The following is a 60,948-nucleotide window of genomic DNA, read 5'->3' as shown; positions in this document are numbered from 1 at the left end:
AAGTCATCGCCGTGGTACAAACTCTGGTGTATTTCTGCAGCTTCTGCCATTATCCAACAATTTTGTTATTGTGAAGGTCTTAACTGTAATATTGGCTGGCTAACCCAACATTGTGTGGGTATTCATTTTGCCAATTTTCTATTAGAAATTAAAACAAAAAATTAAGTGCGTTTGTAGTGAATTACCGAAAAAAAACCTTTACCATGTATACCTTTCAAATTATAGAACAGTTGTACATGGAAATACACACATTGCTCAAATGTATAAGTACAGTGTCATCCACAGTTTCCATGCACTGGCAGCAACAGCTTCGCACGTACACAGTGAGATTTTGTAAACGTCTCTGCGGCAACGCAACTTCGTAGTCTTTATACATGGCTACTGTGTTCACCTACAGCCGTTCGCACTTCACAGTCGAAAGCTACCAAAAAAGCTCTCACATGTCGGGGACTTCCTTATGCTGATTCAGCCGTAGCAGCTGTAGCGTTATGAGTATGTGGGAGAGTGATATGGCTGCCCAAAACTGACAGGGGGTAGGGTGAGTTTGCTTGTGTGGCCAGGGCCTCAGGGAGTGGCGTGCCCACCTTAGCCAAAGTGTTGCGGTTGGGTAAGCCTCAGCAACCTGCCTGGGTCAGCCAGGTGAAGAGTCGAGCAAAGAGCCGAATCTGGGTAAAATCCCACTATGGGGAATTTTGACGACTTTAGGCCGTTTAAGAGGACAGACAACACTCCAAGAAATGGCGGAGCATCGCACAACCTTAAGGTGGCTAAGTTACAGCTGTTTGAGATTCGGCAATAATTCATAGTCAAGTATTAATGGAAATCCAAATACATTGGTGACCTCAGATAAATTAGGCACATCCAATGCAACAACAATATTTTCAGTATATTCAAAACCACGGAAGTTAATATTTTTACGGCGAATAAACATTTTCACAATTTATATCTGAATTTACAACCTTAAAACGCTTCATCCTTTTCCAGTATACGATATTTCAGATCATAGCATCGCACTATAGTTATCATCTCTCAAAAGTAACATATGTGTATCTATTTGATTTCCTGATTTATTATGCTTCTTATATATTTCATTACGCAAATGTTGTCAGAATATCATATTTTCCACAATAACAAAGCAAATGAATAAGCATAGATACTTTATATTTGGTATACTTGCGTATTTCTTTAATGAAAGGTTTACTATTTTTCCAGAAACTTTATTAAATATTAGTTACAACTGATAATGCAAAATCATGGTAATTGAGGGCGCAGTCAGTCACATGTGTTACCTGAAAGCATCTTTCTAAAAGAGTGCCAAAGGACTCATCTGAAAGGCAGGTCTAAATAATTGCTTAAACAATATTTAACGACAGTCTGATGCCATTAATTGTGAGCACACTTACACAAGAAAACTGGCTAATCTATTTACGAACAAACTTATGTTTATATTTATTGTGAATAGTCTGAGTGTGACTGAATGTTTATAACATTTCATTCTTTAAATATTCTTGCAATAGATTAGTTTAGCCTGGTAAGTGGTCACGTTGAGTCAAATCATGCCTGCAGAACTTAAGAACAATGTACGTTTGGTGGGAATGGACTTCAGACAATGGAAAAGCAAGCGGTATTGGAACACTAACGGAGTCAAGTGGAGGCTGGACTTTTCCCAGTGTAGATATCAAGGGATTCATTCCACACTTCTACGCTGTTTTCTTGAAGGAGGCAGACATGCCTGTAGTAATGAGTGGTATTTGATTATTTACGTGATTGATTCTTGACAGTGAATGGCCACTACCATACTTTAACTTCTGATGTTACTTATTTTTCGAGTATTTGTATGTTCTCCAGTGTAGGATTCTAAATTTTTTCTCTTGTGTTACATAACTGAGGACAGACAGGGTATGAGTTCCTCTTCTTTGTATTTCGTGAACATCATACCGAGCTCTGGACTGTTTTGAGCTGGTGAATATTTCGTGTAATGTGATTGAGAATCTGATTTAGTTTTCACATATCTCTGATGACCATTCAGTTAGGGGATTGTGCTACCATTCTCGTAACGCTCTAAATATAACTTTACTGCATTTTAAAAGAGCGTTTCCTGTCTACATTTTAACTAAATATCGTAGGACCACTTCCCGTTTATTTGATATGTCTTGTCATGAATAAACATTATTCTACGTAATTCCCTGTCGTCTGCATCGATTACAGACGTTAGAATTGAACCCTTGTTACTAAGTTATTCACTTAACTTCCGTTTTGTATTTCTTTGTATTACATTAACTCGTAGTTCTATCCAATACATAAAGTACTTGACTACAGTGTCACAGCTACCAGGTTATTCTTGCATCGAATTAACTGGGGGGGGGGGGGGAGGGGGGATGAAGGCAGACGTGTGTGGCTTGACCCTATGACTACAGCGAGCTCTTCTCTTTTAAACAGAGCCGTAGTTACCCAAGGTAAAGCCTTTACCCCATGTAAAGACCAAACGGATTTGCTTTCACTCATTTCAGTATTTATGATGTTATACATCTTCAACTATATGTAGTATAATGATATATTTGTGTAGGCACGGAATATGTGGATACTGTCTGCAAAATATGTTCTGAACAGAGTTAGTGGCAAAGAAGTGATAAATTTAAAGGCCATGCACAATGCACCAGTTTTTTCGTATCTCACGGAGTTTATAACGTCTTCCCGTGAACCACCCCGACATAATTTTGCTGGCGCATTTAACGGGATGTGTAGATACTGTCTGCAAAATTTTTCTGAATAGAACTATTGGTAAATGAATAATGAATGTAAAGTTCATGCATGAGGCAACACTTCTTGAAGCATTTCATTGTTTATGAAGTCACATCTCCTGAAACATGATCGGTATCTATTTATTACTCTGCAGTAGTTGGTGCCTGACAGCAGAATCCATGTGTACGAAGTGTCGTTGAAATCGGTCAAAATGTTTAGGAAGAGACGTGGAACATACAAACATAGACACATACACACTTACAAGTACGTACGTTGGGCAGTCAAATGAAAATCGAACACCCATCACAACGTGCCGTTGGAATGATTCCATTCAAAAGTAATCACTACACGTCTTACGACATTCATCCCACTGGGAGAAGAGGCCATCAATTCCAGATTCCTATAAGATGTTTGACTGCTGACAGTTCCACATAAGCACCCATGCTTGCATATTTCCATCTAAAACCGACGGTCTTGTATATCCTTCTTCAGGTTTCCAAAGATGTGAACATCGTATGGTGAAAGATCCAGGCTGTTCAATGGATGCTGCAGTGATTCCCAATCAAACTACTGAAGGGCGGCCTTCATTCAGGTGTTAGTGTGAGGACGGACGTTATGGAATGTAAGGGCTATCCAGACGAGCGTGAAATCACAATGAGTGTGCAATACTGTGAAGGCACTCTGCAGAAACTATGACACACCTTGAAGTCGAAACGCCCAGGAATACATCCTGTTGCATCATTACGCCCACCCCATGCTGTCAACTGGGCGACGGCTACGCTTCAGCGGTTTGGTTGGGAAACACTGCAGTATCCCCCATACAGACCGGTTCTTTCACAGTGTTATTGCTTGGATGTCATTTTAATGTGAACGAGGAAGAGGAATACTGGTTGAGGGGAATACATCAGCGGCCAAACGCTTCCTATTAAACAGGGATTGATCCTTTCGTCTCCTAGTGGACTCAATGTCTTAACATGTACAGTGATAGCTTTTGAGTGCATTCCATGACACTCTTGTGGTTGGTGATTGGTTTTCATTTGACTACCCCTCATGCATCCATTTATATACAATGTGTGGATTAAAATTTGTTTGGGAGATGGTGTTGGAATTAAAATATTACTGAACAGGTACCCAATTTATGAAATATAATGACTCTATCATTTAGGAAGCTGTATGTTTATAGAATTTTGTTGACTTACAGAATTTTTCAAAATGTATAGGCAGTTGTTGCCTCTTTAATGTCGAATTATTATTTAGCTAAGCGATCAGTCATTTATTTCCAGGTAATGGTCGGCAAACTTCCTGTTTCCCAGGATCAGCGTTACTAATGATCTGACTCACGTATGATTCCCACAAGAGTTAAATAAGCGGACCTGATAAGAAAGCCTCTGCTGATATCGCTGTGTGGTCCACAGCTCAACATGTTACTTCTGTACCACTTCGATAATATCGCTAAGAACATAGGCAAACCCTAAAGAAATACGCTGATTAACGGACGATAAAAGAAAATTAACTGATATTATCTATTTCCAGATATACAAACAACCTATGACATATGCCAATTACACTATTTATACGTACACCTTGCAGCTGCTCATACAAAGTCACTGCACATTTCCAACGATGACGTTGCTGATCACCTTTACGGCCGTGTTAGCCGTTGTTTCCGCACAGACAGCCTCTAATCGATTCCCCAATGACTTCAAGTTTGGAGCGGCAACATCCGCATATCAGATCGAAGGAGGATGGAATGAAGATGGTGGGTTCAGAAGTATGAACTGTATTCATCAGGCAAAGTTTAATATACTGCTTATTGTAGCTTATCCAAAAACCAGGCAATAACATATTTCCATTACAATAGGTAATAGGTGTGTTATTTATTGTGATGTTCTTGGGCGCATGTACAGGCAAGGGAGAGAGCATCCAGGACAACTTCTTCCACAACCATTAGCTACTCATTCTAGAACAGAACGGGGACGTTGCTTGCGATTCTTACCATAAGTACAAGGAAGATGTTCAGATGCTGAAGGCGCTCAACGTAAGTACAATATCCAGTGGCAAGCATGCTGGCTTCTTCTTTTGCGGCGATTTAAAAATCCTGCTGACTCACCTACCCATTATGAGCTCTGTAGCCAGTATATCATGGAAGCTACGCTTTAAAAAAAGGTGCACTTGGTCATTTTCCGATATAATTTGCTTTGGGTAAACAGCTATGGGCGAACTTAATGGTGAACCTGAAATACCTACAAAATTATTAAAACCATGCGTAGGAAAATCTATAATCAGGAATGACATATGTTGCAGATTCATGTAGCTTTCTGAGCGGAAGACAGCAAGCAGTTAGTTTAAACAAATAAAATACTAGGTTCATTCGAGAAATAGTTACCGTATTTTCACTGTAGAAGACAAAGTAGAACAAAAATAAAAAAAAATCATTAAAAGAAAAACGAATGTAAGGAGGGTTGTCATCTACATATACATCTACATCTACATTTATACTCTTCAAGCCACCCAACGGTGTGTGGCGGAGAGCACTTTACGTGCCACTGTCATTACCACCCTTTCCTGTTCCAGTCGCGTATGGTTCGCGGGAAGAACGACTGCCGGAAATCCTCCGTGCGCGCTCGAATTTCTCTAATTTTACATTCGTTATCTCCTCGGGAGGTATAAGTAGGGGGAAGCAATATATTCGACACATCATACAGAAACGCACCCTCTCGAAAATTGGACAGCAAGCTACACCGCGATGCAGAGCGCCTCTCTTGCAGAGTCTGCCACTTGAGTTTGCTAAACATCTCCGTAACGCTATCACGCTTACCAAATAACCCTGTGACGAAACGCGCCGCCCTTCTTTGGATCTTCTCTATCTCCTCTGTCAACCCGACCTGGTACGGATCCCACACTGATGAGCAATACTCCAGTACAGGCCGAACGAGTGTTTTGTAAGCCACCTCCTTTGTTGATGGACTACATTTTCTAAGGACTCTCCACAATGAATCTCAACCTGGCACCCACCTTAGCAACAATTAATTTTATATGGTCATTCCACTTCAAATCGTTCCGTACGTATACTCCCAAATATTTTACAGAAGTAACTGCTACCAGTGTTTGTTCTGCTATCATATAATCATACAATAAAGGATCCTTCTTTCTATGTATTCGCAATACATTACGACGTCAATATTCATGGAAATAAAACTCTAAATGTATAGGACGGGTAAGCAATTTTAAACTTTCAATTATCGCCTGATGCAAACTATAGAAAATCTGGATGAAAAGTGGATCCAAACCCTGCTCGTCACATATACGGGTTAGTGCTTTAACCAGTGTGCGACATCCCCTTTCTTCCGAAACCCTCATAGGTATGTACGTAGTGTCGTGATATACAGTGGTACACGCACACTGATCATCCAGAACATTATGCCCACCTATCTAATAGCTGGTAGATCCACCTCTGGAACGCGCCGTGGCGTGTAAGCAGTGAGACCTTAGTAGATCGCTGGAGGGAGTTGGTACCTGTCAAGCTGGAGAGCCAGCACATCAACTGGAACTCGCCACTTTCTCCCTCGAGTTACTGCATCACACTCATGACCTTGTGACATGGCGCATTATCTTGCTGAAAAGTGCCACTGCCGTAGAGAAACATGAACTCCATCAAGGAGAGTATGTGGTTTGCAACCAGTGTACCATATGTCTTGGCCGTCATGGTGACTTGCACGAGCTCCATTGGTCCCATAGATTCCCACGTGAATGTTCCAAAGAGCATAATGGAGCCGCCGCCATCTTGTCTGAGTTCTGAAGTACAGGTTTCAAGAAACTGTTGACCTGCAAGACTATGGATTCCCGCTCTCCCATCGGCATGATGAAGAAGGTATCGGGATTCATCAGACCATGCAACGTTCTGCCACTGAGACAACGTCCAGTGCCGATGGTCACGTGCCCGTTTCAGTCGTAGTTACCGATGTCATGGTGTTAACATTGGCTCATACATGATTCGTCGACTGTGGAGACACATCGTTAGTGTTCGTTGCACTGTCTGTTCAGGGATCTGTTGAAGCACACTTACGCACTGCCACGCATTAAAGTCTGTTGTTAGCTCCGCCACAATTCACTGCCTGTCTTGTTTTCCTAGTCTGCCCAGCCTACGACGTCCGACATCCGTATTGAGAGGTGACTACCCAACCCCACGACGTCTGGACGTTGTTTCACGTTTGTTTCGCCACGTGTTGAAGACCCTCACCACAGCATTCCTCGAACACTCGACAAGTTGTGCAGCCTCCGGGACATCACAATCTGCCCTCCATGAAACGCAGTTCTCGCGCCTTCCTTCATTCTGCATACGGACCTCACACCCATTGATAGTACATGCACCGAGTGTGTGTCTGACTAGCAGTCATTCACCGTCAGGTGAATCTGCTATCGCCTGGGCGGCCTTTTACCGCTAGTAAGTCGATGGTCATTATGTTCTGGCTCATGAGTGTACTTGCGTGATGTGTGCTTCTGGAGTACCTTGGTATTATTGCGTTACTGCGGAATTCGAAAGGCGCTGCGCAGTCTATGCGTTTCCTAATTGTCGAGAGCGGCTACGAACTTCCATTGTGAATTTTGTGCGCCGCAAGAGCTCTAGCGGCAGAACTTGATAAAAATTATGATTCCATTCGAAACGAATTCCAATAGACGTTCATACGGGGAGGTATACACATATACATCTACGTGATCACTCTGCTATTAACAATGAAGTGCCTGGCAGGGGGTTCAATGAACCACTTTCAAGCTGTCTCTCTACCGTTCTACTCTCGAAGGCACGCGGGAAGAACGAGCACTTAAATTTTTCTGTGCGAGCCCTGATTTCTCTTATTTTATCGTCATGATCATTTTTCCCTATGTAGGTGGCTGCCAACGTAACGTTTCGCGCGATCGGAGGAGAAAACTTGTGATTGAAACTTCAGGAGAAGATCCCGTCGCAACGAAAAACGCCTTTGTTCTAATGATTGCCACTCCAATTCACGTATCATGTCTGTTGCACTATCTCCCCTATTTCTTGGTAATACAAAACGAGCTGCCCTTCTTTGTACTTTTTCGATGTCACCCGTCGGTCCCACCTGATTCCGATCCCACACCGCACAGAAATACTTCAAAATTTGGCGGACAAGCGAGGTGTAAGCAGTCTATTTAGTAGACCTGTTACACCTTCTAAGTGTTCTGCTAATGAATCACGGTCTTTGGTTTGCTCTACCCACAATATTATCTATGTGATCTTTCCAATTCAGGTTATTTGTAATCCCTAAGTATTTAGTTGAATTTACAGCCTTAAGATTTGAGTGACTTTTCGCGTAGTCGAAATTTAGCTGATTTCTTTTATTACTCATGTGAATAACTTCACACTTTTCCTTATTCAGGGTCAATTGCCACTTTTCGCACCATACAGATATCTTATCTATATGATTTTGCAAGTCGTTTTGATCATCTGATGACTTCACAAGACGGCAAATGGCAACATCATCTGCAAACATTCTAAGACGGCTACTCAGATTGTCTTCTATGTCGTTAATGTAGATCTGGAACACCAGTGGGCCTATAAAACTTCCTTTGGGAATGCCGGATATTACTTCTATGTTACTCGATGACTTTCCGTATATTACTAGGAATTTTGACCTTTATGACAGGAAATCAGTTGCACAATTGAGGCGATACTCCATAGGCACGCAGTCTGGTTAGAAGACGCTTGTGAGGAACGGTGGCGAAAGCCTTCTGGAAATCTAAAAATATGGAATCAATATAACATCCCCTGTCGAAAGCACTTATTACTTCATGAGTATATAGTGCTAGTTGTATTTCACAAGAACGACATTTTCTGAAACCGTGTAGACTATGTGTCAGTAAATCGTTTTCTTCGAGGTACTTCATAATTTTCGAATAGAGTATATGTTCCAGAACCCTACTGCAAATCGACGTTAGTGATATTGTACATTAATAAATTCAATGCATTTAAGTTTTTGAAAGTTTGTTTCCAGTCACTACATTTCATTAAATCAGTTTCGGTTCTGTATCTGCCGGTTCTATGTAAAAATTCGTCGTCAATTAGTACGGAGTAATGAGTATTTATAGTAATATAGTGCTACACAAGCTGTATGTTTAGTCCTTAGTTTTCGGTCTCCACTGCCGAATCCAATTATCCATTTAATAATTACAAGGTAGCATTGTTGTGTATTACACAAGGTTCCCTATCGCATCCTTTGCTTCTATCACTGCCTATTTCTAAATCTCTGTTCATGATTCTTATAGATTTTCAGAATGTTAAATAACTTTCAGGGTCATTTCATTGAATATCCTCTTAGATTACAAAAAGGCAATGAGGTTTTCTCTCAAATTTTCTCAATTTTTTGGGTTTAATCCATAAAGCACCAAAATATTATTCATATGTAACCGTCCTCAGGCACATTGTTCTTGTATTATAGTGATTAACCGGATGTTCACAATTTCAGATATGTTTTATTCGGTGGGAACAGCGTTAATACATGATTTAATAATGAAATATCAGCGGTCAGTCCCCAGTCATTTCGCTGCAACCATTAATACTTCGTTGTCGAACAGGCGGACGTGTATCGATTTTCCATATCCTGGCGACGGGTGTTGCCTAACGGAGACCTCGACGTCATCAACCAGGCTGGTATCGAGTACTACAACAACCTTATCAACGAACTGCTCGCCAACGGAATTCAGCCTCTGGTAAGTAGAGAATGATAGTATTCGCATACTCTTTATCGTGCAGTAAACCTCTCTTCCATTTAGAAACTCTAATAAGAGGCATATAGTGTAATTACAACTGATGCCAATGCGAAAGAAAGAAATCGCATTGCTTCTTTACAGCTATGCTTAAGTAAAGGCGAAACAACATGCTAATTGTTCCCATGCGTAACGTGGTTGAAAATGCTTTACCTGTCTGGATGTCTAGCTCACATCGTAAATGGTCATAGATCGCATTCAGTCACGTGTTTTGCATAAAATGTCTGATAAACTATAATTTGATTGAAACACTTGTGGCATTGGGATTATACGTACTGAACAGCGCACTTCAGAATTGTGCGCTGGTTCATGGTCAAAATTAACGGCAACTGCTTACAAAAATACTCCGAGAAACGAGTCAATCATGAGTGTCTATCACAGTATGGCGGGTGTACTGTCCAAGGAGAGGAGAAAGGACATAACAAGAGATTCAGGCATGCAGCCGTATGTTGTTTTCCCTTTAAGTCAACGGGCCATGCGATGACCAGAAAGCAACTGTCATTAGCAACCATCACAGAAGCGGTTTCTAGATGCTCCATTGCGTCAGTGAGAGTGCTACTGTCTTCAGCAACCATCGAAGAAATCTGTCTCTAGGTGGTCCATTGCGTTAGTGAGAGCGTATCACTAGCTTAATTTCTTTTAAGATGCGTACCTTCGTACAATACAGTGGAATGCTAATGAGTTTTAGCACTGTGCCCAACGAATCCAGCTGAACATTTCTGTTGGCTGGATTAGTCTCAGGAGAACGGCCATGAACACTTTGTCAGTATTTCCTCTTCGGAAAATTGAGTAAACTTGCCATATTTATTACATTTCTTTAAAGTGTAATGTAATGAATGTGGTGGTAAATATTCATACCAGTGAATAAGGAACAAAAATGTTATACATTATTGGGGATCCCCTCCGCTTCGCATGGGTTTCTTCAATTACCTACGACTGGATGATTTATCTGGCGTAGAAGTGATAAATTATATACGAGAACGTCTTCGTCATTCAGTCTGTGTATTAGTGGAAGCTTTAGTTTAAATCTCCTCGGTTTTGCCTGTAATTAAACTGAACATTCAAACAGAAGACGCGTGAGGGGCTCTAATTTATAATATGTAAACGTATAGAAAATCTCAGTGGTATACAGGATGGTCAAAAGCAGTTTGAAAAAACTGTAAGGGTGTTGGAGGGTAGTTTGTGCTGAGAAATAACTGTTAAGGAAAAATGCATTACGTTGCGCCATTTCAGAGTTAATTAGCAGGGAAATTATGTTTTTGTGGAGCAGTCACCATCACGTAACTATGCCTAGACATACCACGGAATTCTGCAAATCTGAGGCAGAATTGAAGTTTTTGGGGGTTTCTGTAAAAAAAAATTATAATTGGTGTTTCGGAGGTATTTGTTGATTGCTATATGATGTTCTAATAACGTCGAGAGTATTGTCTTCGATAAGAAACAGGTATGTGCTCATTTTAAACATATGGTTTTTATCTTCATTGGGATTTCTATTAATCTAAATCCACAATTACTGCTAATGTAGACCTGCATGCAGATGTGAACAAGCAAAGATGCTAGAAGTCTAATGAGTGGCGGACGGACATAACGTTTTCGCATCGTCGTCAGACATGTGCAAGGTATTCATAATAGGCAGAATGATCATTTTGTTCTTCACTGCTTCGTATGTGTCTTCATAACGTAACAGCAGATAGTCTTGCAATGACAGTTTGAAGAGTAAGTTGATAGCGAAAATTTACCCTGACTTAATTGTACAGCTTTCATATTACGGTAAATGCGTAGTGAAAGGGAAAAGTAGGATTTCTCGGTAGTTCTAAACACTAAACTGCTGGAAATCTATGTAATGGGACCGATGTAAAAGCATGACAACGAGAAGGAAGCGTTTGCTCACTGGGAACAAGTTTAAAAACGAACAGCGTCCGTGATCTTACCAAAGAAATTCTTGCAGCTTTCACATGAGCTTGTTTTGGGGAACCAAGGGAAAAATGTATATGGAAGTACGAAACGCACCCAGTTTTGTTTCTAATAAAGACTACCTCTGGCAGTAATGTCGCACATACTTTGCTATCTACCTCGGTGGGACTGCTGGTTCTACCTATATCTCGCCTAAACTTACACAATTTAAGGACTTCCCTGGTGAATACGTAGCATGGAGCAGTGCTCGTGCAAGTAATCTGTTGCGCGTGCTACATGTCAACTGAAGTTAAACGCTCGTCGGCAATCTCCGTTGTTAATCTTTTCTTGTGATGTTCGCGCAAGGGATAACGGTACACTGGATAATAATATCTGTATGGCCGCTTTCTAACTAGCTGGTAACAAAAATCTCTACGAAGTAATTACGTCGGGATGGGGTTTCCATAACTTTGTTGAATGTAGGCGGTCTAGTTCTTATCTACAAGAAAAAAAAATGAATTCATTAATAAATTTCGCACTGCCTGGATAACTCCCCATAAATGAACGTAAAAGTTTGTCGATCTTCCTGTAACAATGCCAAGATAGACTGCTGCACCTCTTATACCGTCGGAGGTGGGCGTGGTTACATAAGACATTTCACAACTACAGCTCTAGCAAGGCCACCTAAAATTTCGTTACCAGAAAAAGATTTGACGACATCGCTTTTTTATCTTCTTAACACTAAAACTGTTTATTGGACTGGAAGTGATATTTAGATCTTTTGCCTTTCCCTGTTGGACTTCCTGAGAGCTCTATATACGAAAATAAGCTGTCTCTTTCATAGCCAAAGTAGAGAATCAATTAACATTCGGTGTAGTTGAACTGGGATGTCTTTTCTAATTTACATCTACATCTATCCACATACTCTGTAAGCTACCCTATAGCGCTTGGCGGGACTACCTCGTACAACTAAAACTCTTCTTCTTTGCTATTCTACCTGTAAACTGTGTCTCTGCCAGGCAGCATAGCACTACATTGAGGCGACAAAGTCATGGGACAGCGAACACACATATACAGACGGTGGCAGTATTGAGTACACAAGGTATAAAAATGCAGTGAATTGGCAGAACTGTCATTTGCACTCAGGTGATTCATGTGGAAAGGTTTCAGACTTGATTATGGCCACATGATGGGAAGTAACAGACTTTGAATGCCCGATGGTAGTTGGTGCTGGACGCATGGGTCACTCAGTTTCGGAAATCTTTAGCGAAATCAGTATTCCGCGATCCCAGAATACCAACTTCCAGGCGTTACCTCTGACCAAGGACAACGCAGTGGCCAATGGACTTCACTTAACGACACCGAGAGCAGCAGCGTTTGCGTAGAGCTGTCAGTCCGAAGAGACAAGCAGCACTGCATGAAATAACAGCAGAAATCTATGTGGACTGTGGCAGCAGACGACAGACGTGAGAGCCTTTCCTACCAACACGACGTCACCTGCGGCACGTCTCCAGGCTGGTGACGATATCTGCTGGATCCTAGGCAACTAGAAAATCGTGTCCTGGTCAGATTAGTCCCGATTTCAGTTGGTAAGACCTGATGATAGGGTTATAATGCGACGCAGATCCCGAAGTCGCGGACCCTAGTTGTCAACAAGGCACTGTGCAAGCTGGTGCTGCTTCCATAATTATATGGGCCGTGTTTGCGTGCAACAGACAGGGTCCTCTGAATTTTGCGCTACTTGGAGACCATTTTCAGCATTCATGGCCTTTATGTTCCCAAACTAGCGTGGAATTTTTATGAACGACAATGCGCCATGTCACCGGGCCACAGTCATTCGCGATAGGTTTGAAGAACCTTCTGAACACTTCAGGCGAATGGTTTGGCCACTCACAGTACCCGACATTGAACCCCATCCAACATTTATGGGACATAAACGAGAGACCAATTCGGGGAAAATATCCTGTGCCGGCAATACTTCAGCAATTATAGACGGCTATAGAGGCAGCATGCGCCAGTATTTCTGCAGGAGACTTCAAACGCCATGATGAGTCCCTCCCAATTCGATTTGTTGCACTACGCCGGTCAACAGAAAGTCTGCCACGATATTAGGAGGTTCATTTACTTTTTTCTATATTTAGAGCAAGCTGCTATTCGCGAGAAGAAATATAACTTTTTATAAGTCGTGTTGTATCCACTTTAGCCGTTGTAGGAAACTTCCGTCGCCTACAGTTGACCGGAAGAGAAGAAGTAGTGTTGGTCTACAGTTGTTCTTGACCTGCCAAGGTACTGATGCCTTTTGTTCATTTTCTTTTCCTCAGAGTAATAAGGAATATGTTACACTGCTGAGATGATTCATCGGTTGAATCGAAACGTTAAGCTGTCTGCTCCACGATGCTTTGCAAGACGACTAGGCATCGTGGTGGAGACGTCTTTTACTCACCATTTTCTCTGACTGCCTTCAACAACACAAGCTCTTCATTACACAAACACTTTTGCTTAAAAATAACCTTATCTAAAACAGTGATCGATGATACATGACATGAAAGTATCATACACACCATACTGTTGGCACTTGCCGTGAGCCATACGATCCAATTTTCACGTGTTGCTGTTTCCGTACAATGAGTTCGTAAATTATACGAACAATAACTACCGCATTTGTTGTAAATGTATAAACCGTGAATTTATGCTTACTTGTTTACTCCCGCACAATTGGCCTATCACATGTACAACTGTAAAAGGCTTTACTATCTCATATTTTTGCGTACTTTAACAATTACTGATTTTATACGCTACTATTCGAGAACTTTACTTGCTACTATAGCACAACTGCTATTGACCTCAGCTCTCATTATCAAGCTTATAGTTTTTGCATTATAGTTAACAACACTAAAACTCTCGCCACTGGAGACGGCACAGTGGTTAAGATAAAGTATTAGAGTTTGGAACACTCCACCTGGCGGTCCAGGTTTAGTTTCCCGTCGTCTCCCTTAATCGATTACTGTTTCCACTGAAAAGGATACATCGGATTTTTTCCAAGTCCTTTCTTATTTCAATCTTGTCCTCTGCCTATAGATACTTCGCCGCCGAAGATCCTAAACACTACTAAATGCAGGGTGAACCAAAAATCTACCGACAAAATTTCGGGAGCCGTTCAGCGAAATTTCCTGAGTATTTTTGGTTAGGGACGCTTGGGCTTAGCTACTTCGTTATGGACTAATAGCAGTTTGTTTTGTTCCTTTCCGTCGTTTGCCTTTGTATTGTTTTTTCTCTTCTGACTGGTTTGTGCCGGAAGTTTATTGAATATATCTCCGTAACACTGCAAATTGCGATGACATGCACTGTGTGTCTTGATAGGAATCACTTGTTGCATTCACTGATGATACATGTTTTCGGCTTGTTGGCAATGGTAAAACACAAGTTACTCTTTTACCTTAAGATAGTATTTATTATGGCCCCAATGTGACTCAATTTTTCCGGCTGCATTAGTTGTTTGCTAAAACTGATACACTGGAGTACCTAGAGGTTTACTGTTCGTGAGTTTGCCAAAATACAGTTCGTATATGGGTTCACTGAATGCAGTGGAAGGATGCCTCAATTCCGCCATGCAGGGACGGACTACCGACTGGAAATGGAGGAAAAAAGATCTTATGAAATGCGTCCGGAAATGGTCAGTTGAAATGGCAGATGTCGGTGACGAATGGCTCTGGTTCAAATGGCTCTGAGCACTATGGGACTCAACTGCTGAGGTCATTAGTCCCCTAGAACTTAGAACTAGTTAAACCTAACTAACCTAAGGACATCACACACATCCATGCCCGAGGCAGGATTCGAACCTGCGACCGTAGCGGTCTCGCGGTTCCAGACTGCAGCGCCAGAACCGCGCGGCCACTTCGGCCGGCTCGGTGACGAATGAAACTAGGCGTGTGTTACTTGTATGTTGCAGGCGGTATGGTTAACGCAGCGTACTTAAGCAGCAGAATGGACCGGTATTCATGTAGGGAACAAGCCGACATGGTGTCTGGGTACGGCCAAGCAGATGGAAACGGTCGAATGGCAGCACGGCTATACACAAACAAGTACGCTCACTGACACCAACGACATTACACAATATTTCAAGTCCTTTCTGGACGTTTGTCTGATCATGGGTCCTTTCAGACAGATGAACGTTGTGTGATATGGTTGGTGCCTGCGAGGGTACTTATTTTGGTATAACTGCGCTGTCTGTGCACCCGACGTGAATACCGGACTATTCTGCTACTTAAGTACGCTGCGTTAATGACACCACCTGCAACACAAAACGGACACACGCCTCATGGTCAGAGGAACTTTCCTGCAACATACAAGTAACACGTGGCACGTGGACAGAGGAACTTCCATTATTCAGAGACATCTGCAATGGGAACGGTGCATTTCGGGATACAAGTCCATAGCACGTTTTTCCTCCATTTCCAGTCTCAAATACGTACCTGCAATTTGCCGGTCCTATTAATGTTCACCCCTCATAACGTACGAACGAAGACCGTGGGTATCTTATACCAATCTGCTCACATTATATCCCTGAACAACGACCGATATTTTGTTGGTGCAATTCTAGCACACACCGTATATACGGAAAGTCTGAACAGCTTGTAAGGATGATGCGGGGAAGATTGTGCCAAGAAATAATTTTTAAAAAAATTCGATATGTTAAGCCTTGCCCTAGTTAATTAGTATTGAATTTAGCCAGTCAGGCCATTGCGAGCGAATCCAGTCGACCACCCAGAGACGGTGCCGCCAAACGTGTTCTTCGCTTGGTTTCCTAAAACAGAGCGAGAAATCGAGAAAAATACGTAGTTTTATAAAGTTTGACACCGCTGTATGCCGCCTGCAGGTAACGATGTACCACTGGGACCTCCCCCAAGCACTGCAGTACATCGGAGGCTGGTCCAATGAGTTGCTGGCCGACTACTTCGTTGAATACGCCAGGATAATCTTCCAGAACTTCGGAGATAGGGTAAGTAAAAGTTTCAGTGTACTTGTAGCCTCATGTCACTCTCACTTTACCTGGCAGACTAACTGATGATCTATGGTTCCACAGGTGAAATGGTGGATCACCTTCAACGAGCCCAGTCAGTTCGCGAATGGTTACGTCGTGCCGTGGACCGCACCAGGTCTGCGAGCACCGGGCATTGGCGACTACCTGGCCACACACACCGTCATCAAAGGTCACGCCCGATTCTGGCACCTCTACGATAAGCAGTACAGAGCCACACAGAACGGTCAGTGTCTCATGACAACATGGATGTCCCTTTCGATACTGACAGCTTTTGTATTAGACAAATACAATGGAAAGCCAAATCATTACCACTGCCCAATTAAATGCTGCTTTATGGTGTTGCATTAAATAATGTGACAAGGTACGTACATACAAACATGAACCTACCTAATATAGCTAACCACTACATGCCCTGAGAGGCGGATGTGCCTGTGTAAAAGGAAACGAGCAATACTGTGTGGTCGGTAGAGAAGCGGTAACAGCAGAGTGGGTCTACCAGTAGATGGCTCTGAGCACTATGGGACTTAACATCTGTGGTCATCAGTCCCCTAGAACTTAGAACTACTTAAACCTAACTAACCTAAGGACATCACACACATCCATGCCCGAGGCAGGATTCGAACCTGCGACCGTAGCAGTCGCGCGGTTCCGGACTGAGCGCCTAGAACCGCTAGACCACCGCGGCCGGCCTACCAGTAGAGCTCAGTGACTTCGGATGTGGAGCTGTCATTCGATATCACTGAGTACTAAACATTTCAGCACTATTTCAACCCTTCTCAAGCTGCCCTAGGCAGCTACTAGTTATGTGACTGTGAACTGGAAACAAGAAGTATCAACGACTGCTAAACCAGGAGATCTTGTACGGATGGACGGGGATTGTGAAGAGTACAGGATAGTGGTTAGAAATTTAATGAAATCAGCGGAATAAATCGCTCATGAGTTCCAAAGTGCTGCCAGCAGTCCAACTGGCACGGTACCTGTGCATAAAGAGTTAAAAATGGGTACAATAGTACAGCACCTTCTCGTAAATCATGCATTTCCATAGCCAGCACAGAGCCCGTTTTTAAGTGGTGTAAAGAGTGAAGTCACTGTGTGGAGGATGATTGTAAACAAGTGATTATGAGTGATAAATAGTGCAACCGAGTGGAAGGGTTTGTGTTTGAAAAATACCTGAAGAACATTACCTGCCATGATTTGCAGAGTCAGCAGTGTATTCTGATGGAGGATAGGGATGAGTTTTGAGCTTATTGTGGTGTGCACACATTGTGTATAAGCGAGAAGTAAATGCTACATTAATACATTTTACAACATTGTGTACTCTGCACACAAAAGCATGGTTCGAAGACGATGACCTCATCAGCATGACATTGCAACCAGTCATAAGGCAACATCTGTGGTTTGTGGACAATAACATTCCTGAAATGTTCTGCGTTGTCTGAAGTCTCCACCTGAACCCAAGGGATCACCTTTGCTATGAGAACATCGAATTCGCTTCAGAACCAATATCCAACATCACTATATACTCTAATTAAGCTCCTGAGGAAGTATGAGCTGTCATCCATATACCTCAATGAAGGTGTCCCTAGAGATTAGAATTCAAGCTGTCATAAACGTGAAAGGTGATTACCACCTATTTTAATCTTCAGATTGTTTTGACCAGATTAGTAAGTGAGGTAGCGATGACCAGGGAAACAGTCAAGCGTCGTCACTGCCTGAAAGTGGAGAAGTCTACTGACAAGTGGCTTTGAGAAAGAATTTGTTTGTTATGGCCTGTCTCATGGGAATAAGAATCTCTGAAACATTTTTGCGCAGTTTTCACGAACAATGTCTGAACGTCGTCGAAACACTAAGTAGGTGACAAGGTTTTCAAAGTCCGTGCTTCATTACGGAACGTTGACGTCAGACGCTTAACAGTTCCGTATATTACCATAGACGGGCATATGCAGTAGATCTTATGACAGAGTGCAACGCTGATGCAATTAAGAGTGTGTCAGGGCACAAGGATTAGAGTACATTGTTGAAAATTAGTCTGTGCATCAAAAGACACCGATGGATTCCCATCTTAAACTAACGACAAGGTCAATTAGGATTACGTGTAGGTCCTGCAGTAACCGCAACGTGTCTCCTGATCGGTAGAATAACGTTTCTTGCTACACGTGGTCTAGGTTTGTGCCTGAATATGCCGTCATCCAGGCACCACATGCTCATAGGCCACTCGGGCTAGCAATAGGCTATGGAGGACTTTCCCCTGGGCTTACATCGCACACATACCCTTAAACTAAGACAACACTAAAGTTGTGGACTATGTAAACTTTTTTTCATCTCCAAGACTGGTATCGTGGTACAGTTGTTTAGGAAGGATGAGAGTAAATTCACATTGATCCCTTGGGCAGCAAATTAGCCTCATTCGAACCTGATGAAAATCATCTCTGATGTTATCTGGTCCTAGATCCACACCCACAAACCGCCGCTGTTGCGTAGACATTAGGTGCCACATATCTCTAGAAAATTTGGAAGGACGTGTCGATACGATGAAAACTAAAACATCTGCTGTAACGCATTAAATAGACCTACAAACATGCTATTAAGCAGGTGGTGATATTGTTTTGGATCCTCAGGGCAGCGCAAAACATGGATGGAAGAGTCATTCTAGAGATGATGACAGTGGTTAAAGATATGTTACCGACTGAATTAGAGCCATCTTCCTAACTTCGTTTTCTCCTGACAAGGGTGGCGATACATTTTAGCGCGGACTGCTCGAGACAATGAAAGTGTAGGGGAAACATCCTCACACATCATTGCTCAACTGCGGCCTTCGTACCAAGGAGATTGGTCGGCGCTGGTCTAAGCCATACACATGTTGCTTGACTGCATTTCTATTGTGGGCTTACTTCACTGTAACTAAAGCTATTCCTTACGTAATATGTTTCATATGTCGATACGGCATTGCTACGCACATCAGTTCTGCTTCGGTTAAGCTTAAAATAACATGCAGCAGGCAGCCAGCACTGGATGCTCATTGGATACCTTCCGAGCAACTGACAGTTATGTGGCATGTCATTCAGTATTTGACAATTGATGGCTCTCCTCTCCCGCACTACTCGAAGAATGGAAGTGAGCTGATACTTCGTTGGAGACAATGTACAGTTTGTATTCGAGGTTGAGAAATCGGATTGGTGGAACCTTATTTCCATTCGCAAAGTGTCATTTCATTTTTAAAAAATCAGTCCTTCTGTAGCAACCACTGCCGTGGAATGGTTGATTGTTCCTCATAAAATTATGGCCACAATTTGCGGCTCATGGGTCCACATAGACGATAACCACTGGCGGCCATTCTACTACTTATCCGATACCTGTCAACCAGCGAAGAAGTATGATAACTCATCGGCTGTTGGGGTCCAAAAAACAATCCGCGAATAAGTTACTGTACTTTGTGTTGTCTACACGCCTATACCCCCATTTCGTGAGAGACTATGACGACCCATGTTATCAACAATGTGGTACTCACAGAAGTTAACATCTGACTCTAATTGCCGCCGAATTCTGGTACTTAAGTCGTACCTCTGACAGACTAAGGTTTGAAATGGTCAATGCGTGCACAATCTCGGAGATCGTGAATCGCGACCTAACCGTAGTAAAGCGCGCTGATGTCCAAGTGTTGCACTTTGAATACTTGACTACAACGGTGTAAGCCTTTATCAAGTTCCACCATATGGCACTTATTTCAACCACTTCCATTTCTCGTGGCTCAGATAAGTTGTTTTTCTAACACAAAAGCTACCTCTCACTCAGTAGCTGATGGGTAAACTGTGTTTTATTGTAGTAAACGTAGGTATCGGCAAAATATGAAATAATCAGCAAGAAGATATTGTAATTGGCGCAAGATGGCAAGAGTTTTCGCAGTGTATGGACACAGGGAAAACGTAGGAAGCTAAAATCGAAAAACAAGTCATATTGTCGAGCAGTATCTTTCTTCATGAATAGCTACGAGACCATTGGGTATATTCCCCATTGAGAACAACATGCATTCACTAGAAATTTTTCAAGAGTTCACTTGAAGTGTTCTTCCTTCCTCTATCTCTTTACTTCGCAAGTTTTTTTCACCATATGCAGCGTTGTTATCTGCTAGTATGTGTGTGGTAGCGTTCTCGCTTCCCGCGCCCGAGTTCCCGGGTTCGATTCCCAGCGGGGTCAGGGATTTTCTCTGCCTCGTCATGACTGGGTGTTGTGTGACGTCCTTAGGTTAGTTAGGTTCAAGTAGTTCTAAGTTCTAGGGGACTGATGACCATAGATGTTAAGTCCCATTGTGCTCAGAGCCATTTGAACCATTTTGCTAATATGTAATTAAGTGACAAGTAGACTTGTGAACACCTGCGCACTGTACTTTAGAGTGCTCAGTCACATGTACATGTCCTCGAGTGGAAGAAACAGTTACATGCTCCGCTGCAGAGCGAAAATTTCGTTCCGGAAACTGCCCCCAGGCTAAGCTATGTCTCCGCAATATCATTTCTTCCAGGAGTGCTAATTCTGAAAGGTTCGCAGGAGAGTTTCTGTGAAGTTTAAGAGTTAGAAGACGAGGTACTGGGGGGCGTAAAGCTGTGAGGGCGGGACGTCAGTTGTGCTTGGGTAGCTCAGACGGTATAGCACTTCCCCCTGAATGGCAAAGGTTCCGAGCTCGAGTCTCGGTGCGGCACATAGTTTTAATCTGCCAGGAAGTTTCAAGTTTTATCTTCAACAGTTTTATGTAAAAGCTTTACAGGGCTATCTTAGTGCATATAATTTATCCCATTAATGCTAATTGTGTTCGCGAAGGAATAGGACCATTTTTTCTGTTAGAGACACTTGCGGAGTTACACGATAAGCAGAGTCCACTAGGAGTCTTATTTGGTTTAACAATATTCATGTTCTATTTCGGATTTGTCGACCTGGAGAAAGTGTTTGAAAATGTCAAATGGTATAAAATGATCGATATTCTGAGAGAAATAAGGGTAAGCTATAGGGATAGAAGGCTGACATACGGTATGTGAAAGAGCAAAGAGTGAACAATAAGAGTTAAAGATTAAGAACGATTTTTCCAGATTAAAAATGATGTAAGACAGGGCTGTAGTCCTTCTTTCCTGCTGTTCGATCTCTACATTGAAGACACAATGCCGAAAAGATATTAATGTTAAGATTTATTGATGACATTGATATTCTCAGTGTCAGTGACTTGCTGCGCGTACCGCATGGAATGAACAGTCTTATGAATACTGAATATGGATTGAAAGTAGATCGAGAAAAGACGAATGCAAAGAGAAGTAGCAGAAATGAGAACAGCAAAAAATTTAACATCAGGACTGGTGATCACAAAGTAGGTGACGTTAAGGAATTCTGCTACCTATGCAGCAAAATAACTAATGACGGATGGAGCATGGAGGACATCAAAACCTGACTAGCATTTTCAAAAACGGCATTCATGGCCAAGAGATGCCTGTTGAAATGATGGACTTTAATTTCGGGAAGACATTTCTGACATTGAACGTTTGGAGCTCAGCGTTGTATGGTACTGAACCATGGACTGGGTGAAAATTGGAACAGAAGGGTATCAAAGCATTTGAGATGTGGTGCTACGGAAGAATAACGAAAATTCATTGGACTTAAAAGGCAAGGAATGAGGAGGCTTTCTGCAGAAATGGCGAGGAAAAGAAGACATGTAAATCAATGGTAAGAAGAATGAACAGGGGATGGTACGACTCCGTCAAGACATCAGGGAATAAGTCCCAGTGTACTAGAGGGAGCTGTAGAGGATAAAAACGGTAGAGGAACGCAATGATTGGAATACACCAGCAAATAATAGAGGACATAGGTTACAAGTGCTACTCTGAGATGAGGAGTCTCGTACAGGAGAGGAATTCTGATGAGCCAAAACTTAGATTATTTTAGAATCAGGAAAAACGTTCGCCAGTAGTTCGTTAGTTATCTAGCAACTGTGAAGCAGAGACCTGTCTTTGGTAGACATGTGGAATAGGTTTGAATCTCATCGCAATTTTGTAAGCTCTTGGATGCCACAGGTTCAAGTTCTAAGTCTTTTATTTTCCTTAATACACAGCAGTAACAAATGATCATATATAAGACATTACTACTTTTTCGTCTTCTGCACATGACGCAACTTTCGTTTTTAAAGACGTGAATGGCAGTATAAATAATTTAGCAGAATTTTTAGCAGTCTACAGCTAGTTAACTGTTGCTTATGTGCATTAAAACTCGTTGCTTACACTTTCGGGCCTGAAGTTGTATAATATATGTTTTTGTGAACTAAATGTTGTAAATAAAACTGAACGCATTACGTACCTTAGGATTGGAGGTTATATTTTTAAAACGACCTTCAGAACTACTTAGTGATGGGCATGAATATCGATGGTAGCTCGATTTGCTCTTCTAAATCACGAGATCAAGGTGAATAAGCCATTTCAACTGGGTTTACACATATAGAAATAAAACTATTAGTATATTATTTATTACAGCACTTTGTTTGTACTTGCAGCATAATAATTTCATATAACGAAATAAAAGTTTTGGTAACTACGTGAAAAAGTACACAAAATAAAAATGTGAATCAATGTCTGTTTTATGTCGGAGAACTTTGGATAAGCTGAAATTATAGTTTCTTGTCCATCAGTATTATTATGTGCACCAATTTAATGACTTCAGACACTGATCTATGTAACATAATCTAATTTATACGCATGTGGTTGCTTTGGCATAGTTCGCAGGTAGCGTGGGAATTACGCTTAATATGGATTGGCCTGAACCAGAGACTAACTCGACAGAGGATGCAGAGGCAGCTGAAAGAGCACGACAGTTTGTGGTGGGTACTGTAGCTCTGTCGTCAACCAGTTGGATCTCCTATAACTTTTAAGTGTAGTGTTAGTTTGTTAGAGGTTGTTACAGATAGTATTCACTTGACTTAAAAGGTGTGTATGTAGGACATTGATGATTGTGAGAAAACTGACGTGTAATTCTGTAATGTTCGGTCATCCTATTTACAGTCAGGATGGGGATTATCCAGCTGTGGTTCGGCAGTAAGTGGATGCCAACAGTGAAGCTGAGGGACGGCCCCGATCAAGGCTACCAACCTTCACACAGGAAGAGATCGAGTACATTAGGGGTGAGCAACCAAATGAACAGCAGTAGAAGACCATTTGAGTTCAACCAGTGGGGACACAACGATTTCTACTTCTGTCCCACATGATTGCAATGTATATAGTTATTCTCAAATGTTTTTCCATCTTAGATCCGTTAACTCTAGCGATATTTTGTTAGTGAGTCATATCGCTACGTGAAAGTGATAGACAATGGACGTTGCGTCCCACCAGAAATTCTTTGTAATCATCAACAAGTTTCGTTGCCGACATATTGAACGGAAAAGTGATCTTGCTAAATCACACATTTGAAAGAAATAAAAACCGGTTTACCGTGAAAACTTCCATTTAAACACCATTTGGTTCAGTTTGTTTCACATTGTGACGCTGTATGTAAGGAAGCATTCTTGACTGCTTATGGAATGTCAAGTAAGGCTCAAGAGACAGATTTTTGAAACTTCTTCCTGTGTGATCCATCAATCTGTCAACCATAGTTTTGGACGCTACTGCCGACACCGTCATTCTTATTGGAATGTTGACCACATCTCCTACAATACATGTCTAATTTATTTCACTTTAATTGCAGTGAGCTTCATGCTGGTGGAGGGAGGGGGAGGGACTCTAGCTTGTTTAACCACTCGCTGTACTGAAAGTGGGCTTCTATGTCAGCTGCCTTCTGAGATTTCCGGTCGTTTACGAAATATAAAATTCTTAAATGTACTATTAACTTCATGAGGTTATTATAAGGATAGGCTGTCTGAAGAAGCAGTAAATGATAAAACTGGGCTTGGGTTATAAGGAAATTGTGAATGTGATAGCAAAGCAAGTAGTTTCGAAATAACTGACAATCACTGACGTTCTGCGAGCATAAGATTAATATACACAAATCCTTTCACTTTAGTTTCTAATAGATACACAAATACTAACGAGCGTATGTTTCAGAAGGTCTCTGATATCTCGGTACTTATAGAAAAAAAGAATACATGTTACTTCAAGTACAAATGCAAGATACATTTAATGTTTCTCTTTACTCTATGCTGTTGAATAATTGCTATAAAATTCATTCAACTCGGCACAGACTGTTCCAATATTGTTTTCCTTCAAATTCGGAAAATGGATTATCGCACTACGCTCCGCTCTATCAGTGAGCTGCCAAATTTCGTTTTGCCTTCTGCGTCGGCGCGCTACTGTACTGTGTTGCGGTGATTACAGTGTGTACCTGGTGTACAGACCAATACCTGTAAACACACTAGAAACTATTGTCGCAACTTAATTATTTTCGAGATGAATATTACAGCTTTATGACCACCCCCTGAGTGTGACAAAAATATTACACCACATCATTTGAACCATTCCGTGTTATGTCTGCCTACGCAACCAAGAGTGTAAGACGAAGAGAACCTGTAAGGATTCTCGTCTCTAAGGAAACAGTAAATGTTTTAGAGAATTAGGGCATACGGAGTCAACACTATAAATGACTCGTTTCCCGGGAATAACGCTCTCTGTAACAAATAATGTGAGAGCAGCAGCTTCATCCCTATCAATTACAGAAAGCATCATGTTTTTCTACTCGGGGCTTCGATCTTCTCGTCCTGTAGCGTCGATGAACTATGCAGCTGTGTAAGAGTGATTCTCTCTTTGTCGCCTTTGTACTTACCTCAGATGGAACTTATTTTTCTAGAGACGATATACCCTATAATCGCAGCACTCAGGTACCATCCGCTAAAAATCATCACACTAGAACATTGCATAACTGTTGAGAATGATTTACATTGAACCTGTGTAGTCACTCGTGAGTACATTGAATGTCTGCGAAACATACCACCCCCCTCCCCCCGTAGATTTTTTCGTCTAACATACCACACTTGAACTTCGTTCCATATCCCCTTATGCACAATCCATGTAGGTATGCATCATAATCATCAAGGGAGCACCCTCAACAAAAAATTTTCAAAGCACATTATGTAACCCGAAGTTTTGAGGGGGCTGCAGGGTTCCAGTAACATATGTGGCACTCGCATTAGCATGTGAGTAGCGACAGTGGAATTTTGTGGAGGTGGTACTAAGAGTGCTTGTTTCCGACAAATGGTAACAATTTGAAATCGAATAGATTTGCACAAAACAAGGTTACTCCATTTGTTTGCTCACATCACCACAACAGTTTTCCATCTTTCATAACGAAGAACGGAAAATAATTCCAAAATTAGTGCATTCGAACATAGTGGAAGGCCTTCACAAAGGTTAACCAATGCAGTAGTAGAACGCTACTTTATGGATACCTTCTACGTCTACATCTACACAGACACTCCGTGACTCACCGTACGGTGCATGGCGGAGGGTACCCCGTACCACTACTTGTCATTTCTCCTCCTGTCTCACTCGCAAATAGAGCGAGGGGAAAGCGACTCTCTGCGCGCATCCGTAATCCTTACGAGCGATGTTAGTTGGCGGCGTAGATTCACAAGTAACAGCAGTGTCTCTCAAGAAACTATAGTGATATGATTCAAAAATATTCCCGAAAACGCTGAACACCTACAGATCTATTATGCACGGCACAATATTCTATCTTTTTGTAACACATAGCAACTGTTTCTTGCAATAGATATGTTCTGTACCATTTTATGCATGGTGTTTACCAAGCGTATCCTGTAACACAGGAAGCTGATGGTTTTCAATATGTGGATCATATAATGCAGGTTTACTGTATGGTTAAATGATGATGGCGTCCTCTCGGGTAAAATATTCCGGAGGTAAAATAGTCCCCCATTCGGATCTCCGGGCGGGGACTACTCAAGAGGACGTCGTTATCAGGAGAAAGAAAACTGGCGTTCTACGGATCGGAGTGTGGAATGTCAGATCCCTTAATCGGGCAGGTAGGTTAGAAAATTTAAAAAGGGAAATGGGTAGGTTGAAGTTAGATATAGTGGGAATTATTGAAGTTCGGTGGCAGGAGGAACAAGACTTTTGGTCAGGTGAATACAGGGTTATAAATACAAAATCAAATAGGGGTAATGCAGGAGTAGGTTTAATAATGAATTAAAAATAGGAGTGCAGGTAAGCTAGTACCAACAGCATAGTGAACGCATTATTGTGGCCAAGATAGACAAGAAGCCCACACTTACTACAGTAGTACAAGTTTATATGCCGACTAGCTCTGCAGATGATGAAAAAATTGATGAAATATATGATAAGATAAAAGAAATTGTTCAGGTAGTGAAAGGAGACGAAAATTTACTAGTCATGGGTGACTGTAATTCGAGAGTAGCAAAAGGGAGAGAAGGAAACATAGTGGGTGAATATGGATTGGGGAAGAGAAATGAAAGAGGAAGCCGTCTTGTAGAATTTTGCATAGAGCATGACTTAATCATAGCTAACACTTGGTTCAAGAATCATAAAAGAAGGTTGTATACATGGAAGAAGCCTGGACATGCTAGAAAGTTTCAGATAGATTATTTAATGGTAAAACAGAGATCTAGGATCCAGGTTTTAAATTGTAAGACATTTCCAGGGGCTGATGTGGACTCTGACCATAATCTATTGGTTATGAACTGTAGATTAAAACTGAAGAAACTGCAAAAAGGTGGGAAGTTAAGGAGATGGGACCTGGATAATCTGACTAAACCTGAGGTTGTACAGAGTTTTAGGGAGAGCATAAGGGAACATTTGACAGGAACGGGGGAAAGAAATACAGTAGAAGAAGAATGGGTAGCTCTGAGGGATGAAATAGTGAAGGCAGCAGAGGATCAAGTAGGTAAAATGACGAGGGCTAGTAGAAATCCTTGGGTAACAGAAGAAATATTGAATTTAATTGATGAAAGGAGAAAATATAAAAACGCAGTAAATGAAGCAGGCAAAAGGGAATACAAACGTCTCAAAAATGAGATCGACAGGAAGTGCAAAATGGCTACGCAGGGGTGGCTAGAGGACAAATGTAAGGATGTAGAGGCTTATCTCACTAGGGGTAAGATAGATACTGCCTACAGGAAAATCAAAGAGACCTTTGGAGAAAAGAGAGCCACTTCTATGAATATCAAGAGCTTTGATGGAAACCCAGTACTAAGCAAAGAAGGGAAAGCAGAAAGGTGGAAGGAGTATGTAGAGGGTCTATACAAGGGCGATGTACTTGAGGACAAAATTATGGAAATGGAAGAGGATGTAGATGAAGATGAAATGGGAGATACGATACTGCGTGAAAAGTTTGACAGAGCACTGAAAGACCTGAGTCGAAACAAGGCCGCGGGAGTAGACAACATTCCATTGGAACTACTGACGGCCTTGGGAAAGCCAATCCTCACAAAACTCTGCCAACTGGTGAGCAAGATGTATGACACAGGCGAAATACCCACAGACTTCAAGAAGAATATAATAATTCCAATCCCAAAGAAAGCAGGTGTTGACAGATGTGAAAATTACCGATCAGTTTAATGAGACACAGCTGCAAAATACTAACGCGAATTCTTTACAGACGATTGGAAAGACTGGTAGAAGCCGACGTCGGGGAAGATCAGTTTGGATTCCACAGAAATGTTGGAACACGTGAGGCAATACTGACCCTACGACTTATCTTAGAAAATAAATTAAGGAAAGGCAAACCTACATATCTAGCATTTGTGGACTTAGAGAAAGCTTTTGACAATGTTGACTGGAATACTCTCTTTGAAATGCTGAGGGTGGCAGGGGTAAAATACAGGGAGCGAAAGGCTATTTACAATTTGTACAGAAACCAGATGGCAGTTATAAGAGTCGAGGGGCATGAAAGGGAAGCAGCATTTGGGAAGGGAGTGAGATAGGGTTGTAGCCCAATCTGTATATTGAGCAAACAGTGAAGGAAACAAAAGAAAAATTCGGAGTAGGTATTAAAGTCCATGGAGAAGAAATAAAAACGTTGAGGTTCGCCGATGACATTGTAATTCTGTCAGAAACTACAAAGGACTTGGAAGAGCAGTTGAACGGAATGGACAGTGTCTTGAAAGGATGATATAAGATGAACATGAACAAAAGCAAAACGAGGATAATGGAATGTAGTCGAATTAAGTCGGGTGATACTGAGGGAATTAGATTAGGAAATGAGACACTTAAAGTAGTAAAGGAGTTTTGCTATTTGGGGAGCAAAATAACTGATGTTGGTCGAAGTAGAGAGGATATAAAATGTAGACTGGCAATGACAAGGAAAGCGTTTCTGAAGAAGAGAAATTTGTTAACATCGAGTATAGATTTAAGCGTCAGGAAGTCGTTTCTGAAAGTATTTGTGTCGAGTGTAGCCATGTATGGAAGTGAAACATGGAGGATAAATAGTTTGGACAAGAAGAGAATAGAAGCTTTTGAAATGTGGTGCTACAGAAGAACGCTGAGGATTAGATGGGTAGATCACATATCTAATGAGGAGGCATTGAATAGAATTGGAGTGAAGAGGAGTTTCTGGCACAACTTGACAAGAAGAAGGGACCAGTTGGTAGGAAATGTTCTGAGGCATCAAGGGATCACAAATTTACCATTGGAGGGCAACGTGGTGGGTGAAAATCGTAGAGGGAGACCAAGAGAAGAATGCAGTAAGCAGATTCAGAAGGATGTAGGTTGCAGTAAGAACTGGGAGATGAAGAAGCGTGCACAGGATAGAGTAGCATGGAGAGCTGCATCAAACCAGACTCAGGATGGAAGACAAAAACAACAACAACATAATCTTTTAGAAACATACGAAATGCAAATGGCTGTAAGTATTCGCTGTCCATCTTTTAATTCATTGCTTATTGCTGGTGACTAATAGTTGCTAATGAAATATTTGTTGATGATACAAAACTATTATTATATGATTTCAGTGGTTAAATGTAAGGTAATTTAGTGATAACAAGATAAAACTGTTAACTAGACAAGACTTGTACTCCACAGCAGCCTTTAGCGCGTTGTTACTACCATTTCCACTCTCCGAGTCGATATCAGGGGCTGAATGAAAGATTCAAATCGGCATTGGTTACTTCTTTATGTAAGTGCTTCATGATACACATTCACGTAAGTCATTATTCGTATTCAGTTTTTATAGCATTGGCACTACATAATAGCAGCATATCTCTATTTGAGCGTGCGTCAAACAAAACCGTCTACATTTGTTCGTAACGCTACCGTTTTATTACGGTTTATCAGTTAGTTGAAGTCAGGGGAAATAATCCTTGTTACAGGTACGGCAGACTTCTTTGGGATGAATCACTACAACACCACTTTCGTGCACCAGGCCTCACAGGCCACAACCCTTCCAAAAAGCGGGACACCGCCGTAATTACATCGGCTCCTGAGGTAAGCTGAAAGTACTACTTGTACAAGGGTAGCATTGTATTAGTGAAAAGACATTTGACGACATCCGAGTGTTCACAGATTGGCGATTACTAAGGCAAGAAAATGGTGATAGCTCATGTGCTATAACTCATGGCTCCATCCAGCCAAGGGATTAGACTTCTGGGTTGAAACACTGCAGGTCATCATACACTGCAGCGCCAAAGAAACGGTAACATGCATGCATATTCAAATACAGAGATATTTCAGCAGGCTGAATACAGCGCTGTGGTCGGCAACTCCTATCTAAGACAAAAAGTGTCTGATGCAGTAGTTAGATCAATTATTTCTGCTAAAATGACAGGTTATCAGAATTTAAGTGAGTTTGAACGTGATGTTACAGCCGGCGCACAAGCGACACAGCATCTCCGAGACAGCGATTAAGTGAGCATTTTCCCGTACGACGATTTCACAAGTGTACCTTGAATATCAGGAATCCGGTAAAACATCATATCTCAGACATAGATGAGACGGGAAAAAGATTCTGCAAGAACGGGACCAGCAGCGACCGAAAAGAATCGTTCAACGTGATGTACGTGCAACCTTTTCGCAAACTATTGCAGATATCAAGGCTGGGCCATCAACAAGTGTCATCGTGCGAACCACTTCAGCGAAACGTCATCAATAAGGTCTTTCGGAGCCGAAGGCCCACTTGTGTGTCTTTCATGACGGGACGACACAAAGCCTGTCAACAACGACATTGGACTGTTGATGACTGAACTCCTGAACTCATGTCGCCTGGTTGGACGAGTCTCGTTTCAAATTGTATCGAGCGGATGGACGTGTACGGATATGGCGACAACCTCATTATTCCATTGACCGGGTGTGTCAGCAGGGGACTGTCCAAGCTTGTGAAAAGTCTGTGATGGTGTGGGGCGTGTGCCGTTGAAATGATATGGGACCCGTGATACGTCTAGATACGACTCTGACAGGTGACACGTACGTAAGAATCCTGTCTGACCACATGCATCCATTCATGTCCATTGTGCATTCTGACGGACTTGCGCAATTCTAGGAGGACAATGCGACACCACACGTCCAGAATTACTACAGAGTGGCTCGAGGAACACTCTTCTGAGTTTAAACACTTACGCTGGCAACTCACCAGACAAACATTATTGAGTAAATCTGGGATGCCTTGCAACGTGCTGTTGAGGAGAGATCTCGACCCGCTCGTACTCTTATGGACTCATGGACAGACGTGCAGGATTCATGGTGTCAGTTCCCTCCAGCACTACTTCAGGCATTAGTCGAGTCCATACCACGTCGTGTTGCGGCACTTCTGCGTGCTCGCTGGGGCCCTCCACGATGTTATGTAAGTCTACCAGTTTCCTTAGCTCTTCAGTATAGAAAGGCATAGGTTACAAACTGGAACGGAACATTTCTTAATACCTGAAGCTAAAAACCGTGATTGTAATTTCGTACTCATTAATCAAAATATCTACATTATCAGTTGAAAGTATACTCAGTGTCGATGGCAGATTGTCGTAACTGTTTCTCATCTACAATGGCTTTCCAAACAGTTTCTAATAAATAGTGCATAGTATGCGACATAGGATCAGAATCAACTTTAATTTATTTATTCCTACATTTTTACTATTTTGTGAATCCCTCTAATAATTTAAGCCTGCAGTTATTTATAATTTACTGAAAAATTTATAATAATAATAATAATAGTAATTATTATTATTATTATTATTATTATTATTGCCTCAAAGATAGCTAACAGGTCTAATTAGTTCTGTGCATTCTACCATTGCACAGTAAATGCATTTCACAAGCTGACAAACTTAACAAGAAAGTGATCCTTGAATTTAATGGTTCAATATATATTTATAAGTTGTCTTCTTTGTTTTCCAGTCTCCTTTTCCATAGTCGCAACTATTCAAATTGTGTAACCCAATAACGTCTTTTGCGATTGAAATCAACGTCTTGGCTGGACTTTTATTACAGTCACAAAATATGATATGAACATGTATAGCTTGCAAAAATAATTTACTGACCACTGACTCATACTCAGAGATGAATAACCCTGAGCTTCAATGGAAGTTCATGATTTTCCCAGAACAAGCAACAATCTATAGCCATTTCAGAATTAACGAATACACAATTAAAAATTAAGATGCCACACATATAACATAGATTGTTAAAGTAGAACTATAAATTCAAAAGAAGTACAAATGGTGTCAATAAATAGTTCAACATTTTCTAAACTTTTTGGCTTTGCAGACCACCTACTTCGTAAAAGATACCTTAGAGGGCCAGTAACCGAATATACAAGTATACAAATATACAAGCGACTGACACAATAAGGTGTGGTCAAACAATACCGAGAATTGACTGACGCTACAACCATTTGATGTTATTTGTCCGAAACCCTGATCCGTTGAGACATGCAGCGTCAAAGTCGAACACATTCTGAGTGGTCAATCCGCGCCTAGAGACGTTAGAACGTGGTATACTTATGGTGTGCATTGCACATCTTGGATTTTGAACGATGCCTGATGATTAAATTGCAAAACAGCGCCAAAGACACTCATGAAACGTTGTCGTTTGCGTACGACGAAAATACTCTAAAGCTGAAGATTGTTTGCAAGTGATATGAGCGATTTAAAAGCGGAAAAGAGTCGAGCGAACAACATTCAGGACGTCCATTAACCATAACAACAAGACAATGGAAAAAGTGGCAAAATTTGTCCATTCCAACAGGCGAATAAATATTCTAGAGCTTACTGAAAATTATAGCAATTCATGCAGGTCCGTGAAAAGCATTTTAACCGATAATTTATATGTGAAGTGAGTGAGTGCAAATTATCTTCCTAGACTGTTGAATGATGAACACCAGGGAAGTCGTGTGTCAGTCTGCACGGATTTGAAGGTTCGTCTTTATTCGGATTCGGACTTCTTGTCCAATTTTGTAACTGGATATTAAATTTGGGTCCTCGAATATGACCGTGAGACGACAATTTAGAGTTACCAATGGAAAAGTAGTGTCTTCTCACTCTAAAAAGGTATGGCAGTTAAAATCGAAAAGTCATACTCATTTTTTTCCGTATTGAGGGCACAGCTATATGAGCGTTCGTTCCACGGGGTACAACTGTAAACGCGTACTGTAAGTCTGGGAAACGATATATAAAGGAAAATACCAGAAACATTGGCTAATAGAATGAGATTTTCACTCTGCAGCGGAGTGTGCGCTGATATGAAAGTTTCATTGGCTAATAGCTTCCTTCTTTATCACGACAGTGTGCCATGCCAAATCTCGCTTTTGATTCCCGAGTTCTTGGACGGAAAACGTGTTTCTGTCTGTCCACATTCACCTTACTCACCTCATTTAGCACCATGCGACTACTTGCTCTTCCCAAAAATTAAGACCTTGCTTAGAGGAAACAGTTCTGACACTGACCCAGACATTAAGAGGGTGACAACAGAGCAGCTGAACGCCCTTCCAAACTAAGTCTTCAAGGAATGCTTCCAAGTTCAACGTTGATTCGACAGTACTTTGAAAAAGACTACATAAAATTCCATGTAAATTTATTACTGCGTGTATAATAAAATTACTCAATGTGTATTTCGGTCACATCTCGTATATGAATCGTATTCACTATGTCAGTAGGCATAATTATTAAAAGATACTGTACACCCCCCAAAAGCATGAAAAAATATTTGTCTTTTGTAAAGGCAAGGTTTTGGTTGTCTCCAGTTAACTGTCACTATTATATGTAAACTCAAAGTCGAGTTGTCAACGTTAAAACAAATCAATGGGATTTCTTACATTGTTTGTTCACAATCAGTATCTGGATTACTACCGTTAATTTTAGCCTCAAATCACCTTCTACATTCAGTCGATTCTTGTACTAATTTTTTTTTTAAAAAACAAAGCTGAAAAGAATTGTTCACATAAACAGGTTGGTGAAAAGCCTGTCAATGTCTCAGCACAATTTTGACAATTACTGCATACTATTTCCGTCCAGAAAAAGACGAATAGTGCTGTTTCAAAAATGATTTTACAGTCTTGTGACGTGATATTTTAACTAACGAGTCTTCTTTACTTGATGACATTTTCAGTTTTTTGTAGGTAACATTCTTCAAAAGATATTTCTGATGCATTGTATTCCGCCCTAATTTTTAGGGAAGTAGTTAAAAAAATAAACATGAAAAGGCTTCAATACTGCTCTAGTAAGTATAATTAAGGGGTTTCACATTCATACAAATGCAGAAGAAAATACGTAATTATGGTATAAGACATGTAACTAAAGTAAATTAGTATTAGTTTTACAAAATGTAGTGTTTGGGATATTAACTGTTTTCAATGAAGTTTTTGTTTAAGGGAAATTAGTATTTACAATCAGACCTATTAAAAATATTTGCATAAGATTCATGAAAACATATCATTTTAAATTTCTTGAGGCTGGATGTCAAAGATTTGAGCTGATCTGTTATGGTTGTAGCTGTTGTTTTATTAATTTTCTTTTCGTTGGTTCCCAGAAAATCATATAAGACTGGAAATACGTCCAAGGAATCATGTTCCACTTTTTAAGCACATCGCTGAAGTTTCACTATCATTGCTTCTAGTTTGTGTTTCACAAAATGCGTATGAAAGTCGTTGCCCTCCAGAATGCCGAGGACACCGACAGATATGCAATCCGCCTAACCCAGTTTTCATCGATCACGAACGCTTACCAGGAACTTGCATGATTTCCATCACAATCTCCACCGGTAAATAAACTCCTGACAACACTCCACGTCTTGCCAGCCACTAAATTTGGTTAAATAAAGTTGACGATCTTTACTGCATCGCCAAGATCTTTACGAGACATTCGTCCAAACGTTTATCTACAATAGCCTCTCAATGCTAACTTTGTCGATTAAGCTAGTCTAAATGCTACGTCACACGCTCCCGTCGGTTGTCGAACCTACATACTTTCTAATCTACTTAATTTTCTTCCACAGATTTGAAAAGCCCTTCACCAATTGTTTTTGTCGGAAAAGATAGACGAAACAACTGTTCTGCTTCAACATTGCCATTCGACTCATGTCGACCAAAACTTAATAAATTACCCTGACCAGGAAAGCCTAATCTCTCGTCAAAAAGCAGCGAAAAATATTCGCTTTCTTTCAAGGCGGAAGTGACGGCTTCTTTCCCATTTTCAGAGATATTATGAGTTCTTTTCACAGTTGTATCTAATAAAGGCATTTCATTTATTTCTTTGGGTACATTCTTCATCAAACAAAGCATACTTATAACTTTTCCTGCAGTAATACTAAGTTCTTCTCGCACGGTGTGAAGCTTACCCCTTATTTGAAATTAAGAGAGGTAGGTAATAAAAGACTCAGGTACTTAGTATACTCCACTTTGAAGTCCTTTAAACGGTGGATTTAATGATAGAAAAATTTCTTATGATGTCTTGAAAGACATCGAGATAGTTTCTTACACTTTCAGGCTGTTTGGTTGATAGATGCGTAACAAGTTTTGATAGTATGATACGTACGTTTCATAGCGTTTCGAAACGAATCGTTCACTGAGATCCAGGCTCTATCTCAGTACCAGAATTCACAATGCAGAGTTTTGAAAAATCGGAGTTACATTTACGAAAATATGTTTCAGTCTTCTTTGGTGTTTCGCTGCTACTTGAACTGGACACTGACAATTTCACTTCTCACAAAATCTGATGTGGCAGTTCACTTCACTGCTTCTTTCCGACCGAAATTAAGCATTTGTATAACGCTATAGATACAGCAATATGGAATACCGCAGTAGGCAGTACAGTTGAAGAGGAATGGACATCTCTAAAAAGGGTCATCACAGAAGTTGAGAAGGAAATCATAGGTACAAAGAAGGTAGCTCCGAAGAAACCATGAATAACGGAAGAAATACTTCAGTTGATTGATGAAAGAAGGAACTACAAACATGTTCCGGGAAAATCAGGAATACGGAAATACAAGTCGCTGAGGAATGAAATAAATAGGAAGTGCAGGGAAGCTAAGACGAAATGGCTGCAGGAAAAATGTGAAGACATCGAAAAAGATATGACTGTCGGAAGGACAGACTCAGCATACAGGAAAGTCAAAACAACCTTTAGGGACATTAAAAGCAACGGTGGTAACATTAAGAGTGCAACGGGAATTCCACTGTTAAATGCAGAGGAGAGAGCAGATAGGTGGAAAGAATACATTGAAAGCCTCTAAAGGGTGAAGATTTGTCTGATGTGATAGAAGAAGAAACCGGAGTCGATTTAGAAGAGATAGGGGATCCAGTATTAGAATCGGAATTTAAAAGAGCTTTGGAGGACTTACGATCAAATAAGGCAGAAGGGATAGATAACATTCCATCAGAATTTATAAAATCATTGGGGGAAGTGGCAACAAAACGACTATTCACGTTGGTGTGTAGAATATATGAGTCTGGCGACATACCATCTGACTTTCGGAAAAGCATCATCCACACAATTCCGAAGACGGCAAGAGCTGACAAGTGAGAGAATTATCGCACAATCAGCTTAACAGCTCATGCATCGAAGCTGCTTACAAGAATAATATACAGAAGAATGGAAAAGAAAATTGAGAATGCACTAGGTGACGATCAGTTTGGCTTTAGGAACAGTAAAGGGACGAGAGAGGCAATTCTGACGTTACGGCTAATAATGGAAGCAAGGCTAAAGAAAAATCAAGACACTTTCATAGGATTTGTCGACCTGGAAAAAGCGTTCGACAATTTAAAATGCTGCAAGCTGTTCGAGATTCTGAAAAAAGTAGGGGTAAGTTATAGGGAGAGACGGGTCATATACAATATGTACAACAACTAAGAGGGAATAATAAGAGTGGACGATCAAGAACGAAGTGCTCGTATTAAGAAGGGTGTAAGACATGGCAGTAGCCTTTCGCCCCTATTCTTCAATCTGTACATCGAGGAAGCAATGATGGACATAAAAGAAAGGTTCAGGAGTGGAATTAAAATACAAGGTGAAAGGATATCAATGATACGATTCGCTGATGACATTGCTATCCTGAGTGAAAGTGAAGAAGAATTAAATGATCTGCTGAACGTAATGAACCGTCTAATGAGTACACAGTATGGTTTGAGAGTAAATCGGAGAAAGACGAAGGTAATGAGAAGTAGTAGAAATGAGAACAGCGAGAAACTTAACATCAGGATTGATGGTCACGAAGTCAATGAAGTTAAGGAATTGTGATACCTAGGCAGTAAAATAACCAATGACGGACGGAGCAAGGGGGACATCAAAAGCAGACTCGCTATGGCAAAAAATGCATTTCTGGCCAAGAGAAATCTACTAATATCAAATACCGGCATTAATTTGAGGAAGAAATTTCTGAGGATGTACGTCTGGAGTACAGCTTTGTATGGTAGTGAAACATGGACTGTGGGAAAACCGGAACAGAAGAGAATCGAAGCATTTGAGATGTGGTGCTATAGACGAATGTTGAAAATTAGGCGGACTGATAAGGTAAGGATTGAGGACGTTCTACGCAGAGTCGGAGAGGAAAGGAATATGTGGAACACACTGATAAGGAGAAGGGACAGGATGATTGGACATCTGCTAAGACATGAGGGAATGACTTCCATGGTACTAGAGGGAACTGTAGAGGGCAAAAACTGTAGAGGAAGACAGAGATTGGAATACGTCAAGCAAATAATTGAGGACGTAGGTTGCAAGTGCTACTCTGAGATGAAAAGGTTAGCACAGGAAAGGAATTCGTGGTGTGCCGCATCAAACCAGTCAGTAGACTGATTAGACTGATGACCAAAAAAAAAAAAAAAAAAAAAAGAATTGACGTGGGGTAGTAGTAACTAACAGCAGACACAACCCAACGATACAACGCACAGTCACCGATAACAGGTGGATTTACACATGTAAGTGACTCAGCAGTGCCGTGGGTTGAGCTTGATGCCACTGACGTGGTTGGAAGTAGGAAGTAGGAATTTAAATGGCACTGTGCACACACTGTGGCGTGGCGTGACAAAGCTTTCGCCGTCGCCGAGGTATCTTGGGTTCTATATTTACATATCTCTTCTTCAGTTAGTTTCCTTACATTGTCACAAAAATTCTGAGCCATTGTTAGATGTATTTTGAGACAATGGCAAACTATTGACTTAAATTTTCATTGTACAAGTGAGCCCCAGTTTTTGAAGATGTTTCTGTCTCCATTGTTAGTGATTATCGGCCAGAGATAGATATTTTTGAGAAAATTAACAGAGCATATAATATTAACAAATCAAGACAACCTCAGTCGTTGCAGTCATCTAAACATTTCCCATTATATTTCAGAAGTTTCCAAAGCTCATTAAATCCGCGTCCACAAACTAAACATATCGGCGTTTTTGCTTTCTCTGTGCTGTTTTGTATAAACGTCTCGAAACAAAATACACCAGCAATTGTGCTCCATGTGTGCAGTTTTGTATAAAAGCGTAGAAGAAAGCGAACGGTACGGAGAACCGTCTGATGTCTGCTGTAATAGCGCATAAGCAATATACACATTCACCTTCCGAAAATTATTGTTAATATCGGGTAACACCCTTCTCTTTAAACTCCCTCTTTATTTTGCAGCAACTTAACTATAAAATGGCAGTGCCTATATCGAAATCAGTTCTGCAAAACCCAAGATGATGTAATGGCTAACGCCTTGAACTCACATTCAAGAGACCTGGTTTCAGTTCCTGGGTCAGGAATCCAGTCATCCGTTTGGTGCGGTCACCCATGGAAGCTCTGGAATGTTTCTATCACACGACCTTGGCCGCTTCCTTCCCCTCCAGTAGTAATAAATCTGATCAAAGCTCCATCTCCAATTAACTTAACTTGAAATCAGGACGTAAAACTTCAACCTTCATTCGTGTTTCTTCTTTTGTTTTGATATTAAATGAGGAAATTCAAGAGAGTCGTTCATGTAAACAGCTGTGTCAGAGAAACTACCAGTGAGCGGATGGTGGCGTGTTGTGTGTTTACACCGTTAGCAACCAAGCAACGTCGCGCGTCAGGCCTATGGCGAAGTACTTAGGGGTGTACAATTCCAGTCGCTGTCACGGCATTTAAACTCCTATTTGATTCTGTAATCATGGACGCTGACGACTGAAAGATTTGATGTCCCTGACAGTTTTGTTTTTGTCTTCCACTTTCGATGCGTGGCCGCGGTCCCCATTAGAACCGCTGACATACTTTAAAAAACATCGGTGGTACTGCCTTTGTATAAATAAAGTACCCTCTATATTCTGGAACTAATGAGAATTCTCACGTTTTTTTCTGAAATCGATCGAATTGAGAAATCCCTGAAATTCCGTGTCTGTAAATAGCTTCCAGCCAATAATCTATTCAAATACATTTTAATAATATATGTTTAATACAATGTAACGCTGGCCAATATAAAGAACTGTTTAGAAATCGGTGTAATGTTTAAAAAACAAATAACTGAGGAATTAGTAGAAGCTATACACTACATCGAAGCACTTGTGTAGGTACGTTTTAATATTCTTTACTTGTTATTAATATCTTCAGTGTCTGCAGTGTAATATCAATTATCTTTGCTAAATGGCTCGTAAATGTCTCTAAAATCTAAAAGAAAATGTGTTATACACTAAATTACGAACTTGAAAATAAACATTACAATAAAAATATTTGTCACTACACATAAAATACACCGCACGAAGAGATTATCTGTACACAGCAAAATGTAATTTAATGCCAACTCTATTTTAAAGCTTATACCTAAGGACTGTCAACAATTACGTCTACATTTTGTACACATCTTCTACGAAATATTATTCGGGATGTGCTCCATCACGGGAAGGTAAGAAATGGCACTGGAAACGAGTGAAACTTAAAAAACATGTTATTCAGAACGACTGATAGTAGTGTCGAATTGATAAGTAGAGATACCCACTCAGTTTCTGGGGTTGCCAACGCACGCGTGCGTTGTAGCGCTCACATCAGAGGTAACCGGTTCGAATCCTGTTTGAAGAAGCAGTTTTCTCAGCCAGTATTTGGTTACTAAGAGGAAGAGAGGTGGTGACGTAAAGTTCCTATCAGTGGACATTACGGCATGGTGGTGGCTCTTCTCCCAAATTTATCTTAGTATAGAACTAACGCTGACTTTTTCTTCTGAGAAATATCGCTGCACACATACATTAGTGTTCACTAAAGACATGGGAGGTACCGAGAGAAGAATGGTGTTGGAATTCTTACACTGTATTACTACCTTTAAGAACCTGCAAAAAACTACTTCCATTTTAAATTATGAACCGATTTAGATGTTTTTCTACTCGAACGAGTGTTAGAAGAAAAGGATGTGAACAACAAGGCCACCACATTGTAACTATTATGGAACTAAAACAACTGAGCATCCACATTGTATAAACAGGTGCAAATAAGAATAACTTATAAAACAAGTATCTTAATTTTCAGCATCATGCTTGGGGACTTCGGAAACAACTTAACTGGGTTGCCACTCAATATCCAGGACATCCGATCATTATAACAGAGAACGGTCACTTGAATCTCGGAGGACGCAACGACACTGACCGCATCGAGTACTATACTGTAAGTAGTAATTTCCACACAAGTATAGTAACCTTTTTTATCTTCCGGAACTCATTTCACTACCAGCAATGTTCCGTGTTACTTGTAGGAATACCTCGGAGCCGTCTTAGAGGCGATATACACTGATGGTGTTCCAGTTATCGGCTATACGGCGTGGAGTCTCATGGACAACGTGGAATGGAACAGGGGTTTCACGTGAGTAATAGTGGTATTTTTACGTGCCAAATGAAATAATACGGATAAAACATTATAATGTGTGCTAATCAATAAAGCACTGCACCATTCTGTGAGCTTAGTACAAAGCAGTGCCGAAATGATTGTTCTACCATATTATCTGAAAGGCTTCACTTAGATTGTAGAAGATGAGAAAAAAATTAATGACGCAGAGAGGAGAGAAAAAGGAGAGGGGTGATAACTATTCTACAACACTCTGGTAAAGTGCCATGTGCTGGTACATTCACTTTTACGTCTCTACAAAGTAAATAGAGTAGCTCTAGTAGTATAAATAAAATAATTTCGGTGTTAAGAAGAGTTAAAACAACTAAAAACCGACGTTTCGACAATCCATACAGCTATCCTCCTCCGGTAACCAGTTAAATCGCCCTGAAGAGGACCACTGCAGACAATTCCGAAGCGTTGCTGGTATAACTGTTTTAATTTTGACAATGGGGCAACCTGTCCGAAAGGCGTTTATTCAATCTTACATCGGTCTCGGCAGCATATTTCTCTAGCAGCGTTTGTGGAAACCAATTAGATAAGTGAGAGACTGTGACGCACATATTACACCTAATTGTTCAGACACTTTATTAGCACTTTTTTCCAGATGAATAGCTATCCCGCTACTTTAATTATGTAGAGCCAGATGTTTACACACACACGACACGCAATTCCCTTAACTTACAGGTCTGTGGTTTTCGGGCGCGGAGTTGACTGACGATAGCGTTCCAGATGTATTCCAGTGGGTTCCCGTGAGGCGAATTTGTTGTCCAGGACATTAAGATAACTTCACTGTCACTCTTCTAAAACGACTACAGTACGATTCTGTCCTTGCGGCACATACAGTTATCTTGCGGCAATACGCCATCGTCTTCAGGGAAGACATCAGACATCAGAAGATACAGACGGTCCTCAAATATGTTTAGGTAGTCCACAGCCATCACGGGGTCCGTGGCAGCGTATATGAAAGCCCCCATAGGATAATACCGCACACACTGGCCTGCGTACGCAGCGTGCTGGATGTTTTGAGTAGCAAATAACGATAAATGTTCAACATGGAACATACTGAGGTCACATGCAGAGACCGTTGTTCGACAAAGTGCGCTGAAGAGTGTGCTTAAAAACACTTCTGCTTGGACAAGCACTGGAATCTCCTTTCATCATTTACAGAGTAGAATTTTTTCTACGCTCTGGAGGCATGGTCGTAGAATACCATGTCGCCACCTCGTGGTTTCACTCTCATTCAGCCACTTTCTACAGATGATCACAGCAGTAGCACGCGAACAGGCGGCCAGCTGCTCTTTCGCAGGGGCCCCGGACCGCAACAATACGACCCTTGTCGAAGGAGATTATGTCAATGAATCTCCTCATTTTCAAATACGTGTCGTTGCTAGAACGACTACCCCTTTTCTTTCTTTCTCGCTTTATGCTGGTAGTGGGCAGTGGTCACAATGTTCCGGCGTTCAGTGGGCAGTCAGATCTTGGCCATCTTTTTTTTTTTTTTTTTTTTTTTACCCTCACCTCCGGCAATTACTTAATTGACTACTATTCTTTTGCCGCGTTTAAGTGTTCCTTCTCCGGGTTACCATTTTCCACAGGCCTACTACCGAACGAAGTGGCAGAGTTACTACAACACTCAGTTCGCATTCTTGAGAGAATCAGTTCCAATCTCCGTCGAACCATCACATTTAGGTTTCCAGTAGCCCCATAAGCTGTTTAAGACGAGTACCAACATAGTTTCGTTTAGAAGGACAAGGTGTTTCGTTCCGAAACTTCCACAGTCGGAGCTTTTTCTCCGTCATCAACTAAAGTTAAATGCTTATCCTCCTTTTTTTCATTTCATATATGTGCGATTTACCTTCAACCTACACACAGACTACTGAAGGCGGGACATTGTATATCCACTGAATAACATTACTTCTTACTTTCTAATACTCGTGCCGTTTAAGTATCACTTCCTCCAAACCCGTGCGTTTCTGGTCTCTTTTCGTGCATTCTGCGTCTACATTTCACTACGACAGATTCCTTTTGATGAAAGTAGATTCTATTCGTGTTGTCAGGATGCTCCATGTCTTCATTGCGCCATCTGTAGTACAAGATCTGTCTTCGCTGATCCATGAACAGCATTCATGTCATCTACTGTCTTTTCATCAGTTGTAATCTCCTAATTCTGCGAGCTGATAGTGTCGTCTCTACCGCTCTTACTGTTCACCAACAAATAACCGGGCTCAGGAACTGAATTTTCTGTTCCCTTGGGGTTCGAACTTTCTTTTTCACTTTCTTATATGCTCGTTCGACAAAGGAAAGTGCATCTTAACGCAGGGGTTATATTACACATATGGGATTTGACTTGTAAAATTTAAAATTAGAAAACAATAACGTGTATGAGCAGAGCAGTGCTTCCAGACAAGCGTTGGACCATGTCATGCTAATACTCTTATCATGTGCTACAACACTACCTTTCACCTCACCAAAAACACTCATAGTTATCGATACACACCAACCCAGATCCACAGTGTACAAAAGAACATTGTTTTCGCATAACTAAATGTCCCAGTTTCTGGAGACATGTTAGAGGAATATAAACATTTCTTACTTGTTTCTTGCACTTAAGCTAAGAGGTTATTACCATGACAGTCGTCGTTTTATTAGACCCAACAATCTACGTCAGTACCTCGCTTCTGGGTCAATGAGTTTAGTTTTCTTCAGTTGCTGAAGCAGGCCACTATACTATGGGGAAAATATTTCTCGATACAACTGCCTGATTAGTAGGTATGACGGTATGTGCAGCAGCTAAGTGATTATAGCTGTTTTACATCCATCAGAGGCTGTAACATCCAGCGGAGCGCTTTATCGACGGTTCGCTACCTGAATTAAGGAGTGTCAGAGGTGCAAATTATCACAGACATTATATTTCAAGGGGAAACGACTTCAGAATGACACATGTAACAAACAAAATCCAGGAGAGTCGCCTTTTTATCAGAATATTCACAATTTGCCATTTGCAAGCAGCACCCTACAGTTAACTATTCGTTTAAAACATACCGTACTTGTGTACACCCGTAGCGTGGGATATTTCATGATGTTAACCGCCAATCTTGTAGTAACATAGTACACACATCTTTTTGTTTGTTGTTACTGTTTCGGACGTCCTCCTTCTACCCAGTATTCTAGAAGTGTACGACCGTGATTTAACGTAGATCATGAATTCGTTGTTGTTCAAATGATATATCATATTCATTACAAACATTTGACAATTTTTAATGTTCTTATGTTGGTGGTAAAGATTAATACCGATTATGGTGGAACATCATTCCAGTTTATCCATATGAACGCAATACTGCTACTCTGGAACGTTGTGTAGAGGATACTACACTGCAGATCAAGTTGACCTTGAATTATGTTATTACAGAATAGGTACCCTCTTAACACAAACAGAATTTCATTGAAATCAGAATTCCTTGGTATAAATGGCGTCTCTGATATCTTTTTTGTTGCGAGCGTGTATTCTTGATGTTGGTTTCCGCACAAACAGTTTCCCTTTTCATTCCTTTGTTTTATTTCGTGTTGATTGTGAAGGAAAAGTATATCTTGTTACCTGCGGATTTGTATATGGTAGCGCACCCGAACACGGTTATAACCACTTTGATCTGTGCTGCTAAACAATTTCATCCAGTAGCTCATTTCTTTGTGAGTTACAGTCTCACTTCATTAAAAACTTACCACATCATGGGAAGGGGCGTCTAGGCTGTAGAACTATCGAAGTATCCCTGTCGCATTAAATGTTTGCGGTAACATCAGTAGTTAGAATCAATAGTGTAAGCTTAACCTACAAGTCACGCAACTAAGTCCTCAGTTTCAGAAATATTTCGCTATCGACCTTGCGTGGTAATGTGGGATTTGATGTCGTCAACAAGCGAGGTGAGATATTTGAAAACGAAAACAAAACTAAAATTGATTGAGAGCCAGTCCTACTTAGTGTGTGAATGTTTGGAATACTGAAACGCAAACCCGAGTATGAGACTGAACGGAACAAGATTCGTAGTTAATGTCTTATTCAATACAACATAGCCAGCTGTAGCAATTGATACTCTGAAGGTAATTTAGTCACTTTCTCATCCCACATAAGTGATTGTCCCATACTTTGACATATGCATCGCCACATCGTGACATTTTAGTGAATAGACACTTTTATATTTCTCTATGCAGGATTACGTTCCGGCTGTACGCGGTGGATACTAGCAGTCCAAACAGGACGAGGACACCCAAGGAATCGGTTGGCTATATGGCAGAAGTCTTCCGCACCAAGCAGCTGCCCAGCCAGTACAAAGAGTAGGAGGTTCCGCGCTCACCACACGAGGCTTAATTAGTATGTCAACGCAGTGTTTTATTAAACCAGTTAAAAACACAGTGCAGTTAAATGACGAAACAGATGTATTGTCAGCAACTATTGAATGTAAATAGGTCAACATTCCTCCTGTGTAAACAAATTTCCAAAAATAAACTTTGTACTTTGATCTCTTGTTCCTCTTCAGAAGTTACAGGAGTGAATGGATAAAGAATGTGAAAGCCTCACTTGCGGAACGAAGTAAGAAAACGGGGAGTCAACAACATTGCGGTCAGAAGACTGGTCACGTAAAGAATATCGAATACACATATTGTAGTCTGCAGGAAGGTTTACACAAAAGTCGAAATATATTCGAAAATGCAGGATATTTCTCTTTTAAAGAGTAAAGTAAATGGAAAAATGGTACAAACTGGATGACGGACTGTCGCCCCTGCTGTTCAACCTAGTATTCAAAAGACCACCAGATCTTGGGAGACAGAACTGCATGGAATAAATACGGGAACGAAAGGTAAGCGAATCAACGCTAAGTGCCTTGCTCGTGATGACGACATGGCGACAATTACCGAGACTCATGACGAAACCAGTCAGAGAATCAGCGTAAGATCGCCAACAATACAAGAATCTAAATCCCTTACAAAAATAAACAGTACGTAGAGTCCCAGAGGCCAAACTTGGTATTAATTGCAACCTAGTACAGCGATATCAAACAAGTTAAACACTTTAAATACCTAACTGAACGTATTTGAAACACTAACAACGAAAGAGTAGTTAACAAAACTCGTGGAGAAAAACTGTTTGAAGTCTGCTAAATTACCCGGAATATGTGCAACAAGAAATCGCTGTCTGTCAAAGCCAAACTTTGTCACTATCGCACAGTCGTTCTTACAGGAGGACTGTACTGCCCAATGGAGACGTCGTCAGTAACCACCAACGTCAAAGCTGTCGAGAGAATAGAACGACAAATACTGAGAAAAATATTTGGACCCAAAATTGAAGGTGGTATCCGGATGCCCAACAGCTCACAACACTTAAATGAGAGATCACAAAAGGTCAATGATATTTACTGCTTTTAACGCCCTACATATTAGCTGCTAATGGCGACAGGGGGCGGCAGTGGAGATATCCAGTGGTGAGCATAGAATGAGGCTATGGAGCACATTTGAAATTAGTCGACGAGTAACACACAACAGGGCTGCAGTACTAGAGGTGTTGATAGAAATCAGAGCAACGTCAACGATAAACAAAGCAAATATTTGACTATATCTACAATGACATTTGCTGAAATTGACATTTCGTCCGATGATATTTTCGCGTTTCTGCAAGATGAGCCAGTGCAATGTGTTGTGTCGTATACCCTCTACCGTGTGGACAATTTGAATCAGGAGCTGACGATATGTGCTTAACAAGTGATGTTAAAACAGGTGTCTAGCCATGCAGTTCATCATCCTTGTCTCATAGGGAGCCACAAATCCCGTCTCCAGTGGGAAGTAGTAAAGGACAGTTGTTGCCCAAGAAGCGGGTACTAAACATACCTACGTATTGGGGAGACCATCCAGACAAAATAGAAGTCTGCACCAATATGAACATGCAGTGCATAAGAAAATCTACAGATATTCGAGGGAGGACAAGGCCCACAAGCTACAATAACTGGTGTTTCGCCTTCCAAGGTTGCTCGATAGTATTTATAGGTCGTGCATCATTCTGATATTCTACATTATTCACATCAAATTGCGCGCGACGTAGATTACAGCGATTACATGGGAAGTAGTGGATAGTGGCCTAACTTCAAACAGTGCTACAGATTGGGAATCACGGAAGCCCAAACAGACTGCCAACTTGACGATGCAAAGCAAACTGCGGAATCGGCCCAAAAATGTATAAATGATGTAAACAGACTTATCCCATTGATCAGCAAGGAATTCGTTTTCATCTGCGATCACTTGGGGCTTCAAGAGGAAATGTGTATGATAAGGACACAGGATATTAGAGGAGTTGTTGTGGTCTTCAGTCCTGAGACTGGTTTGATGCAGCTCTCCATGCTACTCTATCCTGTGCAAGCTTCTTCATCTCCCAGTACCTACTGCAACCTACATCCTTCTGAATCTGCTTAGTGTATTCATCTCTTGGTCTCCCTCTACGATTTTTACCCTCCACGCTGCCCTCAAATACTAAATTGGTGATCCCTTGATGCCTCAGAACATGTCCTACCAACCGATCCATTCTTGTGGTCAATTTGTGCCACAAACTCCTCTTCTCCCCAATTCTATTCAATACCTCCTTCTTAGTAATGTGATCTATCCATCTAATCTTCAGCATTCTTCTGTAGCACCACATTTCAAAAGCTTCTATTCTCTTCTTGTCCAAACTAGTTATCGTCCATGTTTCACTTCCATACATGGCTACACTCCATACAAATACTTTCAGAAACGACTTCCTGACACTTGAAACTATACTCGATGTTTCTTCAGAAACGCATTCCTTGCCATTGCCAGTCTACATTTTATATCCTCTCTACTTCGACCATCATCAGTTATTTTGCTCCCCAAATAGCAAAACTCTTTACTACATTAAGTGTCTGATTTCCTAATCTAATTCCCTCAGCAGTCGGGAGATGCTGAGGTATTTTAGAGGTACCAAGGGAATTATGCCAAGGACAATTAACATCAATGCTTTAAAACATTTGTATACAATTAGGTCGACTGCTAATCTGCATGGTTAATTGGCTGGAAAGTTAGTTCTTCTCCTGCGAGATAGTGGAGACGCATCGTCGCCTACCATTCTTTCTCGTGCGCGTGATCTTGCAAGGGCAGTAGGGAATATTTACGTCACAGCAAGCAAGAGTAAGGAAATAGTTGTCAGAGAACTACCGCTATGATACAAGCACTGCTTTTGCCCAATAGTTGGTCAAGACAGCTTCCTGTTGCTTAATTTCTGTTCTAAGTACAAAAGTCATACTCTTTTAGATCAAACTATCCCTCATGAATTGCAGTTCATGCTACCTGGAGCCGAGTCACCGGATAAATTCAGCCCCTGGATGTTTGTTTTCTTCCCTGCCTATAAAACAGATAATCATGCTGGCTGCAGATACAGCTTAAAGGATAGCCCGTTGACGATAAGCTCCACGTCGGACTGTTTCGCATTTGGTTGCACTGCATCACAGTCGATCAGTTTCCATCAATCGGTTACACTAAAACATCCTATACGCATTCTTTAGGAGTGGACACCTAGCTAAAAGTCCTGTAAGGTTTGTGACTCCCATAGAGTTCGCCTTCGATCTTGATGGTGCGAACCTTTGTGAGCACCGTGCCGCGCTATTTCTCAATCGGTGTTCACAGTGCAAGTTAATGGTTTGTTTAGATTATTTATTCAGTCTTGACGACGTCCATTTTGTGAAGTGTAATACATACATCCCACAGAAGGTTGATCTCCTTGTTTCTCAGACACTCTTTTTTTGGTCGACCTCCTGATGCACGTGGTGTGTCGTCACCAACTAATATTTTTCCTGTCATAATTATTACATAATACTTTCAAACGTGCCTCACTAAAGACTGAACATGTCACGTCGCACTCAAGAGGTTCCTTGTCAGGAGAACTGTATTCGCTGACTGCTCGGTCCATTTCCCTTACACAGAAAAGACGTATGCAGTTCTACAGCCATAAAGCATGAATGGACGACTCTCGCTTAAGCAAGAAAATCTCCCACACTATTAACGGAAGCAGACAATTCAAAATATCTAGGATTGTAGACACCTAAAGTGATGTCACAGAGAACAGTATCGAACCACTGGCAACTGCGCCGACTACATACAGGCAGAATTGATACTGCAGAACCAGGAAAGCAACTGAAACTTTAAAATGCATGGACGCAGCGAAGAAACAAGCCCAAATTGAAGTATGTGGAAAGTTTTGCGAAGATGAGAACAACAAGAAAGCCATAGCTAATTATTGATTCCACGTAGAGCTTTGAGTGCGAAACGAAATAAAGTGTCCAATATGGGAAAACAGTATACCAGCTTTATAATGCCGAGGGACATTATTGTGAACACCTGTTCAAAGCCTCAATAGGCATCTTTGGCAGCGGGTATGCTGTGATACGTGTAGGAAGAGAGTCAGTGAAGTTCTGAACGGCAGCGAGAGGGATGTGAAGCCATGCCGACTTCTGTTCCGTGCCCCAGCTACGCTAGGTTTCTCGACTGAGGATCCATGGCGCGAAGAGCACGCACGAGTTCGCTCCACGGACTCTCCACTTGGTTTAACGAACCACGCATGTATACTGCGAGTGACACATTGCATTGTCCTACTGGTAGGTGCCATTATCCCGAAGAAAAACGAACGGCATCTAGGGGTGGACATGGTCACCAAGGACAGATACATACTTGTGTTGATCCTTTTTGACTTTCAAAATGATGAGATCACCGAAGGAAATGCCACGAACACATTCTCCGCGCCTTACCGCTGCCTCCTCCGGCCTGGACTCTTCCGACGATTGTTGCCTTCAGATTTTCACGCCGATGGAGCATAAAACGAGATTCATCTGAAAATGCCACCCATCGCCACTTAGTGGACGTTCATTTGCGGTACCGGCGTGAAAATTCCAGCCTTCGTCGTCAATGAACAGCCGTCGGTATGGGTGCATGAACCCGGTGCCTGCTGCTGAGACCCACACACTGAAATTGTCACTCAACTGTAGCTGAGGTGACGCTGTTGGTGGCCCCTTGGTTCATCTGGGGATCACCTGCCCAACAGTTGCACCTCTATTAGCCCGTACACATCTGCGTTGTTCTCTCCGTCATTGTCTCTTGTCATCTATGACTCTAGTTCACTACAGTTGCCTAGGCGACAGTTTTGGTTGGCACTATTTGGCCACTCACAGTTTACAAATATAACCGCTTCCTAAATGATTCCAACCTTGGGCCGAGATCAAATAAATCGCTCTGTTTCGACATCACGACATCGACTGCACTGTTTTCCGCGTCTCCCCGATGCGCTTTATATACTCTCCAGTGACAGGTCTGCCACCAACCGTCTGTGAGTGCTTATCGCTCCCGAACATAGGAGGTGGTGACATTAATGTGATTGGACCGTGTATCTAGGATGGCCCCTGTGCGCAACGCCCGAGACGTGTAGGGGTCACCAGAGGACATATGACAGCTACATTTAAATTCATGTTATTACCAGGTCGCAAAGCCTTTAGGAAGACATTAGCAAAGCGTTGCAAACAACACTACATCTAATATGCTCCTAGTTTTAACACATGGCTTATACTAATTCTATTCACAAAAAATGTCGCGTCTTTAACAATAACTCAAATGTGTCTCAAGTTTAGCAGGCAGTAATGAATTGCTACGCCCCTATACCATACCGTCTTCTTCACTCCACCAAATTAACATCAGAAGGTCCCACGATATCTTGCTCCCGCTAGCTGAGAACTCTTATCACGACTCCCAGGGAAGTAGAGAGAATCCTGGGTAGATGTAAAATTCTTGTAGGTCAGCACTTCTTAAGAAGCACCATCCAATCACAAGGTGGGAATCAACCCCGATACTATCTACGTTCGCTATTACTTTTAAATATTAAATTCAGGTTTTCTCCACTCAGTCAGATTTGTCTGTATAGAATGTAACTAATTAACAAAAATTAACTTAAAGGTAATTTTAATTATTAATGTGTTTCTCCAATTAACTCTGTCCTGTGATTTATTGCGTCAGTATCTGACGAGCAGCGATCTCTAGCCACCCAGTTATCATTGCTGTCCACAGAAACCCAAGCTCTGGGTTTCAGGGTGATCATTTCTCAGACCTGCCGCTTCTATGATCTGCAAGTGGGGCCGCTGGTCGCTCGTCGTACTCGTTCATCACAGACCAGAAAAACTAAGGCACTTATAAGTCAACTGCCTGCCTACATTAATTTATCTCAAGAGATGGGCGGAAATATTGCATCGTCATACAACAGGCACAATCACTATCCGTATCACACATGTCTTTAGGCTTAGTAGTGCTGCTTGGGATATTTAAATTTCATATGAATCTTACTTGGGTAGTTTTGAGTAGCTTTCAATGGCACTGAGAAAATGCCGGCCGCTATGGCTGAGCAGTTCTAGACGCTTCAGTCCGGAATCGCGCTGCTGCTGCGGTCACAGGTTCTAATCCTGCCCAAGCGTGGATGTGTGTAATGTCCTTAGGTTAGTTAGGTTTAAGTAGTTCTAAGTCTAGGGGACTGATGACCACAGATGTTCAGTCAATGAACCAATGAGAAAATGAAATAGTGATTGCAGCATAGGATCAAGTACGTAAAAAGACAAGGACTAGTATAATTCCTTAGACACCACACGAGAGATTGAATGTAGTTCATGAAAGGAGACGAGATAGAAAAGCAGCGAATTAAACATGCGGAAGAGAATATAAGCGTCCAAAAAATGGAATTGACAGTAAGCGCAAAATAGCTAAGCAGGAATGGTTTAGATGTAAAACGAATTCTACGGAATGAAGAGAAAGTGAAAGATAGAAGCAGTATGTGCAGGGCCTGTATAACGGAAATTAACTTGAAGGCAGTATTATAGAAAAGGAGCAGGACGAAGATGAAGATGAGATGTGAGATATGATACTGTGAGCAGAATTTGAAAAGCACTGAAATACTTAAACGGAAACGAGACTGCTGGAGTGGCCGACATGCCGTCAGAATTACTGATATTCTTGGAAGATCCTGCCATGGCTAAACTAACCCTTCTTGGGTGCAATATGTACGAAACAGTCTACATATCCTCAGATTTCAAGAATAATGTAATAATTACAATACCAAAGTAAGAAGTTGCTGCCAGGTGTGAATATTTCAGAACTATCAGTTTAACAAATCGTACTTGTAAAATACTTACACGAATTATTTATAGAAGAATGAAAAGAAGTGGTAGAAGCCGACCACGAGGAAGGTCACTTTAGATTACGGAGAAACGTAGAAATAACGTACGACTGCTCTTAGAAGATAGATTAAGGAAAGGCCAACCTACGTTTATGGCATTTGCTGTCTTTAAGAAAGATTTTGAGAACTTTGATTACCGGAATACACACTTTGAATTTCTGCAGTTAGGAGGGAACAAAGGGAGCGAAAGACTATGTACAAATTATATCGAAGCCAGACATCAGTTATAAGATTCGAGTGGCACGAAAGGCACGGTGTGCTTGAGATGGGAATGAAACAGGGTTTTAGCGTATCCTCAATGTTCTTCAATTTGAATATTGAGCCAGTGGTAATGGAAAACTAAGAAAAAATTTGAGAAGGAATTAATAATCAGGGAGAAAAAATAAAAACTTTAAGGTTTGATGATGACACTGTGATATCAAGAGCGTAACAGCTTATCTTTGGATGGAAGATTGGGGGTAAAAATTATAGAGGAAGGCCATGAGATAGTTGCAGTAAGCAAGTGGGTTTAGGTCACAGTAGTTATTCAGAGATTAGGAGTCTTGCAAAAACAGAGAGAGTGGCGGGCAGAGATGCATCAGACCAATCTTCGGAATGAAGAATACAATAGCAACAAATTGGATCATATGAAATCACACATGTATTGTGTACATTTCAAGCCTGCCGGAGTGGCCGAGTGGTTCTAGGCGCTTCAGCCTGGAACCGCACGACCTTACGGCCGCAGGTTCGAATCCTGCCTCGGGCATGGATGTGTGTTATGACCTTAGGTTAGTTAGGTTTAAGTAGTTCTAAGTTCTAGGGTACTGATGACCTCAGATGTTAAGTCTCATAGTGCTCAGAGCCATTTTTGTACATTTCAAAGTCTGTTTTTTCAGACGTGACAGAAATGTTTGTCCACAAATGAGTTCACAGGTTTCATTGATTCCGTGAAACCTCTGCTTACGTGTGCTTATTTTTGCGTGTTATTTTCCCCACTTCTGGTAATTACTGTCAACTAAACTTCGTGAAATGTAATCGAGATAAAAAAAAGTTATCGTGAAGAAGGATTTAATGATGAAAGTAAAACCGAAGGAGTGAGAGGATAGGAAAGAGGGCTTGTGGAACTGAAACTATGAAGGCGGATTTGCGAATTGTACCTGGATTCTCAAGAGGTAGAACTATTGTCGACGAAAGGCAAGGTTCCTGGTTCAGTGAGAGACCCACAGACGGAAGAAGACAGAACAGGGTTATTATTAGCTGTAATCGATGAAAAGAATCGTGGAAGGGATGGGCCATCTGCTTCGATAGGTTTCCTTAATCAGTGAGCAAAAGAATGGTTCAAATGGCTCTGAGAACTATGGGACTTAACATCTGAGGTCATCAGTCCCCTAGAACTTAGAACTACTTAAACCTAACTAACGTAAGGAGATCACACACATCAATGCCCGAGGCAGGATTCGAACCTGCGACCGTTGCGGACGCGTGGTTCCAGACTGAAGCGCCTAGAACCACTTGGCCACTGCGGCCGGCAATCAGTGAGCAAATGCGTACTTCAGTATTTTCTTCCTACCTGCCAGACATCTGATTTTGTTTGACAGCGGTGAAAGTAAGCTGATCTGAATACCTACTAGTCATTGTCAGCTGCAATAACAGTGCGACATAAGATATTATCCATCTAGAGAACAGATGGAACAGAGGTATAGATGGAACAGCGAAATAAATATATAAAGAAATGGTAACAGGCAAACTGCAAACTTTAGAAGAAACACGTTATCTGCTGAGAATACGAGGTTTGTCCGGAAAATACGCATAGAAGTTGAATAATGTCTTTATGTGACAAGTTGCAGTCACCGCCAGGTGGGATTACTGCTGTAATCAATCCAACCAACGCTCAGTTCGAGTCAGAGCACTCTGCGTGAAGGTGGGAGTGTGCGGCAGCTTGTTGACAGTTAGCCTTTTTCACCTGCCGTCGGCATGGAGCTCTCTCTGATTGAGGAACAGCGCGTCAACATCAAGTTTCTTGCAAAGCTAGGCAAGAATGGTCGTGAGATTTTTGAGTGTTTGAAACAGGTTTACGGAGACAATTCTCTGAATGCACCAACCGTGAACAAGTGGTTAAAAAGGTTCCGGTATGGCCGAGAAGAAGTGAACGATGACCCTCGCCCAGGACGCCCGTCGACATCGAGTTCCGATGCAAATGTTGAACGAATTCGGGCTTGTGTTCTTAAAGACTGTAGATTGACAGTCAGAATGATTGCTGACGAGCTGTCAATCCCCAAAACAATCGTTCATGAAATCCTGACACAAAAACTTGAAGTGAAGAAGTTGTGTGCGAAAATCGTACCGAAGCTCTTGACGCCAGAACAGAAAGCAAAGAGGTTTGAGTGCTGTGAGGATTGGTTGGAAGCAGAGGAACGAGGGGACTTTCTCAACCTAGTCATCACTGGAGACGAGTCCTGGTTTTACGAATTCGATGTGGAGCTCAAATCTCAAAGCAAGGAATGGAAACTAGCAGGAGAACCGAGAACATAAAAGTCGCGAAAATCAAGGTCCAATGTGAAGACAATGTTGATTGTTTTCTTTGATTCTAGGGGCATTGTTCACAAGGAATTTGTCCCTCTCGGCCAGAGAGTGAACGGAAATTTTTACGTTGAAGTTCTGACACGTCTCAGAGCTCGTGTGGCCCGAGTTCGACCGGAGTTGGCAAAAGAGGGCAGGTGGAGCCTTTATCACGACAATGCGCCCGCTCACACGTCGCTCGTTGTGCGCGAGTTTTTCGCCCGAAGCTCAATCACCGTGACAGACCACCCGCCTTATTCACCCGATTTAGCCCCGTGTGACTTCTTCATGTTCCCGAAATGCAAAATGGTGCTTCGGGGGCGGCACTTGGGAGATGTGGAAGCCATCAAGGCGGAACGACACGGCAACTGAACAACGTCACAACTGAAGACTTTCAGCAATGTTATCAAAAGTGGAAACGGCGTTGGCAGAAGTGTATCGCGTCTCAGGGCGAGTAATTTGAAGGAGACCATATTTTAATACCTGAATAATTGTAAAATAAAGTTATTATTCAGTTTTTATACGTATTTTCCGGACAAACCTCGTATATGCAAAAAAACTCTATGGACTACATTGGAGAAAGTCGGGTATTCTTAGTTCTCCTATAAACACGAAAATAAAATAAATAGCACCCCATCTTTTTCCTGGTCTAATCGCGTAACCTCACGGGGATGGTATGATAATCTGTATTCGGTAGTATCACTGGTGCAGGGTGACCAAATGCCCCTCCTGTCTCTCGAGCCGAAGTGAGCCAGATTGTGTCTATAAATCGTAACCAATATTAGTCGTAAAAAAGGTTAAATAATTCATCGACGGTTGCATTACTCCATCCAACATCCGTAAATCATTGTAAGAAGCACTGAGTGTTCCGTAAAAACAGCGTCAGTTAATTTTTAAACTCTCGCTTTCAAATGTACCGAGTGTTTTGGTTCTCATATGGAATATAATTTAACACTAACCGATCAGTTCGTTCACAGTCATTTTACCTAAAAGAACACTTGATAACACTAATTTTAATTAGAATTCGTATAAACGTAGTGGTTAGTAATTTTACTCTGTGTCTCAGACGAAACAACGGTTTTTATTATTTCTTATCCAGCGTCTGTCGGTGCACGGCGTAGTCATGTTTTTTAATGAGGAATTGTCCCTGCTATTGCCTTTGATGTCTTCATTCTTCTGTTTTTGTTTGTCAGGTTTGTGTTGAATTTTAGTTCTTAAAATCTTCTTTGTGGAATCTTCTGTCTTCCCCGTGGACAATCGCCAAAATCGATCTCTTTCTAAAATTTTGTTTGTTACTGTAGCAATGCTGCTATGACAGCTTCCTGGAAAGTTTTGCATTTTATTTGTAACAATTAGATTACAACTGTGTAATACGTTATAAGTTGTTGCAATACAAAGCCCACAGACAGCACAGAGGGACAATAGTGTATTGAAATGTCGTGGAAGTTACAGTGTATCACAGAACGGACGTAGCAAGGCGTCATGACATTACCCACGACACATGCTTCCAATTGGCTGACCAGTGCCCCAGCATATATAGTAACACAAAGTTTTCATGGCTAGGATTGACTGAAACGAGCCACACGGAGGCTCTCTTGTCTACGCAGAGGCGAAGGTCGAGAGGGTAGCGGGGAGTCTGGTAGTGGAGGCCATGGCGGACGTCGGATGTGTAGTGGTTCTCATCGGTCGTTGGGAATTAGCAAGTAAAAAGTTGTTCTTGGTTTCGCAGACACCGGCTGCTCTATGGTGCTGGCGGATGTGTGTGCCGTAAGTTATACAAATTTAATCTGTCTACAATTCTTCATTTCTACGGTTAACAAATACTATGTGCTACGTATTAGGTATAGAGTGAACTGTGATGTTATTAAAAACACAGATATCAATAAATGACATCCCTTCCGCCAGCCAAGTAGTTAAGTATTCCCTCCAGTTACCACGATTACAGGTCACACCAGCCACTGCAAAGAAATGAATGAATTTAGGCTGTTAAAGTGAATAACTGAACTGGATAGTGAATATATGACAGTAACAATCCGCAGGACACTGTCAAGGATCGGATGCACAGTGACAGTTAGTCGTAGAAGAGCACAGAGTACCATAGGGAAGGTGACCTGGTAAAAGAAATTCTGTAACAGTGACTTCTGGAACCACTTACGCTACACTCTTTGACAATGAGTGAGAGTATTGGCTGTCATATTTTAGCTACAATAAATCAATAACATTTAAACTATAATGGACAATGAAAGTGTTGTTCTCTTGAATAACAGGGAGGTGTGTTATTCTGGTAGCGGGATAAATGATTCTGACGAAATGTTGTCACATGCATGGGAGAAAATGTCAGAATTAAATGCTTCAGAATATCATGATGAGAATTCATCAATGCAAAATCTTTCAGAAGTGTCAAAGTCAAATGTATTACATTCACACTCATAAATAAAGGATAGTTGCAGAATGTGGTGCCACACAAAGTGGCACTACACAAAACTGGCGCTAATAGCATAGGCACATAGGGAACACACACGACACAGGTCAGTAACTCTACGGCATTGGTGATAACTTGAGAAAACTGTCCCGAAACACATGTGCTGCAAAACGCCAATGTTTCCTGCGCATGTACTGCGACATCAATATGGGATATGGTCACCATGCACACGTACACAGGCCTCACAACGGGTTGGCATACTCTGGATCAGGTGGTTAAGAAGCTGCTGGGGTATAGCCTCTCATTCTTGCACCAGTGCCTGTCGGAGCCCCTGAAGTGTCCTAGGGGTTTGAAGACGTGCAGCGATACGTCGACCGAGAGCATCATAGACGTGGTCGATGAGGTTTAGGTCTGGGGAACAGGCACGCCACTCCATTCGCCTGATATCTTCTGTTTCAAGGTACTCCTTCACGATGGCAGCTCGGTGGTGGCGTGCGTTATCATCCATTAGGAGGAAGGTAGGACCCACTTCACCCCTGAAAAGGCGGACATACTGGTGCAAAATGACGTCCCGACACACCTGACCTGTTACAGTCCCTCTGTCACCGACATGCAGGGGTGTACGTGCACCAATCATAATACCACCCCACACCATCAAACCACGACCTCCACACAGGTCCCTTTCAAGTATTTTTAAGGGGTTGGTATGTGGTTCCTGGTTCACGCCAGATGAAAACCCGGCGAGAACCACTGTTCAGATTATACCCGGACTCGTCCGTGAACATAACCTGGGACCACTGTTCCAATGGCCATGTGCTGTATTCTTGACACCAGGCTTTACTGGCTCTCTGTGACCAGGAGTCAGAGGAATGCACCTTGCAGGTCTCCGGACGAATAAACCATGTCTGTTCAGCCGTCTGTGCGCTGTGTGTTTGGAGACAACTGTTCCAGTGGCTGCGGTAAGGTCCCGAGGAAGGCTACCTGCAGTACTCCGTGGCTGTCTGCGAGCCCTGATGGTAAGATATCGGTCTTCTTGTTGTGTTGTACACTGTGGACGTCCCGCACTGTAGTGCCTGGATATGTTTCCTGTCTTCTGCAATCGTTGCCGTAATCGTGAGATCGCACTTTGTGGCACACGGAGGGCTAATGCTACGATCTGCTGTATTTGGCCATCCTCCAGTCGCCATAGTATTCTACATCTCATAACGTCATCAATATGTGTTCTTTGAGCCATTTTCAACACACAGTCACCATTAGCACATCTGAAAACTTCTGCACACTTACTCGCTGCACCAAACTCTGACATGCACCAACACACCTCCGTGTATGTGGACTGCTGCCAGCGCCACCGAGCGACGACCGCAGGTCAGATGCACCGCATAGTCATACCCCGAGGTGATTTAAACCCGCAAACCGCCCACCAGAGCGTTGTTTCACCATGTACCAACATTATCCTTAATTTATGAGCATGAGTGTAGTTTTCATGACTATGGATTATTAATAAAACATGTATTAGAATGGCAAAACAGATCAGAGGTAACTCAAGTCACTCGTCATGTGCACATTGCTCATGTACATTCTGAAGACCACGTCTTTTGACCCGAGTGAAGCAAATAAAACTCACTGCACTGAATCGACAGATGCATCTGTTGACAGTGATGACGAGCTGTTGAGTGAAAGTACGATAGCAAATATTATTGATAGTGAGGATGATAAAATGAGATTTATCGGGAAGCTGGGTCAAAAACTGAACTTCCAGGCAAAAATAAATCAATAATCTAATCAAACAATCGTAAATGCTATGAAGAAAAATAAATAAGCATTTGAAGGACTATAATACAAAACACTACTCCAGTACTTTTTCTAATCAGCATACTCTGTCAGCTCAAAAGTTTTCTTGTATTTACAATTTTATGTTCCCTTCACAAGCATTATTTAGTTCCTCTTCTTGTATTATAACCATTTGTGTTTTCTTGTGCAGTTTATTATTTTTTCCGTAAATTCAGTAATGTCATAACTTGTACTCACCTGGGCACTGTGAGTCGTATGTGTCATACAAGGAAACATATTATGCTGTGATACCGAGACGCTGTTGTGTTCAGTTATATTCTTTACTACAACACACCTATGTCGGTGTAATTTCCATCTTCATCTTACCTGTGGACGATACATAGTTTGGTGCAAAATTTCAGATTTTGAAGTAGATAATTTAATATCTTATAGAATTATGGTTTGCTACGCACATTTGAGTGTAGAACCACATAAACAAGAATTATATAAGCAATAGACACTAATTTCGACTGGCGAATAGTTTGGTGACCTGGCAGAACGGTGACATCCTGTGACACCAAGAAGATACATGTTCGTGCAGCAACAAGTGGTCGTGCAGTGTCTTACCGCAATATGGCGTCTGGGGTGTGGTGCAGAAAAGGTTTGGGTACGGATCGCAGAATGTCATTAACGTAGGTCATACTGGTCACAGCTTCCTGCAATTTGTGGTTGTACCGAATAGCACCCTAAACACCATACGGCCTTGATTTGATGCTGTATGTCTTGTGCGAACGCAGCCACTGTGATTCCGCTCCCCCTGTCTCCGGCGAACCAAAATGTGGCCATCATTTTCAAATAAACAGAACCTGGATTCATTAGAAATCACTGTCTGATGCCATTCCTGAACCCAGTTCCATAAACTATTGCTGTCCAGCATGTTTCTGTATAGTCATCAAAGGTCGGCAGAGAAGTGGACGATGCCCACCTAGCCCATGCCGTAATAAAAGGCGACGGACTGTCACGGCTACAGTGTACGATGTGTTCCACTTTTCCACAGTGGAGCTAGAGCCGAGGGGGAAGCAGATCTGTCCTGCTATGCCATTCCAGGATGTAGATATTACCAGGGGTGGTCAGGGTGGCGCGACCTGCCTCATCTCGTCGTATTCTATGGCCTCTCGTGAACCATTCTGCACGCACCCGTTGTACAGACGAAACACTTCGTCCCACACGAGGAGCAATTTGCCACATGCATGTATCACAGCCTCTTATGCGAATAATGGGCCTTCTTTCAAAATCTCTGATTTGACGTACGTTTGGCGCATACGTCTGTAAGTCATTCTGCACGTCTGCTCAAGTCACGATGACCTATTACCTTCGGTTTACAGCGACAACGAGATCCACCGTCACATTTAACAAGTAGGTGATGTTGAGATGCAGTATCGATGTTGAATTTGAACCCGTTGGCGGAAGTGTTTCAAATTCTAATCATTTGTGCAGAACATAATAAAGTGAATATGAACTACTAAAGTGAATATGAACGTCTAATCACTAGACGTGGAAGGTGTTCTGGGTTTTTCTGGCCATGAGTGTAATATCATTGGTAAGAAGAAAGATATGAACTACTGAATCCCATAGAAACAAACAGCCCGTAACAATATAAGATCTCTGACTCAAATGTCAATACACTTGTCAAGTAAGCTAATTAAAAAATGAACTTTCAAACTCGATAATTTCACCAATAACTTCTCGAGAATATGTTTAACACCTACTATAGCCCCACTGACATCAAAGGAGCAAACTTACAGCAGTGTCACAGCAATTGAGACGTCGGTGTCATATTGCTATCAAGACTACCAGATGTACGTAACAAACCATAATTCTATAATACATTACATTAACTATTCCAAAATTTGAATTATTGTACCAAGGTATGTATCTTGCACATATAACCTTAATAAGGCAGTCATGCCGAAATATGCCTATTGTAATAAAAAAATATAGTAGAACACAGCAGATTCCTGGTCTCATAGCATAATATACAAAATTTCACTTAGTCAGTACCGCGCATCAACGGATCCCATCCAAGCCTGGTATGCAACCCGTCAGTCTCCTGCATCGATTTCGTATTCTCATATGATGTGACTCGCGTAATTTTTCCCTGACATTGCGTAAATTTCCGATATATGTGTGTTATTCCATATCGGCAAAGCACTTCACTTTTCAGTAAGACTGGCGTAGCAGCTTGGACATGTTTGGTTAAGATAGCCATTGAATCTATATCC

General features: G+C 41.5%; 1 protein-coding gene across 1 annotated transcript; it reads left to right on the top strand.

The window, feature by feature from the left end:
- The first annotated feature begins 4,438 nt into the window (after positions 1-4,438).
- LOC124805574 (myrosinase 1-like) lies at positions 4,439-45,009 on the top strand. Its single transcript, XM_047266140.1, has 9 exons — positions 4,439-4,501; positions 4,694-4,780; positions 9,337-9,471; positions 16,298-16,420; positions 16,505-16,685; positions 23,491-23,609; positions 40,323-40,457; positions 40,546-40,652; positions 44,883-45,009. Exons 1-9 carry the CDS (start codon positions 4,439-4,441, stop codon positions 45,007-45,009), a joined length of 1,077 nt encoding a protein of 358 aa, XP_047122096.1.
- Positions 45,010-60,948: the final 15,939 nt, after the last annotated feature.

This window comes from Schistocerca piceifrons, chromosome 7 (assembly GCF_021461385.2).
Source record: "Schistocerca piceifrons isolate TAMUIC-IGC-003096 chromosome 7, iqSchPice1.1, whole genome shotgun sequence".
NCBI classification, from domain to species: domain Eukaryota; kingdom Metazoa; phylum Arthropoda; class Insecta; order Orthoptera; family Acrididae; genus Schistocerca; species Schistocerca piceifrons.
This window is presented reverse-complemented; position numbering and strand designations above follow the sequence as displayed.

What these genes read in the sequence shown, in the direction of transcription:
- LOC124805574 (XM_047266140.1), top strand. Translation starts at nt 4,439, where the DNA reads ATGACTTCAAGTTTGGAGCGGCAACATCCGCATATCAGATCGAAGGAG. An exon ending in AGGAGGATGGAATGAAGATG is followed by an intron (nt 4,502 to 4,693) that starts GTGGGTTCAGAA and finishes CACAACCATTAG; the next exon opens with CTACTCATTCTAGAACAGAA. An exon ending in GTACAGAGCCACACAGAACG is followed by an intron (nt 16,686 to 23,490) that starts GTCAGTGTCTCA and finishes TCCTATTTACAG; the next exon opens with TCAGGATGGGGATTATCCAG.